The 68,896-nt window shown below is 33.3% G+C and overlaps 12 protein-coding genes across 15 annotated transcripts in view; 8 read left to right on the top strand and 4 right to left on the bottom strand.

Moving 5' to 3' along the window:
* The window catches only part of LOC105644429 (alcohol dehydrogenase), a 2,658-nt gene extending 1,790 nt beyond the window's left edge, over window positions 1-868 (top strand). The window contains exons 7-9 of the mRNA XM_012229774.4: window positions 1-90; window positions 357-518; window positions 625-868. The exon at window positions 1-90 is cut by the window's left edge and continues 68 nt beyond it. Of these exons, the coding sequence (XP_012085164.1) occupies window positions 1-90; window positions 357-518; window positions 625-741 (369 nt within the window). The 3' untranslated portion in view covers window positions 742-868. The remainder of the gene's footprint in view (window positions 91-356; window positions 519-624) is intronic.
* Window positions 790-2,315, bottom strand: LOC105644428 (uncharacterized). Its single transcript, XM_012229773.4, has 4 exons — window positions 1,943-2,315; window positions 1,550-1,611; window positions 1,354-1,458; window positions 790-1,078 (listed from the first exon to the last, which is right to left on the bottom strand). The coding sequence occupies exons 1-4, from the start codon at window positions 2,169-2,171 to the stop codon at window positions 947-949; spliced, it is 528 nt and encodes a 175-aa protein (XP_012085163.1). The 5' UTR covers window positions 2,172-2,315; the 3' UTR covers window positions 790-946.
* Window positions 2,316-4,130: 1,815 nt separating this feature from the next.
* On the top strand, window positions 4,131-8,371 carry LOC105644430 (uncharacterized). The gene is made up of 2 exons (XM_012229776.4): window positions 4,131-7,588; window positions 7,718-8,371. Exons 1-2 carry the CDS (start codon window positions 4,675-4,677, stop codon window positions 8,224-8,226), a joined length of 3,423 nt encoding a protein of 1,140 aa, XP_012085166.1. The 5' UTR covers window positions 4,131-4,674; the 3' UTR covers window positions 8,227-8,371.
* A 1,616-nt stretch (window positions 8,372-9,987) lies between these two features.
* ABI3 (AP2/B3-like transcriptional factor family protein) lies at window positions 9,988-13,111 on the bottom strand. The gene is made up of 6 exons (XM_012230451.4): window positions 11,354-13,111; window positions 11,117-11,209; window positions 10,945-11,045; window positions 10,782-10,828; window positions 10,616-10,692; window positions 9,988-10,520 (listed from the first exon to the last, which is right to left on the bottom strand). Exons 1-6 carry the CDS (start codon window positions 13,055-13,057, stop codon window positions 10,374-10,376), a joined length of 2,169 nt encoding a protein of 722 aa, XP_012085841.1. The 5' UTR covers window positions 13,058-13,111; the 3' UTR covers window positions 9,988-10,373.
* A 1,947-nt stretch (window positions 13,112-15,058) lies between these two features.
* On the top strand, window positions 15,059-15,841 carry LOC149497352 (uncharacterized). Its single transcript, XM_089718854.1, has one exon. It carries the CDS (start codon window positions 15,059-15,061, stop codon window positions 15,839-15,841), a length of 783 nt encoding a protein of 260 aa, XP_089574980.1.
* Window positions 15,842-23,662: 7,821 nt separating this feature from the next.
* Window positions 23,663-24,290, top strand: LOC105644431 (uncharacterized). The gene has a single exon (XM_012229777.4). The coding sequence runs from the start codon at window positions 23,709-23,711 to the stop codon at window positions 24,081-24,083; it is 375 nt and encodes a 124-aa protein (XP_012085167.2). The 5' UTR covers window positions 23,663-23,708; the 3' UTR covers window positions 24,084-24,290.
* A 1,960-nt stretch (window positions 24,291-26,250) lies between these two features.
* LOC105644432 (Putative membrane lipoprotein) lies at window positions 26,251-26,989 on the top strand. The gene has a single exon (XM_012229778.4). The coding sequence runs from the start codon at window positions 26,306-26,308 to the stop codon at window positions 26,735-26,737; it is 432 nt and encodes a 143-aa protein (XP_012085168.3). The 5' UTR covers window positions 26,251-26,305; the 3' UTR covers window positions 26,738-26,989.
* A 9,919-nt stretch (window positions 26,990-36,908) lies between these two features.
* Window positions 36,909-37,446, top strand: LOC149497351 (S-protein homolog 2-like). Its single transcript, XM_089719729.1, has one exon. The coding sequence runs from the start codon at window positions 36,936-36,938 to the stop codon at window positions 37,374-37,376; it is 441 nt and encodes a 146-aa protein (XP_089575855.1). The 5' UTR covers window positions 36,909-36,935; the 3' UTR covers window positions 37,377-37,446.
* Window positions 37,447-37,505: 59 nt separating this feature from the next.
* On the top strand, window positions 37,506-41,908 carry RPT2B (AAA-type ATPase family protein). The gene is made up of 6 exons (XM_012229779.4): window positions 37,506-38,266; window positions 39,674-39,919; window positions 40,390-40,559; window positions 40,677-40,893; window positions 41,032-41,172; window positions 41,620-41,908. The coding sequence occupies exons 1-6, from the start codon at window positions 37,790-37,792 to the stop codon at window positions 41,701-41,703; spliced, it is 1,335 nt and encodes a 444-aa protein (XP_012085169.3). The 5' UTR covers window positions 37,506-37,789; the 3' UTR covers window positions 41,704-41,908.
* Window positions 41,909-42,696: 788 nt separating this feature from the next.
* LOC105644434 (HIT-type Zinc finger family protein) lies at window positions 42,697-47,216 on the top strand. Its single transcript, XM_012229780.4, has 7 exons — window positions 42,697-43,001; window positions 43,095-43,126; window positions 43,517-43,585; window positions 43,957-44,043; window positions 46,525-46,613; window positions 46,693-46,743; window positions 46,878-47,216. The coding sequence occupies exons 1-7, from the start codon at window positions 42,928-42,930 to the stop codon at window positions 46,905-46,907; spliced, it is 432 nt and encodes a 143-aa protein (XP_012085170.1). The 5' UTR covers window positions 42,697-42,927; the 3' UTR covers window positions 46,908-47,216.
* Window positions 47,217-47,482: 266 nt separating this feature from the next.
* On the bottom strand, window positions 47,483-54,152 carry LOC105644435 (transcription factor PIF1). Of its 4 annotated transcripts, none has more exons than XM_089719725.1 (9): window positions 53,794-54,150; window positions 53,577-53,684; window positions 52,630-53,470; window positions 51,403-51,501; window positions 51,216-51,314; window positions 51,057-51,122; window positions 49,444-49,836; window positions 48,894-48,972; window positions 47,483-47,973 (listed from the first exon to the last, which is right to left on the bottom strand). In XM_089719725.1, the coding sequence occupies exons 1-9, from the start codon at window positions 53,874-53,876 to the stop codon at window positions 47,966-47,968; spliced, it is 1,776 nt and encodes a 591-aa protein (XP_089575851.1). In that variant the 5' UTR covers window positions 53,877-54,150; the 3' UTR covers window positions 47,483-47,965. The 4 variants fall into 4 exon arrangements, with proteins under 4 accessions (XP_089575851.1, XP_089575852.1, XP_089575853.1 ...); XM_089719726.1 differs by having other exon boundaries at window positions 51,249-51,314; window positions 53,794-54,149; XM_089719727.1 differs by lacking the exons at window positions 47,483-47,973; window positions 48,894-48,972 and having other exon boundaries at window positions 49,450-49,816; window positions 53,794-54,152.
* A 7,775-nt stretch (window positions 54,153-61,927) lies between these two features.
* On the bottom strand, window positions 61,928-66,753 carry LOC105644437 (chaperonin CPN60-2, mitochondrial). Its single transcript, XM_012229783.4, has 18 exons — window positions 66,524-66,753; window positions 66,374-66,398; window positions 66,115-66,246; window positions 65,663-65,822; window positions 65,358-65,533; window positions 65,087-65,182; window positions 64,703-64,807; window positions 64,510-64,596; window positions 64,323-64,412; window positions 64,136-64,216; window positions 63,974-64,042; window positions 63,679-63,756; window positions 63,485-63,580; window positions 63,292-63,391; window positions 63,117-63,220; window positions 62,472-62,577; window positions 62,275-62,353; window positions 61,928-62,191 (listed from the first exon to the last, which is right to left on the bottom strand). Exons 1-18 carry the CDS (start codon window positions 66,559-66,561, stop codon window positions 62,089-62,091), a joined length of 1,725 nt encoding a protein of 574 aa, XP_012085173.1. The 5' UTR covers window positions 66,562-66,753; the 3' UTR covers window positions 61,928-62,088.
* Window positions 66,754-68,896: the final 2,143 nt, after the last annotated feature.

The following is a 68,896-nucleotide window of genomic DNA, read 5'->3' as shown; positions in this document are numbered from 1 at the left end:
GCAGAGATGACAAATGGTGGAGTAGACAGGAGTGTGGAGTGCACAGGGCACATTGACGCCATGGTTGCAGCTTTTGAATGTGTTCATGATGTAAGCTTTTCAATTTTTAAGCAATGACCTAAACTAAAAGTCTTCTTATTCATAGTTCTACTTGGCATTGTAGTTTGAGTTTAATTGATAAAAGTACCATGCCTAAAATGTTGTTAGAGGTAATTAAAGTTTACTTTTAAAGTGAAATTCACATATTGTAGTCATAAAAGCCTATTCACCGTTAGTAAGAATCAGCAGTCTTAATATTTTGTATGTCATTTAACAGATTTATAGCAGAATAATATGGAATTTGCATGACCATGTAGGGATGGGGGGTGGCTGTGCTCGTCGGGGTACCGAACAAAGAAGCAGTTTTTATGACCAAGCCAATCAATTTGCTTAATGAAAGAACTCTAAAAGGAACTTTCTTTGGGAACTATAAACCGCGAACCGATCTCCCATCTGTTGTTGACATGTATATGAACAAGGTGATCTTATATGTTATAGCTTCTTGTAATTGTAGGTTTTTTATATATGTTCTTATATTTCACTAACCATTAACCCATGAATTACACTGGATTAAATTTGCTGCAGAAACTGGAATTGGACAAGTTTATAACTCATAGGGTTCCTTTTTCTGACATCAATAAGGCTTTTGACTTGATGCTGAAAGGGGAAGGCTTGAGGTGCATTATTAACATGGAAGAGTAGTTTCTATTGTTGTGAACCTTATGATAAATAATAAAAAAAGTATGGCACTTGAGAAATAATTTGACATAAATATGAAACTATTGTATAATTTCTCCTTCTCTAATAAGAAATTTCCATCTACTGATTATATCTTCTATCCGATAATATTTTAAAAAATAACTATAAGGCATGCATAAAACATGGAAATTGATCATTCCTGCTGCTATTACTTGTATTTCTCCATTATTCTTCTTGCTTCTTCTAATGGGTCATCGGACGAATTTCCACCTCCACCATCTCTTGGCCCTTGATCTTTGTTCAAGGCGATGAAGATGAAATATACGAACCCCATTGTGGCCTGAGCATCAAACAGAAAGCAACTACTTACCATAAAATAAATAAATAAGATTCATTAATTAAAACTAACGTCTACTCTCAAGTTTAACAAGAATGCAGATCTATGTACAAAGTTCATTAAATCCTTCCTGAGCAGGTGCATGAAAGATGAAGATGCGCATTACATGGGCAGAGGAGGCAATTGATTTTCCATTCTTACATCCATGAATTATGGTTGATAATTTTTGAACTATTACAGATTGATTCTTGCAAATAGAATAAAACAGCAAAACATACCAGTGCAAATAAAGCTGTAGACAGAAATGACTTGAGCACAAAGAGTGAAATGGTCAGTGCAGCAATTGTCACAGAGATCCTTGCAATTGGTCTTGGTACAGAGTCCTAGCAACAAACGGTAAAAGAAATGCATATATATCGTTTAAATCATCCCAAGAAAGAAATCAATTAAAGAAAGGAGCCAAATTGAACTTACAGGCACCAGATTTGTTCCTGCCTCAATGCCATCTTTTCCAACCTTCAATACTGTTTGAACAACTATATTGCAGAATCCAAATACCCATTAGTAATGCAAAACACACCGCTCTTTTTTGTATGTTGCTTAACTTAGCAGCAATCCTAACCAGTAAACCATCAAAAACCACCAAAAATTAACAATTAAATCTGAAAATTACAAATTTTGAAACACCAATCAGCTGAAATTTTAAAGTAATAACAAATAAACATCTAAATACAATTATTAACCAAACCAATCATGGAATTTCGTAATGTCACAAACACTGGGAATCAAAAAACCAAAACAATTCAAGTAGACAAAAACGAGCTCAAAACCAAAAAGAAGTAAAATTAAAGCCCCAAAATGTCATACCTTTAACGAAATTAAACTGTGCGGCAAAGACAACCGGAAGAGACCTGGGATTGCGCGGTTTGGACCTCAGAATTTGCAATTTTGGAAGTAGAGGCTGATTCTTCAGTCGTAGAAAGGAATTAGAGAAAAGAAACTGTGAATTGAGAGTTAGGGTTTGGAATTTGCAACGTTTTGGAGAGTAGGAGAGTGGAATGGAGCATAAGCTATCAACAATGGCCGACGAAGCCATACACGCTTCCTGTTCTTTCAAATTATACGGTCGTTTATGATTATAGGATCGTCATCAATGAACAAAAACAGAGAAGAAATTAAGCAGGCCAGACAGCGATGGTGAGCGAAGAAGAGAGAGCAGTAGAGAACCAGCTGGATCTAAAACAAAGGGCCCATATAAGATCAGCTCAGCCCAACTTAACAATGTCCTGGACTCTTGTAATTTGTAAGTTTATATTCTAGTAGTTTGAAGTCATTGACTACTAATAAACAATGGCAATAAACATTAAAGGCAATGTTATATTAATTAATTTGAATCCAGAAGAAAGGAATCCCTCATGTTTTGTCCATAGAAAAAGCTAATATTGTTGGAAATTTTTATTTAGGCTTTGACAAAACAAAATGTGTAAAGATTCCAAAGTGGGGAATTCCCAAGGGTCATGTCCTAGAGCTCTGGGCCATTTCTAAAAATTGTTTGATTTTATATAAATAATCTTATATCCATGTTGGTTCAATTATATGCTATGAGGGCATACTCACATACTCACATTTAACAAATACTACAAGTTAATGTAAGTTTGAGTAAGAAGTTAGGTAGGGAATAGGTTCTTAGCTTCCACAATCACCATAGCTATACTTTACATTTCCAAAGATCCTTCAATGCTTTAAAATTAAAGTTTCATGCTTTATTTTAATCTTGTTAGTGGCAGAAGAATAATTATATATGAATACTTCTTTTTAATTTTGGTAATATATCAAAGATCGTGAAAATTCAATTTATTTTTTTAGAAGAAATCAAACTAGAAATTTTATTAAGGAAAAATTGTATATAAATATTGGATACAGATCAATATGTTTTTATATTTTTACATAGAAAGTCTAATAATAAACCACTTATACAACGAATAAAAAAAAAAAAACAATTTTGATTTGAAGTATACGATCAAATTGACAAAATATAATATTTATGTCATAGGCAATCGTTTGCTTCATCACTTGGTAACTATTTGTCGCTATGGTTTTTCTACAAGTTCGATTTGATTACCTTTAAATTTTTTCTTTCTATTGAGGACGAAATCTGTACTTCTTTCTGTATGACTATCCAAATAATAAAAGATACCGGACAAAATCACTAGATGGGTAAGAAAAAAAAAAAAAAAAAAGCTTGTATTACCATGTAAAACGTCTAATCTAAACCATGTCCAAAATTATTTATGCCTTGAAAAGATTAAAAAGTATTGATTTTAGAAGTATTTTTGTTATAATTTAAGTCATTTAATTATTTTTTTAATTACTACGATAAAAATTTTAAATGGACAAAAAGGGGTATTTTTTATGTTATATATGGTAGTAATATTATTACTAATCCGTCCATAAATATAAGTCATTTAAGGTTATTGCACGGTGATTAATGAAATAATTAACTCTCTTAAAATTATAACAAAATGTTTATTAATTTGATCAAAATTTGTAAAGATCATTATTGCAAATAAAATTGAAAAAACATCGTTAATTACTTTTTTATATTTGTGGACAAAAAATTTCCCTAAAATGACTTAAGTTTGTGGACAAATAGAGTATATAAGAACTAGTGTAACAACCCTTTAAAATTATATTAGTACAAGTCAAATATGTTACCAATAACTAGACTTATTCCAAATTTAATGGTCTATAAATTTCGATTAAAATTTAAATTCACAATCTTTTAATTTTATAAACTATTTTAATAATTAATTAATAACTAAGCAAAGCCCAAAAAAAAAAGATTACCCGGGAAAAAATGAATTTCCTCAAGGTAATAATAAATTTTTCATTTTTTATATATGTGTTAATGGGTATGGGTCTCATAATGTGATGAACAAGTACAATCTGCTTGGCAATCAGAGATGCAAAGTTCCCCCATAAGAGAATATGATAGCTTGTCTTGCTCACCTTGTTACTTGAAATATTGAATTGCTTTTAGACATATAACTATAATTCTTGCCATATCTACCTGTTTGGTACCTCAAAAAGAAAATGCAAAGGAAGTGAAGACCGCACAGATTTTCTTGAACATATATAAGCTATAGATAAAACATTTATAATGATTTAAACCAGAAGGAAGGAAAAATTTTCAAGATTCTTGAGAAATGTAACCGAAGGTAATGCCTTGTTGGTTTTTTTTTTTCTTTTTTCAAGGAAGAGTGGTGGCTCTGTTATCAAAGCTAAAACAATCAATAATACTGAAAACTTATTGAGGAAAACAATGCAAGAACACATGGAGTATCTATTCAAATAAAGAAAAAAGATCAAGAAACAGAACCCCGAGGTGAAATAGGTGGTGGAGTAGTTGAAAATCTTTAATCTTTTGTTTCTTTTCTTTATTGCTCTGTATGTATGTGTTTGTTGCTTGTCTTCAAAGACAATCTTATTAGTGAGTTTTGAGTTTAACATAAGAGAGAGAAGAAAGAGGATTTAGATTAGGTTAGACAAACCCAATGCAGAATCAAGAAGAGAGATTTGGGATTTGATGCAAATTGCCAATGCCGATGTCGAGGCAACCCTACAACCACCACCACCACCACCGCCACCACAACCACCTCGTCTTCTTTCTTTTTCTTGCACTTGGAGTATTTGCTGCTAGTTCTGCAGCAAATAATGAAGTCGATACTTTACTTTCTTGGCTTCACAGCTCCTCTTCTTTACTCTCTCCAGTTTTCTCTAATTGGAACCATTTGGATTCTAACCCTTGTAAGTGGTCTTATATCACTTGCTCTTCTAATAACTTTGTTATTGAAATCAACATTCAGTCTACTGATATTGCTCTTCCTTTCCCTTCCAATCTTTCCTCTCTTCTTTACCTTGAAAAGATCATTCTTTCTGCTGTTAATCTCACCGGTACTATCCCACCTGATGTTGGAGACTGTAAAAACCTGATAGTCCTTGATGTTAGTTCTAACAGTCTTGTGGGTAGTATTCCTAAAAGCATTGGCAAGCTCCAAAATCTTCAGGACTTGATTTTGAACTCCAATGAGTTTACTGGGGAAATCCCAGTTGAGCTTGGTAATTGCTCTAATCTCAAGAATCTTGACATATATGATAATTTCTTTAGCGGGAATATTCCAGTTGAACTAGGCAGACTAACAAATTTAGAGGTCATTCGCGCTGGAGGGAACAAGAACATTGCAGGAAAGATTCCAGAAGAGCTTGGAGATTGCGAGAATTTGCAAGTTCTTGGTTTAGCTGATACTAAAATTTCAGGTTCTATACCTGCTTCATTAGGCAAGCTAAGCAAGCTTCAAACACTATCAGTATACACTACAATGCTGTCTGGTGAGATTCCACCTGATTTAGGCAACTGCTCAGAGCTTGTCAACTTATTTTTATATGAGAATGATCTCTCAGGTTCATTGCCACCACAGTTGGGTAAACTACTGAAGCTGGAAAAGATGTTACTATGGCAAAACAATTTTGATGGGATTATTCCTAATGAGATTGGAAACTGTAAAAGCTTGAAGATTTTTGATCTTTCCTTAAATTTTTTCTCTGGAGACATACCTAAGTCTTTTGGCAACCTATCAAATCTCGAAGAGCTTATGCTTAGCAATAATAATATTTCTGGTTTGATCCCTCCAGTTCTTTCAAATGCTACAAATTTACTACAGTTGCAGCTTGATGCTAATCAGATATCAGGTTCAATTCCTAAAGAGCTTGGTATGCTGACACAGTTAACAGTCTTCTTTGCTTGGCAGAACAAACTTGAAGGAAGCATTCCTGTAGAGTTAGGTAGCTGCAGAAGCCTTGAAGCATTAGATTTATCGCATAATGCACTTACTGGTAGCTTACCTCCTGGCCTATTTCAGCTTCAGAACCTAACAAAGCTTCTTTTAATTGCTAATGACATTTCTGGTTCAATTCCTCAAGAGATTGGTAATTGCAGCGCTCTTATTCGTCTTCGCCTCGTAAATAACAAAATCAGTGGAAATATTCCAAAAGAAATTGGATTGCTCAATGACCTCAATTTTCTTGACTTGTCTGAAAACCATCTTGGTGGGACTTTACCAGACGAAATTGGAAATTGCTCTGATTTGCAGATGTTGAACTTAAGTAACAACACCCTTCAAGGTAATTTGCCTAATTCTTTATCTTCTCTTACTAGACTTCAAGTATTGGATGTTTCTATGAATCAATTTGTGGGTGAAATTCCAACTAGTTTTAATAAACTTATTTCACTTAATAGACTGATTCTAAGTAAGAACTTTTTCTCTGGGGGAATTCCTTCCTCACTTAGTCAATGTTCAAGTCTTCAGCTTCTTGATCTCAGTAGCAATGAACTATCTGGCAAGATCCCAGTTGAACTGTTTGATATTGATGGTCTTGATATTGCTTTGAATTTGAGTTGGAATGCGCTTACTGGGGTAATCCCACCACAGATTTCTGCTCTAAACAAATTATCTATTCTTGACCTATCACACAATAAGCTAGGAGGAGACTTGGTATCACTGGCTGGTCTTGAAAATCTTGTTTCTTTAAACATTTCCTACAACAATTTCTCTGGCTATCTTCCGGACAATAAGCTGTTTAGACAGTTATCTGCGACAGACTTGGCAGGAAATCAGGGATTGTGTTCTAAAGGCCGTGAGTCATGTTTCTTAAGCAATGCAACAATGATGAGCATGGCTAATAATGGTCACTTGAAAAGATCACAGAGACTTAAACTAGCCATTGCATTGCTCGTCGCCTTGACTATAGCATTGGCAATTTTTGGGGCGATTATTTTTTTTAGAGCTCGAAAATTGATAGGAGATGATTGTGAATCTGAGTTGGGAGGAGATTCATGGCCTTGGCATTTCAATCCATTTCAGAAGCTAAATTTTTCAGTAGAACAAGTCCTAAAATGCCTAGTGGAAGACAATGTAATAGGAAAAGGATGTTCAGGAATTGTGTATCGTGCAGAACTTGAAAATGGGGAAGTCATTGCTGTTAAAAAGCTTTGGCCAGCAACAATTGCTGCAGGACATGATTGTCAAAATGATAGGTTAGGAATTGGAGGAGTTCGCGATTCCTTTTCAGCTGAGGTAAAAACTCTTGGTTCCATTCGCCATAAGAACATTGTTAGATTCTTGGGATGCTGTTGGAATCGAAACACGAGATTGCTTATGTATGACTATATGCCTAATGGGAGCTTAGGCAGTCTTCTTCATGAAAGAAGTGGTGGTTGCTTGGAATGGGAAGTGAGGTACCGGATAGTCTTGGAAGCAGCACAAGGTCTTGCTTACTTGCATCATGACTGTGTTCCTCCAATTGTTCACAGAGACATTAAGGCTAACAACATTCTCATTGGCCCAGAATTTGAACCATATATTGCTGATTTCGGACTTGCCAAGCTTGTCGATGATGGTGATTTTGCTCGCTCTTCAGCTACTGTTGCTGGCTCCTATGGTTACATTGCTCCAGGTGAGTTCAAAATCCATACCAGCATTGTCCTGATGAGGCTAAAATTTTCAAATTGCATATTGATAGCATTGTCCTGATTTGACTTTAGAAAATTTTCACAATGATGAGACTCATTTATTTGGTTTGCAGAGTACGGATATATGATGAAGATAACCGAAAAAAGCGATGTGTATAGCTATGGTGTGGTGGTGCTAGAAGTACTAACTGGGAAGCAACCAATTGATCCAACAATACCAGAAGGGCTTCACATTGTAGATTGGGTGAGGCAGAAGAGAGGAGGGATTGCAGTGCTCGATCCTAGCTTACGAGCTCGGCCCGAATCAGAGATTGAAGAGATGTTGCAGACCATAGGAGTAGCTTTGCTATGTGTAAATCCAAGTCCTGATGATAGGCCTAACATGAAGGATGTATCAGCAATGCTCAAGGAAATAAGGCAGGAGATTAGAGATCACGAGTGCTTGAAAGTGGACATGCTTATAAATGGATCTTCAGGAAATACTCAACAGGAGAATAGCAATAACTCTCCATCATCAGCGCTGATGCAAGAACAATCATATCCTGAAAGCAACAGTACAAGCCTTTCTGCTTCTTCATTTTTACATTCTTCTTCATCCATGGCTAAAACTACATTCAAATAAATTTCTTAAATATTTTTTTATCCTTGCAGCATCATGTATCACTATTATTTTAGATAAACTGGATGTTAGCTAGTCCAGTGTCAGAACTTTCTTGTGTAAAATAGAAAAGCAGGCAATTAAAAATCTTTATATATAAAGATGGGCAAGTGCGGAGGTAGGACTTTCACCCAACGACAAAGCAAAACCATACAGATTGGCCTCAAAGCGGACACAGCTTCCCAAGGAATTGAAAAAAATTCTTATTAAAAATTACATTTTAATCCTTCAAAATATAAAGAAAATTATATTTGACTTCTTAAAGAAATAAAAAAAAAAAAAAAAAACGTAGAAAACTAGGATGATGATGATCCACTACAAAGTTCTGGGCAATTACAGACGGATTTCTGCGATGACGATGATGTATTGATGTATAGATATGAAACCAAAAACATTAAGTTTCTTAGCTGAAAAAAGAAAAGAAATGGAGTGGTAATCCTTAATACAAGGTTGTCTTCATTTCATACACAATGATGCTTTGTTTGCGTTAGAGGTTGTACTTTTCCTATGTCTAATATTTTGCAAGTTGTAACTGCACTTCACTAAACGACAACAAGTCTAAATTCGCATTATTTCAACGTCGTACGCAAGTGCAAATCAAATTAAATTCTAGCAATTCTTTCGTCATAATTTTTTTTGGCTGCTATTATTTTTTGTTCTTCATTGTTAACAACAAAATTAGAAGAAAATATCAAAACCAAAATTAATTAATTAATTAATTAATTATGGTGTCATACAATCAAGCAAAACACCCATAAGGGGACCATGATTAATCTAAAAATTTTCTAATTTCATGGAGTACTACTTGTTTTTTCTTTTTCTTTTTATTTTTTATAGTGTGGAAAATGATTTTAAAAGAGGGTTTTGCGTTTTTTTTTTTTTTTTTTTGGAAGGCAAAGAATTAATAGAAAGAATATTAGAAATAAAATTAAAAAGGATGAGACTCTACTTCTAGAAATTATACGTGGAATAAGCATACGTTACAAGCAGATGCACAACACTATTCGCTTACCTTTTAACCAAAAAAAAAAAAGACATTTAATACATAAGATTTTGATGTTTGGTTAATACATGAATGTTACATTCTTGAAATAGCTAGGTTCTTAAAACTACATTTTTCGGTCTAAAAAGATGGAAATTTACATTATATAAATAAAAAATTAAGAACACTATTATTTGTTAATTTTGAATAATATGTGCATCAAATTAATTTGTCAATAAAAAAAATTTAATTGAATCAATTTTACATCTGTAGATAATACTTCTAGAATATCAGTAAAAAAATATGTATAAATTAAAAATACTATTATAATTTACATTTTTTATAAATTCATCCATCTCTTAATTATCTTACACTTCAAAAAGAAAATATTTATAACTCAACATAATTTTTTTTTTTTTTTAAAAAAAAAACTTTCTCAAGACATCTCCCAGGAGAGGGAAAGTTAAATTTTTATTTATGGTTCTAACTTATAATTACAAAAAGAGAAAATATCATATATGTAAATTTGATTAAAACCCATTATCTAAATTGCTAAAACATTTAAACAATTCAATTTAAAATCATATTATACAGAAAACATTTCAAATATTCTTTCCAATCAACAAAATTCAAGATTTCAAAATAGTAATAACTATCAATAAGGGTTTTGTATCATAAAATTTATCCACATTACACATAAAATGAAATATATATATATATATATATATATATATAGAGTCATATACTCTTGCAAAGCAGTAACGTAGTATCAACAGTTAACTGGCACAAGTACAAAACATTGTATAGTAATACTAGTATAATGTAAGGGGCAACCCCAAAACTAAAACTCAAATTAATGATACAAACATCCATTTAATTATATATTTATTATTATTATTATTATTATTATTATTATTATTATTATTAACTAATTAACCGTCTCCTTAATACTCTCTCTTGGCTGTTGTCATGATTTTGACTCAGAAATCAGAGACTGTTGATTGGATTGTGCAGAGAATCTAGGGTTTTCCATACCAACTTACTCTTATCACAACATCTTGACCATCCACTTGTCCATCCATTTTCATGCATGAAGGAGAGAGAAAGTGTCTTCTTTTTCTACTACCATTCACTTTACCGTTTGGGTTTGATTTGTATTAGAAGAGGATCCATTAACAGTTGCAGGAGTGCTTGCATGTGAGTTTTTTGGTGATTTTCTTGCTTTCTTATTCTCTGGTTTCGCTCCCGGTTGTCTCACCTTCACTCCTCTTATCAACTGTTAATAATCATAATTAATTAATTAATTAACTATTAATCTATTTATATATTAAAATTATAAATAAAAAAATACATAAAAAAAAAAATATATACATATTTGCCACACTTGACATCCGAGTATATGACAATGAAATCTCCTTCTTGAAGTCCATTTGTTCTCACAAAATCTCCTGAAATTAATTAACAAAATCAAAAGAAGGTTATTACTATAGACTCAGAATTTAAAAGAAAATATCTAAAAATTAAATATCCACCGAACCTGTGTTTTCTAGGAGGTACATCCTGCTTTTGTTGTTGGGCCAGAATCTGAAACTCCATGTAGAAAAATAAAAATAAAAATAAGAAAGTGCAGAGAATTAATTTTGTAAGAATGGAAATGGAAAAATCAAGAAAATCAAGAATCATTTAGAATACAAAAATACCTATAACGCATGTTCCAAACCCTAGAAGTCCCTATGTCTTCCATTGCAATAGAAATCCCATCTCTTGCCTCCAATTCTGGTAAATGAGTTTCTGCTTCTTTCTACAATATTTTTTTAGAAAAATAAATAAAAATTCAAAGAAATAATCAGCACACACACAAAAAACAAGTACCTTCGGCAACACTATCCTCCCAAGATTACCCACATCACTCTGCTTCAGCACCTTTTGAAGGAGAAACCTCAGGTTCTTCTCTGGTTTCCAACCCTGAAGAAACCAAAATGAGCATACATATACAAAGACAAAATTATCTTTAATTGTAATTATTCACCATCTTAATCATAAATGCATAATTACTGAGATAATCTCAGCAATAAAGGCAATCTAACAAATCCAAAGTAGTGAACCCACCTGTCGCCTATCTGATGCCACTTGCCGTTGATGATTCTGATGTGATTGCATGGCCGGTCGATCCACTGTATGAACCGGCGGTGCATCCATAGGTAGAACAGGCGTGGTTGAAACAGCAACACCGCCGACAGCTGCAGGCCAGTAAACCCAATTACCGGGATTAGGCGGCTGAGCTGCTGGTGTTATATTATCACTTCCAAGCCTTCCATGGTGATCTATTACTGTATTCTGATTTTGATTCTGGTTTTGTTGGTTATTGTTTTGGTGATTGTGATTTCTATGATGTGACATAAACCTTCTTTGTCTAGCCATTCTCTTCTTTCTTGCTTCTTTGGTAGCTGAGGAACCCAATCTCACCAACGTATCACCGACTTGGGTAGGGAGATACTGACATGGGTATTGATTTCCATATCCGCTAAATACATTCGGGTGCGTTGGTACCGGCTGGAGATTATTATCTGGAAATGGTGAGTAATGAGAAGCTAAAGCAAATTGTGATGCGGACCAAGATTGAGCAGAATCAAGCATTTGATAATCTGAGGATGATGGCGGTTGCGGTGGTTGTGGTGGAGGATAAGATTGGCCAGCCATGTTAGAAGCTCCATTAACAAACGGGTCAGCCATGTACCCAACCATAGGTTGAAAACCCTGCATGCCTGTGGCTGCCGGGTCGGAAATATAAGGTGGAGGTGCAATCCAAGGTGATTGAGAGAAACAAGGATTTGATTGATCTGGCTGAATAGAATTACTACAATTCAGATTAGGGTTAGGGTTTTGCAGAGGGTCTTGAGATGATTCTTTCATCCTCCTTTTTTGAAGATGATTAGTTTGAACCCATTCAAGAATCAACTTCAACAATTGTTTCATAGCTGCTTTACCACCACCCAAACGCTTAGCAGCACACTCTATAGTAGCTTTCTTGATTTTGACTTTTCTTAAGTCTTCTGCAGAAACAGTCTCTTTATTGCTCTTTAACCACTCTAAAAACACCATTGCTAGATCATCTGAAGCTCCTTCCCCTGATTCTTGTTTTTGAGTCACTTCACTTTTTGTTTCCATTGCTAACTCTTCATTTCTCTGTTGCACCTGCAGTTCCTGTTGCAGATTCTGCTCTGTATTGAACTCTTCCAAGAAATTTTCATCAGCTTGAAATATCGAAGAAGGATCCAAAAAATCATTGTTTTCGATCAGATCCATGTAACCGAAATTATCCATCATGCTCATGCAACCAACACCAACATCTTGATCAGGTGGCTGTAAGATCTCCATTGAAGCAGTAGAAGATAAGGCAGCTGCGGTTGGTTCCAAGGGATCATATTGACCCTGATGATTATGATAATGATGATGCTGGTTATGATCATGAATTTTTTTCTCCACATCTTCTTCTGCGTCTGACTTCAAAACTGCCCAGGAAGCGGCGGATGACGAAGAAGAAGCTGAAGAAGAAGATGATGATGAAGCCATGGCCTTGACCGGTGCAGGAGTTGACGAAGATGAAGAAGATGATGACATGCAAGGGAAATCTGGTAAAGCAGGGTAATCATCATAAAAGATCGAAGAATTATTCACATCTAACAGATCTTCTTGTTCTCTTTCTAACCAGATTTCTCTTTCTTCCTCCATAGCATCAACAGTCGTACCAAAACCAGTTGTAGGGTTTGTTACATTTTCATGATCTTCAACATGCAAATGTAAACCCTTCATTTTTTTGCTTAATTTTTTTTTTTTTTTTAAGAAAAAGCCCAAAAATAGTAATAAATAAAAAAAAATTGCAACTTGGAGAAACCTTTTGAGTTCTGTTGTTCGCAGATAGTTTCAGAAAGAGAGAGAGAGAGAGAGAGAGAGAGAGAAGATAATAAAGAGAGAGAAGAAGGGAAGGATAGGGGATTCCTGTGTACGGATAAGTGCAAAGAGAAAGATTGTATCCGATTAAGGAAGCAGAAGAGAGAAAGGGCCCATTTGTAAATGTCAATTACTCAACAAAAACGCAACATAAACCATCTGGGCATCTTCCTTTCTATCTAAACTCACTTACTGTATCATCTATCAATATCACCGCCTCCACCAACAATGGATAACATAAACAAATACCCTCCTTATAATTATAATAATATAAATAACAATTAAGAAAGCGACGCCTCTACTCTTAATGCTGTTTTTAACAAACACAGACTACGCATAATATTAAAACCCTAAAATTGTACAGAAAACCATACTCAGCTAGCCAGCAACAATGGCGATCGAGTTCAACCAATCAAAGATAGATCAACTTAAAGAGTGAAAAGGGTAAGCAAGATGAGCAAATATGGAGAAGCCCACATGCTCAAATAAACCCCCCATGTGTGTTCTGGTTTGTTCCATGGATGTCTAATTGCCATTTTCTAACCTTCCTTTTAACTTTTCTTCAATAAAGTTCAAATCAGTATTTTGGGCGTTTATGCAGAATTCAATTAACTAAGAGAGATGGGTAGTTTTAGAGATAGAAAGAGAAGAAAAAACAACAAAAACAAAAGAAAAACTTCCCCGTGCCGCTGGTTTTTCAGTCCTATTCCGGATTTTGTGCCATCCGCCAAACGTTCTCTCCTTAATGGAGCAACCGAGCGGTGCCTCAGCCTTTTCTTTCTTTTAACTTTAATGTCTATGTCAATGTGAACTTAAAATACTGCAATGATATTTACAGTTACTTCCAATTTCAATTTTGTCCATTTGCTGCTATCTAAGCAAAGCATACATCCAACCAAAACTTGATTAATTAATTCAAGAAAATTGAGATATATATTAGAATTGAGTCAACTTTGTGGGGAATTCAGCAATTTCGCTTTTTTAAGCTATGGATATGTATCATCTATCTAAAGATTGTATTATTATTGAAACATTATCGATTCTCTGGATGTTTATGTTCTTCTGATATGTACTGAAACTTGTTAGAGTCACTTTATATCATCCATATCAAGTTGATGAAAATCTAAACTAAAGCATTATATTTCATAGTTTGTGAATCAATCAATCAAAAACATATATATATCTCGTGTTGTTTATCCGTTTATTACAAAAACAAACAATCTATTTACTGATAGTTTGAAATTGAAATCAAATTACATCCTTTAATTTATGATAAAGCGATTGAAGGAACTAGTTAAAAATTTGAAAGGTATTAACCTATGTCTTGTTATGATCAAATGATTAAAGGAATTGTCTAAAACATTAGATGAAAACTAATATTGTTTATGTATTTTATTTGCACTTGAGAATCAGAATAGATATAGAGATATACATGACATGCAAAAGCGATACTTGATTATCCTTTTCTTTATTGTTTTTTGTGATTCTTGAATGCAAAAATTTTAATTTTTATGTCAGGGTTAATTAAAGTTTTTATTTTTATTTTACAGCATAATGCTAATATTATTAATTTACTATGATAACAAGAACAATGTATACAAATAGTTAAAAGTTCAACTATCCTACAAACTTTTAACTATTTTTATAAATATGGCAAATTCTTTTAATCGAATTGATATCATAAAATTTTGATTTCTTAACAATTGAGGTTTGTTACTCTGCCGTTTAATTCAAATGACGTGATTATTAAATTCAGTATGTGGGCCTATTTCAGACACGTCAGTCAGAGAGAGTAGATGCTTATAGAGCATAGCTTTTCAATTCTCGAATATTGTGGCTGACTGTGGTCTAGTTGATCTAGGAATGTCTGGGTACCCTTTTACTTGGGCTCATGGTAGAGGTCAACACCGGGTAGAGAAAAGATTAGACAGAGCTTTGGGAAACATCACTTGGCAGAATCATTTTCCTAATTATCAAGTCCAGAACTTAGTCTCAAGTAAGTCTGATCACTCTCCTCTTTTTATTCTCACTTCTCCCAGAATTGAAAACCAGCGACATCAACGTTTTCAGTTTGAGAATATTTGGCTAGAGGAATCTGATGTAGACGCTGTGGTAAGAGAGAGTTGGACTAGTCATGAGGGTGTTGATGTAACGGGGAAGATAAAAGTTTGTGGAGAACGCTTACAGAGCTGTGGTAGGAGCTTAAAGCTTCGGTTTAGGCATAATGCAAAGAAGTTGACAGTGCAGCTTGAAAATCTTCGAATCAGGGGTAATATTGAACAGTTTGAAGATGTACAGCGTATGCTTGATGATGTTCTGCACCGTGAAGAGGTTTTCTGGTCTCAAAGAGCGAAATCTCATTGGTTAAAATCGGGGGATATGAACTCTAGGTATTTCCATGCAACTGCTAAGAAACGGAAAAAGTTGAAGCAGATTTTTCGGTTAAAGGATGCTAATGGCGAGTGGATCAGTGACAACAATTTGCTGAAAGGTATGGTGAGTGCTTATTTTGTTAATCTATTTGAGGCCGGGGATGTTGACTTAAGTCCTGTTGTGGGTTTATTCTCTCCTTTCGTTTCGGATAATGACAACTCTCGTTTACTTGGAGATATTTCGGTGGATGAGGTACAATTGGCTGCGAAATAAATGCATGCAGATAAAAAGCCCAGGGATGGATGGTCTAAATCCTAGATTCTACCACAGGTTTTGGGATGTTATGGGTCACGATGTTGTCAAAAGTTGCCGAGACTGGTTCAATATAGGCATTTTTCCTAATAATGTGAATGATACCTTAATTGTGTTGATTCCGAAAGTAGAGGACCCAGAGGCAGTGAAGGATTTTCGACCTATTTCACTTTGTAATGTAGTTTACAAAGTGTTTGCTAAGGTTCTGGCGAACAGACTGAAGACCATTCTGCCTAATCTTATTTCAATATCTCAGTCGGCTTTTGTCCCGGGTCGGTTGATCTCAGATAATGTGTTAGTTGCTTTTGAGTTAATCCACTCTATGCAAACAAGAATGAAAGGTCGACAAGGAGTCTCTGCATTGAAAGTTGATATCTCAAAAGCCTATGACAGAGTTAATTGGTGTTACCTACGGGCTGTTATGCAGGGGTTGGGTTTTAGCCAGCGTTGGGTTGACTTGATCATGCTGTGTGTTTCCTCTGTTAAATACTGGGTGGGAGTGAATGGGGATGAGGTTGGCCCAATTATTCCAGAACGGGGGTTGAGACAAGGTTGTCCATTATCACCCTATTTATTTATTCTCTGTGCTGAAGGACTGTCAAAGCTATTTAGTCAGTCTGAACGTGACGGTCGCCTCAAAGGCTGTAGAGTCTCGAGAGCTGCTCCTCAGTTATCTCACTTGCTATTTGCGGATGATAGTCTGTTCTTTTTTGAGGCATCATGGACTCAAGCTCTAGAGATTAAAAATATTCTAGTTACTTATGAAGCAGCTTCAGGTCAAACGGTTAATTGGCAAAAATCTGGTATTTTTTTCAGCTCTAACACTTCTAAGCTGGATAAGACTGCTGTTCAAGGGGTATTTGGTGTGATTGCTCCTTTAAACCACGGAAGGTATCTCGGTTTGCCATCATTAATTGGTAGGGAAAGGAGACGTATTTTTTCTTTCTTGAAGGATCGAGTGAGGAAGTTGGTCAGTGGTTGGAATCAGAAACTCCTCTCCAAAGGGGGTAAAGAGGTTCTATTAAAGGCTGTATCACAAGCTATTCCCTCATTCTGTATGAGTTCTTTTCTTATACCGGTATCTATTTTAACGGAGCTTCAGCGGCTCATGAATTCCTATTGGTGGGGAGGAAAGATGAGATGGTTGAGTTGGGAAAGGATGTGTGTAGCGAAGGAAGACGGAGGTTTGGGTTTTAGACATTTGCGAAGTTTCAATCTGGCCTTGTTAGGAAAGCATTGCTGGAGGCTTTTACATAATACAAACTCTCTCTTTTATAGCTCTTTCAAATCTAAATATTTCCCTAGTGGGAATTTTCTTGGTGCAGGCGTTGGACGTAATCCAAGCTTTGTATGGAGAGGGATTTGTGTAGCCAAGGATGCTATATGTTCAGGTTTTCGGTGGAGAATCGGAGATGGTCAGTCAGTAAATGTCTGGACCGAACCGTGGCTATTACAGGATAATCAGTTTCGGGTTCACTTGCCTATTATTTCTGGTTTTGAGCATATACGGGTTTCTGATCTTATTTTGGCACACGAGGCACGTGCTTGGAATTTGCCACTGATACATGGTCTTTTCGATCCTTCAATTGCTGAAATTATTACTTCTATTCCTTTAGTTACAAATGTTCATGACGACATCCTTATATGGCATTGGACAGACTCTGGGATATACTCTGTGAAATCTGGATACAGATTAGTAGCGTCACAATATGTGGATCCTGAAGATGTTTGGCGGTCGAGTTTTTGGAAAATTCTTTGGTCACTGAAAATTCCGCCAAAAGTGAGGCATTTTCTCTGGAGGTGTTGTCGAGACATTCTGCCAGTTAAAGCAAATTTGGCAAGAAGGGGACTGGAGCTTGATACAGGATGCGATTACTGTGGTAATACTGAAACGCTAGTTCATGCTCTTGTTGAATGTCCACGAGTGAGCTTTTGTTGGCAATTTTTTGTTATTCAGCTTACTACTTGGAATTTTCCAACTTTCTTACAACTGGTGGAACATTTACACAAGGTGTGGGAAAACAAATTTTTTGAAAGTTTTGTTATGGGACTTTGGAGTGTTTGGTCAAGCCGTAATGAGCTGAAATGGAATCAAGTGGAAGAAGGACCTTATCATGTGGTTACTCGAGCCAGAAGTATGCTCGCATCTTGGAAGAAAGCCCAGCTGAAGTCGTCAGGTTCAAGTACAGGTACAGATGCTCCTGTAGGTAGTCGATGGTTTCCACCACCTGTTGGTACTATTAAACTAAATTTCGATGCCACTCTTCTCCCTTCTATTGGCCATGGAGTCGTTGGTGCTGTAATTTCAAATTGCAACAGCGAGTTTGTATCAGCAGCAATGTCCTCACTGCAAGGTTGTTCTTCTCCAGCAGTAGCAGAAGCTCAGGCGCTAAGAACAGTGTTGTCTTGGTTGCTATCGAGCTACCCCAGCCTGAAGATTCAGATTGAGACCGATTGTCTGCAAGTTTACTGTGCTATGAGGAATTCTGTCCAAGATTGGACTGAGTTTGGAGTAATTATTTCTGAATGTAAGCTATTATTAGTCCAATTGTCAAATATCACATTGGCTTGGATTAGAAGACAAGCAAATGATATAGCTCATATATTGGCTAAATCAGTTCCTCATGGAGCTTGTTTTCGAACTTGGGATATTGTTCCCGCTTGTATTGCTCATTTTTTCTCTTAATAAATAAATGACCAATATTAAATGTCAAAAAAAAAAAAAAAAGCTTTTCCTTAATCATTTTAACAAGTATGGCTGTGTTTTTTATGCTGCTTTTATATGCTAATTGCTATTTTTTTACGGTGTCTTATAATATAATTTTGAATTAGTTTTAAAAGTTTTTACGGTGTCCCATAATATAACTTTTCAACTAGCTTTAGAGTTTAAGGTAGTCTTTTGTGAAAAGTTAATTCATATAATGTTTAGCTTGTAATATTTAATTAAAAGCTACTAAAATAGCTAACAGCTAAATGCTATTAAAACAGTTAACAACGCCCAAAATAATTAATTTTGCCAAACAAATCCAAGCACATTCATGAATTCTAGATAGTAGATGAATGGAGGCTACAATTGTTAATATATAAATATATATATGAGATAAAATTAAAAGAATTTATTAAAATTATAAAAATGGTCAAAATTGAGATTTTAACCCTTTATTATAAAAGTTTTAATCAATTTAATTATAATTAGTATCAACTGAAAAAATTATTTGGTTTATTAATTTCTATTATATATAAAATATAAAGCAAAGTATATATAAAAGAGAGGATTTGTATTCTAATTAATCTATAATTAGAAATTTCGTCTATCTCAATTCTTTTAATCTGATTGGAATCAATAAAAATTTGAGAAAATAAATAGTTATATGGCCTAATAATGCAATTTGTGACTTGTTACAATCATAATATATTTAATTTTTTGATAAACATATATTTTAAAATAAAACTTATACTATACGATTGAAATTAGGAAAAAAAAAATGAATTACAACATTCAAAATTCAAGGTATTTCACATCTCAAAGTATTAATTCCAACCTATATTTAAATAGGGTGTAATTATAATAATATTAAGAGCTTTGCTAAATGTCACAAGTTGTTAACACAATTATGCGCATTTACAAGTACATCTTTCGTGCAGCATCAACAATATCTAAACTGCTGCTAAAATATTTTTAAGGGTATTACAGTATTTTCATTTATGTTAGATATGTCACAAGTTGTGCTAAAAATACTTTCCGTAATATTAATAGGATGTAATTATAAAATTTAAATTTCAAAATACTTTTACACCTTAAAACAATTAACCAATTTTTGAATCTTTCTTCTAATTTATCCTAAAAAATTTTAACTACTACAATACTATAGTTATCAAAGAGAAACGACATATTGATTTCTATACACAATTACCAACATTACAAGTATTTTTCCATCTGTGTTGCTATAGCGACAAAGTACTAAACTTAGGTAAGTTAGAAATTTAGAATATGTAATTAAAAGAAACTATTTACCATTCAAAACAAAAGGCAACTATAAACTAAATAGGGTAATTCAGTGCCAAAGAGCATTAATAGGATTGATCATTATGGTTCAGGTCATGGATTTAATTCTCTATAATACAAACTCCTCCTTATAGTTTAGGTCATGGATTCAATTCTCCGTAACGCAAACTCTTCCGAATCAGCTATTTTGCCTCCAAAAACGAACAAACACAGTTCTAAATATCTTGTGCAAATATATATATATATATATATATATATATATATATATATATATATATAAAGGTACTATGAATTATTATTGCGGCAATTTTTCGCTTAATGAGGCTAGACTGATAAAGTTTAAATTCTTTTACAAATTTCAATAACTTTATAGTTGTCAAAAGGCGAAAAATATAAATTAATTAATTATTTTAGGGTGTCAACTGTCAAGTATTAATCAAATTTTTACATTTTATAGATGCAATCTATTTCAATTATATAGTGCAATTAGTCTAAAGTTATTATTTATTGAAAAAATTTTGTGATAAATTACAAATTTTAGGGTATTGTTATGTTCTTTTTAGTTATCCGATAAAGTGTAAAATGTAGTAAAAGATTAATTTGAATTGATATCAAGTAATAAGTCTATAACAAGAGGGAGGGATACATAAAATTTAAATTCAATAAATCTAGTTAGGTAAGAAAATATGTTAAATTAATATATTTGAATTTATCTATATTCATGATATATGAATTTACTTATATATTAAATTAATTAAAAATACAATTTTAATTGTAATTAGAATATTTCTGACTTTTATTGGGAGAAAAAGAATATAATAGAAACACTATTTTGGAAAATCCTTTATAAGGACCGACTCCATATAAGTGGAGCACAACGAGACGCGCATATAATTTAATTTTTAATTAAATAAAGCAAAATTGCGGAAGGGAAGGATCAGATACAGGCGGTAGTTCTCTACCACTAACCACATTCTCACTCTACATTTAGACAAAATTGTGGGACCCAAGAGACTGACAACGTTACAATTTAGGTTTCACAAATAAGCTTTGTCCGGATTCGTGGGTTAAGCGGCGGATGCTCCATTCTACTCTCTGACGTAACCCTTCTTAATCTGCCAATAACCGCGCTCTTCTATTTCAACTCCCGTCTTTATCCGCTGCCTTCTTTTAACATTCACACTGCTCAACAAGCAACGCATCTGACAGACTGCTTGTCTCCTCCCACGTGTACTCGTCCCTCATCCTGGCGAGATTCTATTGGTAGTTACGGTTTTCTGGATTCCGTACATTATACAACAGGTTTTTGTAGGATTTTCTTAGATAGTGCGTCTTCACATGGCTCTGGCCCTTCACTGACTTTTATCTGCAATCAGATTTTGCCACGTCTGCTATCCTTATCTCAATTCGCGTTCTGATCGTCATTAATTTTCTTTTAAAAGGAAAAAAACCATAATAATTCCTTTTCTATTTTCTTTTTTTTGACCGTTTGGTGAGGTCGTGGCCACACCAGGCTGGATACAGCCTATAGAAAATAAGCCTGCAAGATTAAATGGCATTTTATTTTCCTAAAGATAAGCAAAGAATTCGAAATTTTTAATTATGTAATTCATTTACGATTTTGAATTTTCTTTCTATTTGCACAATTTGGTGCATTATAGAAGGACGTGGCATTAATTCCACACACTTGTATAAAAAAAATATTTGAAAAGTAAATGATATATTATTAAAAAGTTGTAATAAATATATTTATATTTTTAGAGATTCATTGAGCAGAGAGTATGGCGGAATGGTTAAATAGTTGGTAGAATAGAAAGAGAGAGAGAGAGAGAGGTAATCGTCAGCTTTGCTGACTCGAAACTAAAGCCCACATGACGAGTGTGATTGTGTGCTTTCCTGATGTCAGGCTCAGTTCTCCACTCCGCCTTATTATTGGTCAAAAAGAAATACTCTCCTTCCACCATTTATTTTCATTTGATAACTTCAATACTTTAATTAATTAAATTTTAAAAAATTGTCCTGCCACCACCAATAATGGTGTCTTGACTTTGGACTGGTGACTAAACTAGGGAGGAGACCACACAATTCCATGTCTCCTATAATATTGGGCCTGAAATGGGACGGACCATACCATTTGGGCTTGACAGAATAGCCCAGCTTGATATATACAAATCTAGCAAGTACACTACTTTCCATAGCTTCTTTAAGCACATTTCCTTCTTCTGGAATCCCCAAAAAAACCACACCAAGCAACCATCGAAACAAATCGCAAGAGTATTTTAACAATGGATCAACTGATCTTCCTCGTTTATCTCTAACATCAACAGACCTTAATTACCGTGAAACTAGCTATTCACAACTACATTACTTTCTCCGAATTTCACGTTTAAATACGCTGCGTTTTGAGAGAAGAAAGAAGGAATTTGGATGGTTGATAACTTGACATGAAGAGGAGAGTAAAAAACGGGTGAGCAAACTCTCTGACAAAGCATTTAAACTCAGCTGCACACTACCCCTTAGACAGCCAATTGTACATACAGTACAGCAACCTCTCATGTGCCAGTAATAATATAAGTTAATAAGCAAGGAAGCAAGCTGTCATTCTTATGTAGCACATGCCAAACAGTCAAACATATTAAGTTGGTTGGACAGCTTAAGGTCGATGTGAGAGATCTACCATTTTTCTTTTTACCTTGCTTTAAATTATATACTACTATTATTCAATTAACATTGATTTTGATAATCACAAATTTATGCCAGTTGCCCTAATGTTTAGCGATCTCCCATTTTTCTAATTTTACCCTTTTAACATTTTCAACTTTTATTTTTGCAGATTAGACACTCAACTTGATTATATAATTACATCTATTAAATAATTTAATTAGTAAAATTAGACTAATTGAACACCTACTTGAGTAAAACAACTCGCTGAACTGAGTTGAAAACTGAACCAATATTGTTCAATTTATTAATTATTGGTCCCCTGCTCGTTAGACACTTGAAAATTTTAAATGATTATTTCGAAATTTATATTAATCATACATAAAATTAATATTTGCATGTCAAAACTTAAAACCCAAAAAAATTATTATTAGCGGTGCACAAAAGTGTACAATATTACCGAAATTCATAATTTAGAAACACAATATGCCTCTTAAAGTTGAAATTGATGCAAAGTTAAAATAATGAAGTTTAGAAGTAAATTATGTGTTATGCCACAAACTGACACATATGTTTATAAACTTACGGGTATTTTCAACTTTTTATATTAACCTATTTATATCCTTCAACTGAGAAAATTGCAGCTATTGATACCTCCATTTATAAAATTACATGCATTTTACATGTTTTTCAATTATCAAATATAAGTTCATAAGTGCAAAACTTCGTGCATTTTTTAACAGAAATTATTGAATAGTATTTTCTGCACTTTTTTAATCTCCAAGAAGTATAATTTGATAAGTGAAAATATTCTGTAAGTGTAATTTTAAAACTTAATTCATATAATTTTATAAGCTGATAGATTTGCAAGGTAACATATAAATTAGAGTCCACAGTAGAATTTTTTTTCCAAAGTTGACGTTTCGATTTAAGCATTTGGCCTTTTTATCTTGTTATAATTACTTTCGATAGAGGTCATGTGTTTATCATAAATTCTCGAGACAATATAGAGCTACCTCCATTCTTGCAGAAGCGAACTACCTTATGGTTTCATTCATTGCATTTAATACAAAAACTATTCCTGCATCTTTTATCATGCCTATAAAAGGACCCCCTGATCAAATTTTCAGACAACTACCACTGGTCTTGCAACAAACAGAGATGGCAGCAACGGCAAGGCAGTTTTCTTGCGTGCTTTTTCTTGTTCTTGCAATTGCTCATGCAAGTGCAAGAAATACGCCTAAAGAAACTGCAGGTCTCGATGATCAAAAGAATGTGGTTGTATTTGGCGGTTTAGGTGGCTTCGCTGGTGTTGGTGGTGGTATTGGAGGTGGTATTGGTGGTGGTCTCGGTGGTGGTATTGGAGGTGGGCTGCCTGATCTCGGTGGCACAGGCGGTGGGATTGGTGGATTAGGTGGTTTGGGAGGAGATACAGGGAGCGGTGGAGGTCTTGGTGGTGCTATTGGTGGTGGTGGGATTGGCGGTGGTCAAGGTGGTTGTGCTGATGGTGGTGCTGGCTCTATCCTTAACCCTTGATTCCATTTCATGGGATTTTTTATGTTTAGTGTTTCTGTTGCATGCAGATGCAGTTAGTACATGTGTTTAGTTACTTTTCTGTTTTATTCACTGTTGATTTTTTTTTCCCTTTTCCTTTTTTTAGTATTGTTCGCTGTTTTATTGTTTTGGAATTTTATTAGTAATATTTGCCATTTCTTTACTAAAATAATTATCAAATTACTTTCACAGTTTGTTCTTAATTAATTGTGGATCATAAATAATTTCAATTTTACAACAATGTCTTAACTAACATAATAAACAATCTTAATCTCGTAAGAGTGAAAATATAAATTTAATATAGAGCAGCAGAATTCTAATAAAGACAAAACTCTTATGCGCTATGCTCAAAAGAGAGTTTATTCACGCAAAAAATGGTGAAACAACGGCTCCTATATAGTTTTACAACTAAAATGATTTAATTTGATAGTCAATTCTGATTAAAGGATACGGGATCTTTGCCATTCCATATCACTCTTCAGAGGTAAATGATATGGTTCTTGAATTGTCTAATTTTAGCAAGTTCATTGGAACTACTAGTTAATTAACAGTCAATTCTGATTAGAGAATTTTAGAGACGTATTAATATTAAGATATGTTTTCAAACGGTTTAATTAATGGAAATATATTGTATATGTTTTCAAGTAATTTTTACTCCAAAGATTAAAGGATCCAAAATTTTAAAATCATAACTTTTAGAAATATTTATTTAAATATTACTCATAACCGGATGTGAATTGTTCTATATATATTATTAATTTGTTGTTGAGCTAAAATGCCCAATATTTTATTAGTTGCAAGAAGGACCGGCAACCCTCTAATACTTCAAGAATAAAAATTTCAAATACATCAAAAATGAAAATAGTGAAATAAAAAACATAATGATGTGATTTTAAAATAATATCTATTGATATAAAAATAATTGTTTTAACATTAGAATGCATATATTATTATTGATATATTTCTGATAAATGTAATTTGAATTTAATGGATGATACGATCATTTTTATATTATAGTAAACCGAGGAGAAGATCCATCTCCTACCTTTCCTTTCCTTCCAATAATATACATATCAGAAATGAATCAGATTCGTACATTAATTATTAATACATTGGCTTGGCTTCCAACTACTTGTCATTGTTCAATGCCTGTGAAATTTAAAACTTCTCTGCTGCTTTCAGACTTTCAGTTGGCATGTCTTCATCATTTTCTTTTTTTTTTTTTCAAAAAAAAAAATTTTATTATTAAATTTTTTTATATATTAATTAAAAGTTCTTTGAGCAAGAGCCTAAGATCGAGGTGTCTCTCAAAATTTGAAAATTTTCTAAAATATAGTACTAAAAATAACAAATAACAGGCTTAGCTTAATGAAATGTGATACCTATAATATATAAAATAAAAAAAAAACCAAATAACATTTTTTTGGGAAAAAAAAAAGGAAATTCGAAGGATACATATTAAGGGTTAAATAAAAAGATTGGTAATAATAAAGTAATTAGGTTAATAGACTTTCTTGCTGTAGCTTATTATGAAAAAAAATAATTGATATAATTGAATTTTTAATTTTTTTTTTAATTCATTGGAGGTTTTTATAGGCCGAAATAATATTGCAGGTTACAAAAAGGGGTAGCCCTTTCCTTGACTCACCAAATTGGTGAAAACAACTATAGTCGAGAGAATTCGAACTCGAAATCAATCAAATCACCACCTGATCGGCACAATTGAACTTTTAATTGAAATATATAATTAACTTGATTTGATATTATATGAAGTGTTATTGCATGATATTATTAATTTTTAGAATCTTAATTATTGAATATTTAAATTTGTAGTATGAGAAATTATCATATTCACATATATATTTTATCTTCCATTTCTTTGTCTGTGTTACTTGTCGCAGCAGGAAGCACCAATGCATGGCTCACAATCTGCCACTAATTTTCCCTCTGCTAAATTATAAATGCCATTAATTCTGGCTGTTGATCTCCCCGTAACATGTACTAAAGAAAAAAAAAAAAAAAAAACTCACTTTACAAGAAAAAAAGGATTAATCATGGATATACCATTTACTTGTATTTAACTCCATTTACTGCTTTCAACCATTCCATACTGCTTCATTTGCCGCTCCTTTTGCCTTTAAAAAGGGCTTCACAAAAACACTTTGAGATATCCCTAGAGAAACAGAGGAGAGAGACAGAGAAAGATGGCTAGGTGGTGTCTTAGTGTTATGGTTGTGCTTGCTTTAGTAGCTGTGCAAACTAGTGCTAGAAACGTTCCTAAAGTTGAAAATATGGCTACTACCAAAACTAATGTGCCTAGTAATAATGCTGGTCTAAATGACCAAAAGAACTTCCTCACCTACGGTGGTGTTGGTGGCTACAGTGGTCTTGGTGGTAATGGTCTTCCATTCGGCGGGGTTGGAGGACTTGGTGGAGTCACTGGCCTAGGTGGCACTGCCGGCATTGGTGGGTTTGGTGGAGTTGGTGGTGGAAGTGGTCTTGGTGGCCTTGGTGGCTTGGGTGGTGGTGTTGGTGGTTTGGGTGGCGTTGGCGGTGGCGGTGGCGTTGGCGGCGGTGTTGGCGGTGGCGTTGGCGGAGGCGTTGGCAGTGGAACTGGCGTTCTTCCTTATCCATGAAAATATTGATCTCATTTCTGGTTTATAGCCAGGGTTTATGAAGAACTCTATTTTTATGCATGGTTATTAAGTTGGTTGTGTTTGAGGGTTTATGTAATGGTTTAATTTTAATTACTTTATGTTTTGCTTGTTTATTAGGGTTAGTTGGGTGTGTCTCTTTACTTTGAGTTCGAGATTTTCATTGTCATGTTTATGTTTGAGTGGATCATAGTTACAGAAACTTGAGTTTAATTAATGAGTTCATGTTTATTATATTGTGTTCGTGTTTAATTTTTTTTGGTTCAGCTAATTTTCATTTTAAGATACATTTTGATATGATTAAAAACAACTTACGAAACCAAATAAAGATTTATAGACGAAATAAATATATGTTAAAATTGCTTTATCTTTTAACGGACAGATGCGTGATATAAATAAATTTAAAATTACATATTCATTATCTGATTAATAAAAAAGAAAAATAAATTGTATATACACTATGTTAATTATTTCTTGCCGGATTTAGAATTTTGGGTTAGGTTACTAGTTTGGTTAATAAAGAAAAGAAAAAGTAAATTGCACACATGTTATATTAATTACTTGCCCTACTAGATGTTTGGGTTTAGGTTCTCCATCACCCTACATGCATGGTTCACTTCACTGAATATGGAAAATGTATTTAATTATTAAAGTTGGTAGGTGTATCAAATCTTGCATGGAGTAACTACATCTAGTTTGAATTGTCAACTCAAACTATTAATACATGGGTCTTGTTTGGTTTAAATTAACTTACTTCTAGGAAAGTTTACTTATCTAAAAGTACAATTTTAGGAAAATAACTTCCAAAAAAAAATAATAATATAATTGTGTTTAGTTAATATTTTGAATTTCTGAAAAGTAAAAATGTGTTAATAATATTTGATATTAAAAATTATATAAATATCCCTACTAAAAAAGTCCTCTGGAAGCTATTGGCAAACCAAAAAAAAAAATGAAAAAACGGACATCAGTTTTCTTAATTTAAAAGAATTAATTATTTTTTTAATTATTATAAAACAATTTTAAACTGACTTCTATATATTTTTGTAAATGGAGGGAGCACGGCTTAAGAGTTTAGTTAATTAATTCTCTACCAGAGGTAGCTGGTCCTCCACAGCCACAGGTCAAGAATTAATATACAAATATATAAATGCAAATGTGATTTCTTTGTCACTTGTCCAAAATATGTGAAGGCAGAAAGCAAGAAGTCACAAGTTATCGATGACAGGGTTTATATTAGGTTTGGTAAGAGAAATTGCATTAATGAGGTGAGCCCTTGGTTAGATTGATCCACCATTGTGCAATTTACTATAGGCAGGACTGAAGTTTTCAGGATCATTGAATATGAGTTGAATAGTTTCTTGCTCTTAAAGACCCATCACCTACCCGTTACCCACTGCTTTTAGTTTCTCATTTAAAGTTGTTTCCTTCAATATGTTCTGGGAAACGTTGCGTTTTGGATTGCCAAAAGATTATTTTTAGTAATAAAAATAAGACAAGCCAAAGAAATGAGGTCTGTCAATATGAACAAGAAACGATTGTTCATTTCAGGATTAGCCATAGGTTTGTGTTGATTGGTTGCACCCAATGACAGTTCATGGTTCGATTATTATCATGTTCATGTCGTAAGTCGATTGAGCTATAATAGGATATTGCTTCTGCACTGTAAATCTAAAGATGGCGATCTTGGCATCCATTATCTTAGAAATGGGAAAGACTTTAATTGGAGATTCAGGATGAATTTTTTCTCAACGACACTTTCTTTGGTGCTACATGGCACAAGACGACAAGTCGCATGCTGCTTTCCAAGTGTTTTAGGCTGATACTAATTTTCTTGGCATGTGCGGTTATGATCAGATTTGCATTTGGATTGCTAAAGATGAAGGAATTTATTTGAGAAATAGAACAAATAACAGTTCACTACAAAAAAAACGCAAAATTGCGACCGATTTTTGCGACCGACTTAATTCGGTCGCAATTTTGAGACCGATTAGCGACTTATAAGCCACCGGTCGCAAAATTTGGCGCTGAAAGTTCCCGCGAGAATGGTTAATGATTTGCGACCGATTTGCGACTAAATGTTCTTCTGTCGCAAAACTTCGCGCGTAAAAAATAGGCCAAAGTTCTGAGACTGATTGGAGACTACATTACGACCGATTTTTTGCGACCGATATAGTTAGTCGCAAATCGGTCGCAAATTTTGAGCCTAGTCAAACGACGTCGGCTCATTAAAAATTGCGACCGATAGTTATAACATTTGCGACCGATATGTCGGTCGCAAAATTTAGGACTTTAAGCGTCGGGCCCTCTCTTTTTTCTTTCTTCTTCTTTCTCTCTTCTCCTTTCTCCTCTCCTCTCCTCCGTCCGCAGCGCCACTCCGGCCCCTCCTGACACCGTTCCAACCCGCCTGACGCCGGCAGCCCCGCTCGCTTTGCACTCCGGTCAGCCTGTTGCGAAAATCTGAGGTTAGTTTTATTTTGCGATTAATTTTTCCATTTTTTTTTTTCGATTTTATTTGTTTTTATTGTATTTATTTATGGTTGATTTTGTATATAGAGTTGCGATTAGAATTTTTTTATGGTATTATTATTATTATTATTATTATTATTATTATTATTATTATTATTATTACTATTATTACTGTTCTTATTATTATTATAATTATTTGTATTATTGTTGTTGTTATTATTACTAATATTATTAATATTATTATTATTATTATTATTGTGATTGTTATTATTATTATTATTATTGTTATTATTATTATTATTACTACTGTTCTTATTATTATTATTATTAGTATTATTATTATTATTATTATTGTTGTTGTTGTTATTAATATTATTATTAATGTTATTATTATTATTATTGTGATTGTTATTATTATTATTATTAGTAGTATTATTGTTATTGTTATTGTTGTTGTTATTATTATGATTAGTATTATTATTATTAGTATTATTGTTGTTGTTATTAATATTATTATTCTTAATGTTATTATTATTATTATTGTGATTGTTATTATTATTATTATTAGTATTATTGTTATTGTTATTGTTGTTGTTATTATTATTATTGGTATTATTGTTACTGTTGTTGTTGTTATTATTATTATTATTGTGAATGTACTTGTTATTATTATTATTAGTATTATTGTTAATGTTGTTGTTGTTATTTTTTTATTTTAATTTAACATATATATATGCAACTTAAATAAATTAAAAATTGAGAGTTTCAGTCAACAAAAAGCCGTAATTATATATTGTTACATATTTTATTTAAAAAACGAAAAAAAATTTAAAAATTGTTGCTATATATAAAATTAATAACCCTTAATATCCAAGCAAATAGATAAATATCATTTTATCATACAAATTTGACTAAATTGAATTGAATAAAATAGAACGCGCCATTAATATTTAGGAAGAACGACATTTGGAGATACATTCGAGTGATATCGAGCGATAAAAATTTTAATTTTCAAATTACATTAATTTCTGCAATTTTACCGATGGGTGATAATGAAATTTAGCAACAAAATTGAATGTGATTAGTGAGAACGCCAAATTTTTTTCCTTATTCAATCTCTATTTTTATTTATCTTTTCTAAAAAAACATTTTATTCATTAAAAATTGCATTTTCTTTTTGCTTTAAAGTTCTATTTTATTAATATAAAATCTAGTAATCAATACATATAAAACTATTGTAAATATATAGTAGAATGATTTTTACAGTTGTTATTAGGAGAGAAAAATAATATTTTAAAGGTTCTAAATATATTGTGGTCGATTTATTATATATATTTTTTGTTAGGACTTTTAATGAAAAATGTGAAATTAACATTTAGTAGTTTTTCTTATTTCAACATTTATTTACTAAAAAAAATTGTTGAATGTATAAAAAAATAAATTCATTTTATCCATCAAAATTTCTCAAATCTAATAAGTGATCTAATTTTTAATAACTTATAAAATACCTTTCACAAATTCATCAAAGTTTAAAATTGAACCGAAATAATTAAATTATTAAAAAAATTTAATCAAACTTTGATAGATACTTTAGTAGACCATTTCAAAGTCTGCAACCAGTTCGGAAAAGTTTCAAAGTTTCAAAGCAAGTGTCATTTCAAATATACAGAATATAAATATTATGGGATTGAAAATGAAAGCAATTTTCTTTTTATTATATAATATTTTACATTTTATTCAAGTTAATCGAAAAAGAAATATAAAAGAAATATGCAAATGCGATGTGTACTTAAGAGTTTTCAGTTTTCAATATATGCTCCAAACTACAAAAACTAATTGTAAATATCTTAAAATTAGTGTATACGTAGTTGATGCATAAAAACTAACTCTGTGAAAGTACTGAACAAAAATAATAACAAGTACAAAAACTAATTGCTCCAATTTTTTTTTTTTTTTGAAGAATAATTGGAATGTATATAAATAATTTTTTGTGTGTTTAGGTTATTACATGTTCTTAATTATTGGCAACTCTTTCTTGAGAAGTTTTGGCTGTGTTTTTCTTTATTTTATATTATTGTCGTTATTTTTCTTAAATATGTTTTTGACTTAAATGAATGATGAGTTTGGATTGGAGGCCTAGTAGTGGCCATTTTGCCTTTGGAGAATGTTGGTATGATATAGAAGTGTTTATTGATTTGTTTTTGTATTTGAGATTTAATTGTGTTGTGCCGAAATGCTGCCGAATTTTTTTCCCAAAAATTCAATATGTAGAATAGTACACTTACCTTTATTACAGTAGTCTTTGTATTCAATAAATGAACTTAGTGATTTTACATTTATATATAGTTACCCTTATTATAGAAATAACCTTAGTTACTTATAAGTATTGTAAATTGAACATTACATTAGGTGCATGTTTTAAGGATGATTTAGACTAATGCAATTACATGACACGACCCTTTATAAACACATTGTTAATTAGGTAAAAAAAAATGCAAAATAATCGAGATTGGATGTACTGGAGGTTCGAGGTCAATGGGATATTAAGACAAGAGTTTCTGCAAGGATTGGAGGCGTTTATACAGTTTGCAGTTGGTAATCCCAGTTTTATGGATGGTAATAAGTTGAGGTGTCCATGTAATCACAAGAAGTGTCGAAATCGAGCCTTCTTAGACATCGATACAGTGAAACTTCATTTGTGCAAACATGGGTTCGTGGAAAATTATTACGAATGGATACATCATGGTGAAGCTCGAGTTGCCAGTGGATCAAGCCACTCCATTCCGGTAAGTTTAGAAGTTCAGCCTTATCAATTTCTGTATGGTAATCAATGCAATGATATGGTAATCGATGCGAGTAGAGTACAATGTGAATGGGATAATATGGAGGAATCGCCAAACGTAGCAGCACAACAATTGTTTGACATGCTAAGTGCAGCTAATAGTGAACTGTGGCCTGGATGCAAGAATCATTCAGTTCTGTCTGTTGTTGCACGATTACTACACATGAAAGCGGAGCACCATTTTTCAGAAAGGTGTTACGATGATTTTGTGCAGTTAGCAAAAGAAATGTTGCCTGAAGGCCATTCAATGGTTGATAATTTTTATCGGACAAAAAAATTAGTTTGGGGGTTGGGACTACCGGTAGAAAAGATTGATTGTTGTCGTAATAATTGTATGATATTCTGGGGTGTTGACTCGGAATTCAGAGAATGCAAGTTTTGTAATCTTCCAAGATATCAACGGCGAGGTCAAGGGACTGGTAGAGAACAAAAAGAGAAGGCTTTCAAGAAGATGTATTATTTCCCTCTTATTCCTCGCCTTCAAAGATTATATGCATCTAAGGCGACAGCTGAACACATGACATGGCATGCTTTGCATGAATATGAGGATGGTATAATGACTCATCCGTCAGACTCTGAAGCGTGGAAACATTTTGATAACATTCATCCTGTGTTTGCTGCTGATATGAGAAACGTGAGATTGGGGCTTTGTACTGATGGGTTTCAGCCGTTTGGCCAATCAGGACAGCAATATTCATCATGGCCTGTCATTGTGACACCGTATAATCTACCACCGTCAATGTGTATGAAAGATGAATATATGTTTTTGTGTGTTATTGTTCCTGGGCCTACTAATCCAAAACAGAAAATTGATGTGTTTCTGCAGCCTTTGATTGCTGAACTTAATTATTTATGGGAATATGGGGTTGAAACATTCGATGTTTCGACCAATCAGAATTTCATAATGCGAGCTGCTTTGCTTTGGACCATCAGTGATTTTCCAGCTTTTGGAATGTTATCTGGGTGGAGTACGGCTGGCAAATTGGCTTGTCCTCACTGCATGGAAAACACTAATGCATTTACACTAAAGAATGGAGGTAAACAATGTTGGTTTGATTGTCATCGCAAATTCTTACCAGAATCTCACCCTTGGAGGAGAAATCGACAATGCTTTAAAAAGAACACGACTATTGTTGAACCCCCTCCACTTGTGAAGTCTGGAGCACAAATATTACAAGAATTGAAGATCTGGGGCTTATGAAAGTTACAGCGTTAGGTGCAGATGAGGTAAATACAAGAATGGCAGGAATAGCGGGTGGAAAAAGCGAAGCATCTTCTGGGATTTGCCATACTGGAGTTCACTTCTTATTCGTCATAACCTTGATGTCATGCACATAGAAAAAAATGTGTTTGAAAATATGTTCAACACTGTCATGAACATTGAAGGGAAAACCAAGGATAATGCAAAAGCGAGAGCAGACATGAAGGAAATTTGTCGTCGACCGGAACTCGAGCAATCTGTACTTACTGGTAAGTTTCCGAAGGCATGTTATTGTTTAGATAAACCCCAAAGGCAATTATTGTGCGAATGGTTACGATCATTAAGGTTTCCAGATGGCTACTGTTCAAATATGGGTAGATGTGTGGACATGAGGAAGTACAGATTGTTTGGCATGAAAAGCCATGACTGCCATATTTTCATGCAAAGATTGATCCCTGTGGCATTCCGGGAATTATTACCAGGAAAAATTTGGGAAGCAATGACAGAATTGAGTCTCTTTTTCAAGGAATTGACGATGACTGTTATCCGATGCGATGATATGGACCAATTAGCGCGAGAAATCCCAGTAGTGATGTGCAAGTTGGAGCGAATTTTTCCACCCGGCTTCTTTGATTCTATGGAACATCTGCCGGTTCATTTGCCCTATGAATGTCGTTTAGCAGGACCGGTACAATATCGATTGATGTATCCATTTGAGAGGTGATTCACTAACATTTCATTCTAATGATTACATCATTTTTTTGAACTTATACTTACATATTGGCATTGTACAATCACAGACACCTACAGAAAATATTTACATGAGCGTCAATGTAAGTAACAATGAATAATATTTACATTTACCCTCTAATCATTGCAAAGATGTACAAAGTTGAATATAATAAAGCTTGCAATTGCATTGATTAATTAATTTTTTGTTTTCAGGAGAACTATACTACAGCTCGGGAGCGTATTGTTACTTCTCAGACCGATGAATCCGAAGCTGAGTCAAGAATTGACGAGGTAGCGCTTTATCTCGAGGCTGTAGGGGGCGAGAAGAAGAGGAAGGTATACGGCATCGGGTCTCAGGCATCACAGTTTTACACTGGCTCAGCAGCTCATGCTTCTACAGCCAGCGTAGCACGACAGCCGGAGCACAGTGACTCGCACTGTGATGATGATATACGGGCTCAGCCTGCTGATCAGCAGAGACAGATTGCAGAGCTTAGAGCGCATGTGATGCGGCTGTCCGGTGAGCACCGTGCTGGTACTTCTCCCTCTGATCCTGCGCCTGCTACAGACCGACATGTTTCGACGTCTCAGCAGCAGCCACTATCGGCTCCTGATCCCGATGCTGCAGACGATACCTTGGTCACCCCTCCTGGCGCTACATCACATCCAGCAGGTACTCCTCCCGGCGATCCGACATCGGGAGATCCGACATCGGATCCTGCAGATGAGCAGCAGCATATATAGATTTGATTTTGGACTTTTATTTTTTCATTTGTATTTTCATATTTTAATTTGTTCAGAACAATAAAAGTTACATTTTTATACTGTTCTTGAATAGGTTGTGTGATATATATGCATTTATGTCAACTTTCACAAGTGCAGAAATATTTTGGTTTCAAAATAATATTTAATTTTTTTATTTTTTTTTCATTTTTGCGACCGATTTGCGACCGATTTGATACCAAAAGTAAAAATTATGAATTTATTATTTGCGACCGATTTAAAACAATTGCGACCGATATTCTGCGACCAAATTTGCGACTGAATTTCCAATTAAACCACGACCATAAATTGCGACCGATTATTCAATTTTGCGACCGATTTTATCGGTATCTAATTTGCGACCGATTGTCTCATCGGTCGCAAAATTATTTTGCGACCAGCATTTTTGCGACCGACAATTGTCGGTCGCAAATCGGTCGCTACATGAAATTAGCGACCGATATTGGCCATTTTGCGACCGATTTGTCGGTCGCAAAATGACATTTTTTTTGTAGTGGTTGTTGTAAGGATTTTAAACACAGGTGGGAAAAAGAGGAATGGATTAGATCGAAAACCAATCGGATTTTTCTCTCATATTTTTTATTAACTAAAAAAGGACAAATTGCTATAGTTATTAATATAATTGCAATCAAGCTCAATAGAAGGATACGAGATACAATTTCAAGTTGATACAAACTTATTTTTATCAAATGGTAACTTTCTATTTCAAAATCACTTTTCAGATTGAGGTCCCAAATGAATTTATTAAATTTAAATCGAAAATATAAAATTTAGAACGATGTTCAATTTAAAATAAGTCGAAATTTCCACGGTCTCTACTTCTTAGCCATGCCCACAAGTTGTCTCTTGTTGCTTTCAACGTGTTTTAGGCAATGTTGTTTGGATTACTAATGTTTATGTCGTTTAGTACAACATAAATATAATCATTCACAAAGCATGAATAATAATTAATAAAAAAAATTTTCTACCTTAATTTTACGTTAGTGATTTCAGTTTTTCATGATAATCCCATATATCTATATATACACTAATTGAAATTAAGAAACTGAAACCTGAAACAAAGCAAGCTAATTAATTAATTAGGGGAATGAGCTCTTTCAATAACAACATTATGAAATTCTTGTTCATTTTGTCGTTAATATTGAGTTCGTTCGTTTTACCAAACGACGGACGGTTGAAGAGATATCGTGTATTTATCATCAACGGACTAAGCCCGGGTAAGATACTGTTTGTGCACGTCAAGTCCAAAGATGATGATCTTGGAGTCCATTATCTTGCGAATGGAGAACAATTTACTTGGAAATTCAAGATGAATTACTTTGGGACGACACTTTTCTGGTGCTACATGGCACCAGACGACAAATCGCATGCTAATTTGAAAGTGTTTTGGCCTAGTGATGAGTTATTTTACATGTGTGGTCATGATAGGAATTGCATTTGGACTGCTAAAGACGATGCCGTTTACTTGAAAAATAGGCAAAACAATACTGATTTGCGTGTTATGGACTGGCAAGCAGGAAGGTTGGACACATTATTTTAATTAAAATACCGTTTATCTGTCTATTTATATGTGTATTTGCACACGTGAGAGTACGTGCATGAATAAATAGTAATTAGGTTTATCTTGCATATATATAAGGTTATATACAAGAAGTTAGAGCTATCATATATACATATTCTATGTAATAGTCAAGGAGTTATTATTACAAAATAATCTATTTTAAGCATGTATGCTTTGAATAAATTGTAATAAAATCTGTTTTATTATTAATTTTATGATAATTTAATTTCATTGTCTTTTTTATAATTCTTAAATTGTAATTATATGTCTCCGACCCTCTTAGATGATGAATCTGAATCAAATTAAGTACATAAAAAATAGTTGTTGTTTTGTATTTTCATTTAAAAATCTCTAATTAAATTTTGAAATTTAGCAGTGAATATTTAGATAAGAACTCATTAATAATATATCAAAAAATACTTTTCTAATGAGATAGTATCAGATATCATTTTTGACAAATGTACACTACTCAAAAATGACTTTATTTCTCCACCAAAAATATAATTTTTTTTTTTTTTTTTTACATGCAGATCATCTAATATAAATAAGGTCCAACCACCAAAACATATCAAATCAAACTAAAGAAAAAAAAATGAAGAAAAACAAAATCTACCATTTTCAATTATTTACTGTCTTGCTTGCCTTGTCCTCTTCCATGGGTAACTCAGATGTTCCAATAGTATTTAGAAGGTTCCATGTTCAAATCAAAAACAATCTTCAGGCCAAAACCCTTTATGTCCATTGTAAATCTGGAGATGATGATTTAAAGCTCCAAAAACTTCAACCCAATCAAACATATGAATTTAACTTCAAAGTCAATTTTATTGGCTCTACACTTTTCTTCTGTAAGCTCTTTTATTGGGATTTTCAGGTAGTTTTTGATGCTTTCACTACTCAACCACCTTCTTTTTCTTATAAATGTGGCGGAAAGATCTGCACTTGGAAAGCCCAAGAAGATGGTGTATACTTGTTTAATGGTGAAAAGAAAAGATGGGATTTCATGAAGAAATGGGAGAAGAAGCATATATTTTGATGAACTATGTATTCATGTCAGTCTCTTAAAGATGAATATATAATCTAAATAAAAGAATCCTGAGTTTGTATGTCTGCTGTTTCTCTTTATATCAATATATAATCTAAATAAGAAAGTGTCATTGGAAGAATCCACCTTATCGTTTTTGTTTCTCAAACATAAAAGTTTTTCCATTTCTTCTCAAGTTTATAGTATAAGAAAACAAAATTAAAAGGGCCTGCAGCCCATGTTTAATATCAATTAAAATCAAGCCCAAGTTTAGCCCAAAATTTTTACCCGAGTCGGTCTCAGCCCAATAGCCCATCAGACGGTATAATATCAGCTACGCTCATCGGCCACAACAAAAACTTCAGTGCTCAGCTAACTTGTTCTCAAAGCCAAACTCAAATCTCTGTTTCGCACAAAATCAAGCCATGGGTCAAGGACCATCTGGCAATCGGCAAGGCCTTCCCGGAGACCGAAAATCCGATGGAGGCGACAAGAAAGATAAGAAATTCGAGCCAGCAGCACCACCGGCTCGCGTTGGTCGCAAACAGCGCAAGCAAAAAGGACCAGAGGCTGCTGCTCGGTTGCCGACGGTGACGCCATTGTCAAAGTGCAAATTGAGACTCTTGAAGTTAGAGCGAATTAAGGATTATCTACTGATGGAGGAGGAGTTTGTAGCCAATCAGGAGAGATTGAAGCCTCAGGAGGAGAAAGCTGAGGAGGACCGATCTAAGGTTGATGATTTGAGAGGATCGCCGATGAGTGTGGGGAACTTGGAGGAGTTGATTGATGAGAATCACGCCATTGTTTCGTCTTCTGTTGGGCCTGAATATTATGTTGGGATTTTGTCTTTTGTTGATAAGGACCAGCTGGAGCCTGGGTGTGCTATCTTGATGCATAATAAGGTAATGGGTTTTGGGGTTTCTTGGTTGTTTATTGCATAATTTATTAGTTTAGATACCTTGATATCGGGTTATTTGAAGTTATCCATTACTTGGGGATGATTTTGAGTAATTTATTAGTTTGAAGGTTGATTTGTTGGATATCATGAGTTTAGGGTTTTGACACTGTGGCTTTGTTGTCTGGAAGTGAGATATGCTCGTAGTGATTGGAAAATTAAGTGCTGGTTGATCAATTGTTTTAGTAGGGAAAGAATTAGGACTTTTAACATTAAGTTTTACTCAATCGGTGAAGTTCTGTCATGTGAAACTTAAATTGTAGACAGTTGCGACTAGTGACTTTAGATAGCCAGTGTTTCTTAGTATGTAGGTTGAAGCGAAGGGCTCGAGTTCTGTTTGCTGCAGCTCTTGTATGGTGTATGTATTTTTTGTGCTCATATTGGATAAAAAGTTACCAGAATGTGTTGTCATTTGTGCATTGTATTCTTGAATGATGTGATGGTGAGTGAGTAAATTTTTTCTATGTGCTATGCTGAGATTTTTGTTCTTATGGCGTTTTTATCTTTGTCCAAGGCTGTAGGAGTTTTAGCAAGGTGTATGGGGAAAGCATTAATGTACTTATGGAGTATGGTATTACTTGCTAGGTGCAACCTAGGTACTTGTATCATATTTTCTCATATTCTCTTTGGCAATATTGTTTTGCTCTGGCATAGGAACAGAATGAAATTTCTGAAATAGGAATCCAGTTAGTTTGTTTGTTTGTTTTGCAAGGCTTCTGAAATTTTTATGATACTTTTATATTTGAATAGCTTCAATTTTTATCCAATGGAATCTACTATTAGGTGTAAATTTTAAGATTACCATTAAATTATTTTTAGTTATCTTCAAATAAAATTTATTTTTCAGATACAGACTTTTCTGATCTAGACATCCATTTTTATTCCGATTAAATTTCCAATCTGAACCAAACATTTTGCTTGCATTCCGTTTGGATGGAGGACTTTGAAATGTGATATTTAAAGTGATAATGCATTGGTTTTCTTTAGTTGATTACAATCATGAATTTGGTTAGCTTCATGAATGTGGAAAACCCTTATTTGGTTGTAGATTTCAAACATCTTATGAAAGATGTGTCATTTGAAATCCACCTCAAAAGAGTTTTTTATCATATTCATGAAATTGGTAACTATAATCTTACTAAGTGAATAAGGAGTCAAGTTTGTTTGAATACTCTCTTGTTTCAAATCATTGCATCCTAGAATGAGTTTTTATGCAATTTGTTGGCTTTCTGTAATCTTGATGTGAATTAATTTTCTTTTGTTGTCTTATTGAATGCAAAGAAGAGAAAAAAAAAAAAAAAAAAAAAAGCTAAAAATGAAGTTCATTGATAATTTATTTGTGGCTCCTTGTCAGGTTCTATCTGTTGTTGGGCTTCTTCAAGATGAAGTTGATCCTATGGTGTCTGTGATGAAGGTTGAGAAGGCTCCGTTGGAATCTTATGCTGATATCGGTGGTTTAGATGCCCAAATACAGGAAATTAAAGAAGCAGTTGAGCTTCCTCTGACTCATCCTGAGCTGTATGAAGATATTGGTATTAAACCTCCTAAGGGAGTCATATTATATGGGGAGCCTGGGACTGGCAAAACCTTGCTTGCAAAGGTTTATACTTAAAGTCTTTATTTCCTGTTATATTATTGCACTTAAATGAGTCATGTCTTATAATTGATTACAGTAGCATTATTATTTAAATCTCTCTCTTCTCTTAACTTTGAATAAACTCTGATAGAGGGAATTCTACTTATAAATAATGGAGTAGTCAAACTTAGTTGTTTTCTCTCTCTTTGCATTAGGGATGCTAATGACTCCTTTGAAAGCAATAAGCTTGTTAGTGTATTATTAACTTGGTTTGAATTATTTTTGCCTTGGTAAGCTTGCTTTGTTCTGATGACGGCAGTTATATGATATCATTTCACACATCCTTACTTCCTATTTCCTAATTAATAAACCAAATACGTTCTCCTGTATATGGATTTTCATTTGCTTTCGAGTGGCATGAAATTATCCTCAGTTGAATTGGAGTTGTTAACAAATTAGTACCGACTTTTTAAGCCTCATATTTGTTTTGTCAGGCTGTGGCAAACTCAACATCAGCAACTTTCTTACGTGTTGTTGGTAGTGAATTAATTCAAAAGTACTTGGGAGATGGCCCAAAATTAGTGAGGGAGCTTTTCAGAGTTGCTGATGATCTCTCACCATCAATTGTCTTTATTGATGAAATTGATGCAGTTGGTACAAAGAGGTAAGCCCCTGACTGGTTATGGTTCACTCGTAAATAGAACTAAAATAAAGGGGAAGAAAGAATTTATGGCTGAATAGATTTTATCTTAGGGCAGTCACGATGCAATAATTTTTGTAGGTATGACGCTCACTCAGGTGGTGAACGCGAAATCCAGAGAACCATGTTAGAATTGCTGAACCAGTTAGATGGTTTTGATTCAAGAGGAGATGTGAAAGTGATTCTTGCAACCAACCGAATTGAAAGTCTTGATCCTGCTTTGCTTCGGCCTGGTCGAATAGACAGGAAGATTGAATTTCCACTTCCTGATATCAAAACAAGGCGACGCATTTTCCAGGTATTTGTGACTGATGCCATAAAAGTACATGGAAGATCTTTCCCTCTATCATCTTAAATATCATATCCTGTCCCCATCTTTATTGAATCTTTTAAGCTTGTCCCTTTGTGTAACTGGTAATTTCTTATCTGAGTGTAGATACACACATCAAGGATGACATTGGCTGATGATGTCAACTTAGAAGAATTTGTTATGACTAAAGATGAATTCTCTGGAGCTGATATAAAGGCTATATGTACTGAAGCGGGTTTGCTTGCTTTGAGGGAGAGGCGCATGAAGGTGAGCATTTTACTGATAAAACTCTGATATTCAAATTTTACCATTTTAAGCTCATACTAGATTGTTCTTCTTCACATGGAAGTTTAGTTAGATTCAAGTCCATGCCACTTTTGAGAAGCCATGATTTAAATTGTTTTTTTAAAAAAATTGCCCATGCCTGTCATGTCCCTATGTTGGGAAAAGAGTTTGTATCTCATCCCTTAGGCCATTTTGTGTTGGTCTGTCACCTCCAATTTTTGGTACAGCCAGTGCACTAGTTAGTTAAGAGTGCTAAATGTCGGTGGCTGGTCCTTCAAATTCCTAATCTGGCCTTCACTTAGGGGAACATGAATTGTAGAATTGAACTCCTTCCGAGGCCTTCCTGAATTTCAAACCTACACGGCTGTCCTGGTCCTTACTTTTTCTTTTCTTTTTTTTTTTTTTTCTGTTTATTTAAATTATGTTCAGGTGACTCATGCCGACTTCAAGAAGGCAAAAGAAAAGGTCATGTTCAAGAAGAAGGAAGGGGTACCAGAAGGACTTTATATGTGAAAGGACTGATCTTGTATTACGTATACAATAGAAATCTTTCTGCTTTTCACTCTTCTGTCTCTGTATCAAGTCCTTGCATCCTAAATTTGGTTTTTCCCTTTTTTTTTTTTGGACTTAAAGATATGGAGATGCTGGTTGTCAACTAATCAAAATTCTGCTCGTTGGATTTAGATGCGAAAATGAAAATGTTTATGTATTTATTTCACATCAGGTTGACCGATGTGCCCTTCCAGGCATAACGTCAAAAAACCACTTGCATCTTTGGAGGTGCCTCTTAACTCCAACCTTGATTTTATTACAAATGAGAAAGCTGCTAAAGCTTTGCTTACCATATGGTTGGTTCTGTTGGTCTGTGATCTAATTTTTAACAAATCGCCGTGGATGAGATTTTTTTTTTACCTCTGTTCTTTTTTATTAGGGTTAATCAAGAATTTGGTTTTAGACAACTGAAGAAATGTCGATTGAAATCTACTGAAAAGAATGACTTGAACATTACAAATTGAAAATTGTCCAATAAGAGATGGAAGAAGAAAGAAAACGTGAAGTTAGATTCTATGTTAATGACTTCGCTGCATCATAACATTTAATTTTTTTTGTATTTAAAAAAATATAAAAATCTTGGTATTATTTAAATACTCTTAGCACTTATTTCCCTAACTAAACAATATTTGAATAATGTGAAATCTCAATAAAAAAAATTTTCCAAGTCAAGTTTAAGTATTGGTACTAGAGTGGCACTTATAGTGATAATTGGTAAGTGCATAATTTTATTTTTTTATTTTATTTTTTGAGATTCATAATTTGATATTTAACGGGTAATTTTGTTCCGTCCTCCTATGTCAATATTCAAAATCTAAAAAGAATTAACTGAATTTTTAAACCATCAGATTATTTTTGGACCAAAATTTTTGAAATACAATTTAGATGTAAAAAATTTAAAATAGTAATATTAGTTGAGTTTTACAAGATTTTAATTGCCGATTACTTATATTTTGCTCCGCCCTAAAAAAAAAAAAAAAAACAAAACCCAACTGTCTACCGTTGTTGCCGTTCCAAGCAACGATCAAAAATTAAAATTCCAGAAAGAAAAGAAGAGCAAAATCGCTAGGACGGTCTAATAGTACTCGACGTTGTATACAAATTCGACGTATCATCTAACTTCCGCCATTGCTATCTCCTTCTTTTAGCAGTGGGATTTAGGGTTTTACAGCCGAAACAGGTTAAATGGGTGCTAGAAAATGTCAAGTCTGCAATGAAGCTCAATCTAAGTACAAGTGCCCCTCATGTTTGGCTCCATAGTAACCACACCTCAAACTTTCACAAATTCATCTTTAGTTGCTTCTATTTCTTCTCTCTGTTTAGTTTATTTGCCTTTGTCTCCTTCCTTGCAGTTGCTCTCTGGGCTGCTTCAAGAAACACAAAGGTATTTTCTTTTCGATTACTAATCAGAATGTTTGCCCATTTTATATTTTACAATTATTACAATAAGTTAATATATGAATTATTTGGTTTTTATTGATTATTGTTATTGAGAGAGATGAAAGCAATAAGTTAAGCTTTCTAAATGGCAGTGATTGTTTAGTATTAAGTTTTGAGATGATAATCTACATATAAAGAATGGCTAATGAGATTGATAAAGGGGAAGAAATCATAGATGGTTTGTGTGTGTACTTTCAGACCATTTACAATCTGGTTTCTAGGTAAAGTTCACTAATGGTATATCCTGTAATATGCATTGTACTTGCGATGTTAGCAACTTGCTATCTGGAATATAAACTGATTAAGGTGTAAATGGCGTAAATGAATTATGCAGAAATCCCTTGTGCTAAGCCGGAACCTAAGGAGGAAAAGTCAAGCACTGTCTCTGCAGAGGAAAAATCAAGTAAGAATTTTATTACTCAGTAAAATGTTAATCAATAATTTAATACGCTTTGTTTGATATATATTGTAATTATTAGATGTTTTAATTTGTCATTATCCTATCTTTATTTGTGTAATTAAGTGAATATCTTCTTTCTCCTTACTTTCTCCTCACATGCTGTTACATGGGTGCACAAAGCCACAAATATTCACTGCTTTGCTTGTGTGATAATTTTAAGGGAATTGAATGACTATCAGTTTGCTTTTAGTCAAAGAAAGAGATTGCATTGACTTGCACTTGTTCATGCTCGGTATTCTAATTGCATTGGATTTAATTCAATAATATTTTTCTTGAACTTTAGTAATTGCATGCATTTGTTTCATATTTGTCAGCTGCTGATCCTAAGCTGCCTATACGAAGGCCATTAATTGTTGATGATGCAAGTGAGGTGCTGCTAAAACCACAACTAGAATCTATAGGTGAGGTCTTGCGACAAGCTTGAAGGTAGTACCTGAAATGGTTCTTTTTTTTATGTTTTTTTTTTTCAAAAATTCCTTTATTCTGTTTTCTGCAATAGAACAGAAATGCACTTACTTCCACACCCATTTTAAAGAAGATTTTTTATTGCACGATGACCTTCCTTTTTCCCTCTTCTGGATTGTGTTGTGTTATGAGCAATATGAAGAGACTACAGAGTAAATATTGCAAGTATTTATATTGATGCCTAGATTCAGGGGCGCAGTTCCCTTGGGGCCTGAGGGGCCCTGGCGCCCCCACCCCCTCCCCCCACCCCCACCCCCCCCACCCCCCAAAAAAAAATTAAAAACAAAAAAAGTTTTCTTCTGAAGATAATGTTTTAATCCCTCAAAATATAGAAAAATTATATTTGGCCCTGTAAAAGTTAAAAAAAATTCATTTGGCTCATCGAATATAATTGTCTTAGCTCCACCCCTGCCTAGATTAGTAAAACAAATGAAAAGGTCGAACTTTTTGATTGTCGAGCATGATTTTGTAGATAAAAGCAGAAAGCTTGTAGAACTGGTCTGCAAGGATTTATGCTTCTTGAAGAGCATGTATTAGTCTCAGCATAAGAATATGCTTAATGGAAGAACGCTCCAGAAAGATATAGGAACCACTTCCCTACGGAGTAAAAGAGAATCAAGCTGTTAGTCATGATCCATGTTAGAGAGAGAGAGAGAGAGAGAGAGAGAGAGAGAGAGGGTGTTCAAACTAAGCTCTCTTATCTTACTAGGTGTTCAACCCGAATACTGTGCAACTTAACTACCAACATTGTTTCAAATAGAATAATAGTATATGCAGTGAAGTACATATGATTTTGGTAGTTTATTAATGAATAAGAATGAGTGCGAGTAATAGGCTATTTTGGGAATCACACTGCACACTTGAGAGGGATTGCAATAATTTATAATAACAAGAGGTGCTTAACATATTGGTATGTATGATGGCCCATCTTTTTTCATGGAGCCTTTTCTTAACCTCAATATCCTTAAGGGGACTCTCCTCAGGGCAAGCCTTAGCATGATGGTGATGTTGCTTCTTGTTAAGCGTAAGGTCCTCTCTTAGGAAAAAGAGGTTGGGGTGATGAGTGGGTGAAGCTATATAAAATAGACACCTCCCCCAACCCTATCAACGTGGGAATGTTTGCTCTAGGAATGCCCTTAAATACACAATGGTCTCTCTTATTGGTCTTGGTCTCCTACTATTGTTGTGGAAGTGTAATTGCTTAATAGCTTTCAGCTTTGTTGAATTATTCATTCTTGTTGGTCTATCTATTCATTAGATTGTTGGTAGTAAAAATGTTGTGTTCAACACAATTGACCATTGCCCATTGGCATCTACTTTAATTCTTCTTATTCAGTCTTCTTTAGAGTTTTTTGATCTATAACAATTATTTGGATTATTAGAAGTGCGAGTTGGCTTCACACGTATTGCAGATTAATCTTCTTTCAGTTAGCATGCCTTTTTTAGCTTACAGTCTTCTGGTTAGATGAATAGAGAATAGGTTTATGTTAAGATGGTGCGGTATACAAGGTGGTATTGTATAGTATTCTACTGTTCTGTTTTTATTATGTGTTGCTAAGAAGGTGCGAATCAGTTTCTTTATGAGTGGGTGGTGGTTAAGCAATTTCTTTATTATAGTAGGCAGTTACTAGTATTAGCATTGATTTCAGTTGCTGAAGCAGCATATAAACAAAGGTTTGAGTTCCTAAAACTCAATAGATAAGAGTTCTCTCAAACGAGCTTTAAGAGATTGTAGGATTGTCTCTTAAGAAGTCCTAATTCTATCTTTAAATTCAATGGAATAGATCCATGTCTACATCAAAACTTGGGACCATAACACTTTAACTGTGGAGCATATGTCCAGAAGCAGTGGATTTATTGTCCAATCTCTATATATCCATATCTAGATCCAAACTCAGGACCATAGCCCTTTAACTGTGGAACATATGTCTAGAAGCAGTGGATCTATTGTCCAATCTCTGTTAGTAGTGGTTGATCTGTGTTGAGGGCTGCGAGTCTAATGTGGTCCTCAACAAAAAAGTTGCTATGTATCCAATATGAGCTGTCGCGCTTATTTTGCTTTTTCTCAAGTTTCATAAGATAAAGCAACTAGCATCTGAGAGGACAAGAACAAGTTCTAAAAAACTAAAAAGGATAGCTGCTTATGAAACTTTGAATTCTTTGTTGTGGTAGCTTTTCTTTTTTTCTAAATCTGATGTGAAGTTAGATTTACATGTTCTTTAGTACACATCCTTACTGTTAAATTTCATTTGTAGAGAAATAGAAATTAGGAAGGACTTCCTCAGAAATCAAAAATAAAAAAAGCTAACTAACTGAAAAAAAGCCTTAATTGGTCCTGTTATTTTAACATCTAGAAGCAATTAATGCCCATATCTACTTTCAGAAGAAATAAATGTAAATGTTCCTTTGATGCACAGCTTCTTCCAGTGAAATTCAAAGCGCTTTGAGGGATGAAAGTCTCAGGAAACTTATACGTAGCATTGATTCTGCTGCAGATCCAGAAAGTGTATGTATTCTAATAATCTTACTTATAACTTAAACAAGAGGAAGAAACCCTTCTAAAATCTGTAGTTTTCTCGGGCTAGGAACTTGAAAAAGCTATGGGGGTCGAGGCATTCCGCATCTTCACTGACAAGGTACTTTAGTGTTGTATTATTCCCGAGCTGCCATCATAATTGTAAATGCTTATGATAAATAAATTTGTTACTGAGAAAAGATTTTTCTGTGTTCAATATTTGTAATCAATTTCTCACACTTCCTTTGCTGTCAGATGTTATCTACTATTAACTGCAATCAGTAATAGACACAGGAAAGAGTTGGCGGTTGCATTTAATATTGCAGAACAGGTTTAGGCAGGGACTTTGTGCCGTCTACTTCAGTCTAGCTGTCATTCTTCTGGAGTCGTTGCTGCCAGTCAACAGTCTACAGTCTTAAAACTGTCTCATAGCAAGTTGAATCATTGTGAGATAGAAAAGAAAATATTACGGAATCAGTATTTCTTGTTCTTTTTGTCGATAATCGCACTAAATCTATTCTGGATGATCGCATTGTTCATACAAACCATGATGTTTTAAAGTTGTAGGAAATATTCTAATATTGACCCGCATAACATTTCCTTTTTTTTTTTTTTTTTTTTTTTTTTTTAATTTCTGTATGGCTCAAGTTGATAATTCATTTTTTGACTTGGAAAAGAATAATATAACCAAAGTGCTCTTCTAATTACTCCAACGAGTGCACTGAAAGTGAAAGGTTAGGGACGACTATAGCAAGAATCTGAAAGGACAAAATATTGTCTCTTTCAACTTGACAACAAAACATTGGCAAAAACACGTAATAATTGATTAGCCAATTAGCATCAATCAATATTCTCCGGCCTGAACTCAAGAAAGGTTAATGTTCACATTTTTATATTCATCAAGTTCTATCGTTTAACCACTTTCACTTGTTTGAATAAAAAATAATTTTAATAAAAAAAATAAAACGAAACAGATGACTAGAACCAGAATACACAGAAAAAAAAAAAAAAAAAAAAAGGAGGTATAAATAATTACATGTTAGCTGTGTTATTGTTGTATTTTAGACAGTTGCAAAAGCTGCTTTGGGATGTTGCTTCTCTTACACTACAAAACTTAGTAGGCAGAGCTTTTCACAAGAGAGATGCCAAAAACTCTCAGCATGAAAGCAAAGCTGAGGCTCCATCATCGACATAAATATTTTTCAGCACGGGCAGTATACGAGCAATCTTTGGATGAAACTGCGATACAACAATGTGCCACTGTTCTAAGAGGCCAGCACAACTATACCACTAAGTGCTGCAGTTGTAAATCTCTGCTAACTATATATTCTAATATTGGCATATTATGTCCCTGTAGAATACCATCCAGAAAAAATAAGAGTGAGCTATTCCATTGGAGAACATTTAGAAAATCACTAAGAGTTGGATTGTGTAGATTATATTATTTTTTCAGAATGCAATTTTTATAGTCAATCAACTTGGAAGTGGACAAAGGTTCTGAAGAACTTTATGTTACAACTATTGTTAGAAAATCTGAAATTTGTGCATGTGACTATCAAGTCTTTTGCAATGAAGCTTTGAATGGTATGACGAAATAATACAATAAAACAAACTTAAATGGATTAAGAAGTTTCCTCAAAAAAAAAAAAAAAAAGAAAAAGAAAAAAAAAAAAGAAAGATTAAGAAGTAGAACAAATGAAAAATATGGTTTTCAATAGCTAAAACTAGAAGGGATGAAATGAAAAGCAGGAAAATGTTGAAAAACCATCATTGAGATGAATGGATGTTCACTTGTAAAATACATCAATGCCCATTTAAACTATTTCTTCCACTTTCTTCAGTCCAGTTTGGGGTAAAAAGATAACAGCCAGGTGAAGAACTTGACTTTAGTTTTTCCTTTCGTCATATTTCCACTACATAAAAAAGAGAACCACAGAACACTCTTCTAACTGTTCCTACCAATGTTCTTTTGACTCGGTCATGGCGACGAACAACTACTAATTAGTCAGAATCAACATACATATGTCCAAATTTTCATATGTTGCATGTATCCACCAACTACAGTATAGAGTTGGACTAGTAAAGCTTTTTATCAATGGTCACAGTTCATAACATTAGGTCAAAAGCAAAGAGCAGTATCCTGTGCGTCACTAATTGACATATTTCTAGACTCTGTTCATCTTTTTAAACCAAACCACCGCATTTTTGTGAGTTGTGACCAACAAAAGCTCTACAAAATTGAGTGTGAGGATATGAGACAAAGCAGTCTACCTGACTGGTGATTATCAACATTCTCAGGTCCTTGATTGGTACCTGGCTTGCTTGTACTTGGCCGGGTCATTACTTGGTTCTGTGGATATGAGCAAGTTTAACCAATATTAATTAACTTCAAAAAAGACAGATGATTTGGAGGATCGAACTAAATTGAGCAGGCGTGTGTAACAATCCTAAACAGGCTATACATATAACAAATCAAGATATATGGAAAAACCTTTGAAAGTTTTAAAAAATCAGCGCAAGTATAGCAAGCCCTTCTAAGTTTTAAGTAAACAAGCTAAGCCCTGAAAAAATTAACAACTCTAAAATATTTGCTAGCAGGAAATTTAATACATCAAAGATGACAGACAAAATGGGAAATATACTTGTTCTCTGAATGTATGTGCACACATGAGAAAATTTATTTGTGTACACTTGCACGCACAAGTGTGGATTCCCCACCAAATAGCAACAGGATGCACTACAAGGGTGTCTGAGTTTCATAAAGACAACACATTAAAGCTTTTGTTTGGATGTAAAATGAGGAGATTAAAAATGTAAAAACCTGTGAAACTGGCATTTGCATCTGCTGGAGACCAAGGTATTGCTGATAAGGATCAGCAAAACTTGGGACTCCTGGTTGGTGCGAAGTCTGTGCGCTTATAGCACTTAGCATGGGATCTGACTGGTTGGCTGCTTGAATTCTGGATGGATCAGGGCCTGGGGTAGGGACAGGAGGCATATGAAAAGCTGGCATAGGGAACCTTGGACCCAAATGAGCAGCTGCAGTTGGTGTTGGCAAGGGTGCACCGGCTAGCACATTGGGGAATGGCATCATAGGCCGATTCATGCCCAAGTCCATGCCCATGCCCATTCCCATTCCCATCCCCAATGGTGGCATATACTGCTGGATGCCTGAGAACATCATCGGGACCATGCTGCATCCCATGGACATCATCTGTAAAAATTAATTACAATCTAATTTTGTCATAGATAATGATGCATAAAATGAAAATTTCATTTCTCAAACGTACATGAGCATAGCATGCACAGATTTACATATAAAAAACTCAAGAGTCTGAGAGATTAAAAGGTACTTCAAACCAAGGAAAAGGAAAGTGCTATGGTTAGAGTGGGCTAGGTAAAAAACTAGAACATCATACTTTTACATAATGTATATTAATAATTCATAATTGATGGAAGGAAGCATCTTAATTATGGGAAGTAATTATGTGAAGACACCAATCCATTCTCCAGATTAGAACTTGATGTTGCCCAGACAGTGGGTTAGTGTCATATACACTGAAGTTGCTTCTCAAACACAAATGGACAGTTCTAAAGGCAAAATCAATTACCCGAATAGCATGGACCCAAAAAGGAACAATTTGGAGGCGGCTCTACACCATCACCAATTGTGTGTTAAGATTTACATGGCTACTCTCAAAACTTAAACCTGCATTCTTGTGGCTTTGAACTCAAGTTTTTTACTATTGCACGACTCCTTGTAAAATTTAATCAATCAAATTTTTCATCGAACTGTGACATCATGCATAATAGAAGCCCTGGGATCGGCTGATCGTTAGGCAGTCTTCAGTGAATAGTAGAGGACTTGCTAACTGGAAAAATATCCAACTAAGACATTCGATTCCCGATTTGTAAAATTATCCTCCCATTGTGGGCCCTTTCTCCCCAATCCCTCCATTAAAAAAAAATTCCACAGCCACAATCATAGATGCTGAATTGAACATTCCTCTAGATCATCACCCATTAAAAGAAACTCAAATTACAAAGCCAGTCATTTTCCATAGAGCAAGTGAACATCAAAAAATTATAAAACAGAACAATATTGAGATCAAAAGTAGTTGAGGTTTAGCAAAAACGTATAACTTTCACTAGTTTAATTGCTAGGAATCACATCATAGTGACACCTTAAATTCTCATTATGCATTCGGTGGATAGAGGAGAAATAAACATTCTTAATGTAAAAAGCTAAATTCATCATTGTATATAGCATTCAAGACTGTCAAGGCATGTAAAATAAACTAACAGTGAGGAATTAGGATAAACTCCGGAGTTCAGTATGAACAATTAATTCAGATTCCATTAGTTTTATCAGAGACGAAGTTATATCAAACTGCACTCGAGAAAACCACAGAACATAAAACAGGAAATATTTACCTGTACTTGCAACTGAAGTGATTTCAAGTATTCAATTGCCTCATCCAACATAGAAGCTTTGTCTGACTGCGAACAGAAAATAAGCAATTCAAGGGCAAGGAAAAAAATAAGAAGAAAAAGAAAAAAAAATAAAAAATAAATAAAAAAGCTGAATAGAACCTTATGCCTACTAAAAACAGAAATATAAAGGACCTTGTTGCATCGAGGTATAAGCTCTTGTAAAGCCCTCATCTTTTCATTTATCCTGTCTCTCCGCCTCTATTAGAATGTAATATTATTAGGGGTGCTTACCACTCGAAAATACACTAGTTTATCAACTGTTTTGCAACATACTATAAGTACAAACCCTTTCCGACAAGTTGTGAACTTCTGCAGCTCGAGATCTCTTGGTAGATGTTGATCCACGAACTTGTTTCTTTGCATCAGCAGATTCAAACTCAACATCCTGTGACAATAGGAAGAAACAGGAAATTATACAGATATAACTAGAATTGTTTATGTAGGAATTATTACAATGTACACTGGTACATGATTTTTGCACCTCAATTAACAGCATAATGTAATATCTCTCTGAATGCAAGCTGTCTTTTGCCTAACATAATTTATTGGCCTTGTCGCCTCTTCTAGTGTTGCTGAAGCACAAACAAAATTAATAATTCTGCAGCTAGGATGACCATATAAATCATCTACCTACACATATTTTAAAACTCAAATCCTATTGCATATCACCTGCAACATGAGGTAATTTTGCCCGATTGAGGTCTAACCTTCTTGACTAGCTAGAGTTCAAAGTTGGAAGGTCAAACGTAAATCCCATAATACTTGCATAAATAACATCTATGATTACTCCAACCTCCATAGAATCAGTATGTAAAAAAAAAAATAACAAAGCCTGATTTTATTATTAGTTAATAATAATATACCATAAATCATAAATGAAGTGATGAAGGACAGAAATTCTTACAAACAAAATCTCTGCAAAAATCTTCCATTGATAAAAATTTTTTTAGACATAGCATATTTAAGAATTTATAGTGACCATAAAAATAATAGTCGTAGATAAGAGGATTTCTAATTCTAGCAATAATGGTTACCCCCATGTAACGGGACAAGAAAATCATCAGTCTCCGTGACACGCGCCGTCAATCGGATTTCCCAAAAAACATGTGTGGATTCTTTGTGCAGCAGTACACACTGCAATCCTCCATCATTTTCTATCAAATCCATCGGATAAAAAATGCGTTTTGCTACTCTCACCTCACCACCACAAACATTTTAACCACATGTGCGGACACAATAGTGAAAGCCACAACACTTCCCAACATTATTCATACACCACCAAAATTCTATTAGCAAGCACCGAAAGCTTTTCTTTTTTTTTTTTTTCCTTTTCCTTCCAATTATTTAAAAATTACTAAAGATTTAAAATATCATAAATAAAAATACCACACGAGGATGGTGCTCACGTTTACCAACGTCACTCTTGCTGCGCACGATAGCCAAGAACAACAAAAACACAAACACGCCAAAATGGGTTGTTACTTTCAACTCAGTAAAATTAACCTGGACTCACCTCGCTGTGATACTCCGTTTCCTCCTCCCTTCCCTTCCGCTTCCGGTCCTCCGTCGCCGGCTTTTGTGATGGTGGTTCGGCACTCGCACTGGAGCCGCCGGGAGATGAAGTCACAGTAATTTCACACGTCATCATCTCCCTATTGTTACCTCCACCTGCACGTGATGATGTACCCGCTGCTGCAGCGCCACTCATGGTCCCGCAACCATTATCACCACTTGATACACCGGCAGTATTTCTAGCTACCGCCGCCTCTGAAACCCTAGACTCAGACGGCATCGCTGGTGTATCACTGGAGTCCACAACAGTCGATTCCCTTACAGCATGTCGTAAATTGGACGGTCCTGGTTCTAACACGCCGCCTCTCGCTCTATGCTTGGAGAAGTAAGCAAAGTTATGCACCGCCTCCGTCCTCCTAGTAGGCGGTATCGGAGGTCTCGGCGCCGTAGCAGTAGCTGTCGCAGCAGATATCGGCGGCGGCGGCGGTCTAGACTCTGGATTTTGAATTGAACGGGCGGGAGCAGCGCTAGTATTGGTAGTAGTGGAAGTGACACATGCGGCGGAAGGATAAAGGAGATCAGCACAGAAATCTTGATCAAAATTTGTATCATTAAGTGGATAATGAAGCCAAGAGGCCATCTCGTCTTCTTGCATAAAAAGATGCTGTTGCTGTTGGTGGTGTTCCTGCGTCGATCGGATCTCTCGCGTATTTGATGCTTCAACAGGAAGTACTGCGTCGTCGTATTTAGAGTGCGGCAATTTCTTCAGAGACATTTGTGTTTGGCTCTGAACAACAACTTGCCCGTTCTGCCATAGCAGTTCCATGATCTCATCCTCCGACCTATCATTTTTTTTTTTTTTTGAAAAAAAAAACTCAATTAATTAAATTAAAAAAAAATTAATTATTTCCATAAATGAAATAAAGATATAGAGATGGAGATGGTTACGTGATTGACTTTTTAGGGCGTGTGAAGGTTGAAGACGTAGGGATAGCGCAGTCTTCATCCATTTCGAAATCGGGAACATAGTGATTCATTTTAGAGAGAGAAATTAAGCTAAAAGGTGAAAGAAAAGCAAAGAGATAAACATGTTAGCTGAGAAAAATAAAGGTATATTCAAAAAAAGCTAGCAGAGAAGTTGAATATACATGCATAACTTAATTACCTGTAAAAATCTGAACCGACTAAACTCAGAGAGAAAAGATTGGTGGTGCCATGACAGGTGAAAAACCGTATTTTAGCGCGCATATAAGAAAAAGGAGACAATTGTCACAGTTTTTCACATACCAAAGCAACACCTGTAGCTCGAACACCGCAACCGATTTAGCTATTGCTTTCTCTTAACTCAAGAAAACTCCGCTTGTGTGGTGGAAATCAGAGTGATTGGAAATGGAGAAAAAGATGGGCAAATTTTTGGTTTTAAAATTTTTAGGTTTCAGAAGATTTTCTGTTGTTGGCTGTTTGTTTGCGTTTTGTGTTAATGTCAACTTGCAGGCAGCCCCAAAGATAAGGTCCCTCCCTCCCTCCCTCCCTCCGAATAATGTGAAGGAAAAGGACGAAGTGGATTTTTGACAGTATGTACTCAACTCAAATGCAATGCATCCTCTTTTTTTGTTATTTTTTGTTTATTGGTTTATATTTATGTATGTCGCCATAACTTGGAAAGATATATATATATATATATTATATGCAATAAATGTGAGAACATGTTTCATTTTGGTGGAAAATTGCAGTGCAGAGAATAATTTATCTAAATTTGATTTATAAAATTAATAAAAATTTAAAATAAAAATATTTTTAACTACTTATTAAAAAAAATATAAATAATTATTATAAAATCTCTATATTCATCTATTTTATTTATAGAGTGAGCTCATAATTAGGTCTGGATAAATTTTAATCACGATATTTATATATTATACTAATTATCGAAGACAATTATTTTTTAAATAGTTTTTTAAATTAATAAAATTACATTTATTTTAAATTAAAATTTTTAATCCATTTATATTTATTTTCATCTTGCAGTACTAATCTATTTATATAGGAGAATAATTCGAATTTAAATCCAGGATGGCATTCAATTAACAGTGGTTTTAAATTTTAAATTCTAAAGTTGGAGGTAAAGTTTATTTGGGAATAGAGTGAGCTTGCAATATGGTCTAATTAGAAATACATTTAATTTTTTAATTTTTTAATGGCTGCTGTTAAGGTTATGATTTATTGAATAAAACATATAGTATTTATATAGAAGCCAAATTTGCTGTTAAGATCAGTGTTTGTTTGCAGACAAATTGCAGTTGTGTGGGGCCCAAAACTTGCAAGTACCAATATATATACGTGACATAAAAATCAGTATTCAGAAAATTCAGTAGTAGCTTCTGATAAAGTCCTAGGAATACAAAACTTCAGATGATCCTCTCTTTTGTTATACGGAAAATATACATCTGACGTACTATACGTGGTCTATACTCTCTACCCTTGCTGTACTATGCTATGTTAGGCTTCATTTGATTCCGTAAAATAATTTGTAAGAAAATATTTTTCACAATTGTTCATTGTTTGGGGTGTTTAAAAAAATAAGTCAATGGAAAATATTTTTCTGATTAAAAGAAAATTAAATCATTTTTTAGAGAATAAAATATTTTTCGAATATTGGTAAATTTTATAAATCCATATTTTTTAATTTATTAATTATCATAATCACTAAAAAATAATTATAATTTAAACTATCATATAACCAATTATCTGATAAAAGCTAACGGCTAATATCGACAAACATACTCATACCCAGTCCGGTTATCTTTCGTTGATTGAACTCCAAATGAATAAAAAGAACACTATTACTTCCACTCTTATGGGTAATAAGAGCCATTAAGGTATAAGACAATAATAATAATATGATTTGCATGGGATGTTTGGTGTGTGGTATTATTATTAGAGAATTTAGTTAATTAATTTATAATTAGTTGCTTATAATTTAATTTATTATGCTCAGGTTAGTCTGATGTTGCAAAATCTTGATAAAAAAGTGGAATCTTTGACGAATCTTTAAACAAAATTGTGGATAATGATAGCTGTTTAACTTTAATATTGTTTAATACTGATAAATGATTGCAACTCACCCCTACTTGTATTATTATTTTTTTCAAAAGCACTACACTTTCCCTATTTTGAGCGACTGGTCATTAATTAATTGATTGATTGATTGTATGCATGTGAGATTTGGTATTAAGTAGATAATGACAATTAACGGTAAACGGCCTCTTGATTAGTTTAATTTTTGGCTAATTCGCGCTTTAGATATGATATTATCAATAACCTATCCATACTCTCGTTTCGAGGCATTGGAAAGCACGCGCCATATCTCTATTTCTTTTTCTTTTTTGGTCCTCAAACTTACTAAATTAATTAGAATTTTTATGGTATAGATGATTTAAATTCGAGTCCGCTCACTTCTTAATTCTTTGAAAAAATGAGATCATCTTCTATTTTTTTTAATGGATAATTTTTTTTTTTTTTAACATGAAAATTTGTATATGATTTTGTTTTTACTAAGCAAAAACATCTTTTTAAATGAAAGAAACATAAAATGTCGTAACACGTTAACTACAGTAATAGCTCATTCGCTTAATTCAAATGAATAATGTTGAGGTTTGGAAATTCAATGATTTTTTTAGTTAAGTTTAATTTTTATTCATGTTAGATTTAGGATTTCCTTAAATTCAAATTTTAAAGTTTAATTATTATCGGTGTTGCATTAATGTTATGTTTAGTGAGTCATATACGTAAGATAATGTAATAAAAATTAAAATGCATAAATATATTTTGATTATATTATATTGCATTTCACAACGAGTCACGTTATATGGATAGCTTAAGAGATAATTTGTTTGTAAAATTTTATACCGGTATTAGGGATTTTGTATGCTTTTATCACAATATTATATGAAGATAGCTTGTGTGTGTTTTAATTTAATAATCTCTAAACTCTACTTTCATTTTGAATAATTAACAAAAAGCATAAAGATAAAAGAGAACCATTTATCACATATAAATACATTAATTGCAAAATCAAAAGGGCAAATTGCCTAATATTTGTTGAAATGAATCCATTGAAGGTGGGTCGAGGCAGTTGGATGGTGTAGAGAAGAAACATTATTCCCTTATCCAACATATGCATTGTCCCTCAACATTGGAGCATCAAATATTTGCCATTGATTTTGAGGAGATATTATTCTCCTGTGCTCACTCTTTTACATGTTTTAGCAAAGTTATTTTTAGTGCATTTTTTTTTTAAATAAATAAATAAATATATATATATATATATATATATAGTGCATATATATGTATGTATGTATCTTAAGAATTTTTAATTGCCAACTCATTAACTTTTTTTTATAAAGTTGATGATTTTGGGGTCAACATTTTGTAGTTCACATATTGGTGAACATTCAGTCAATCTGGTTCTACTTTTAGGAACCTTCTTTTGTTCATTCTTCGTCACAAAATAATAATAATAATAATTGGAAAAATATGTTTAGTGATTAACTATAATTACAACTAAATTTTATTGATTAAATCCTTAACAAGTTATTGAAAAATATAATTACTCAAAATTCATTGAAGTCACTAAACTCATACTCCTTCTTTTTCAAAATATAAGTCTTTTTTTCAGTTTTTGTCCTTAAAATATAAGTCGTTTTGAGTATTTTAAAGAAATAATAAATGATATTTTTTTAATATTACCCTTATTTACATTGGATATAATAAATATTTTCACAACTATTGATTTTGATATAAAGAATCGTTTGGTCAAATTATCCTTGATTTTATCATAATATAAGAGAATTAATTATTTTATTAATTTTTATATAAAAATTTTAAATGACTTTTAAAAGAGAGAGAAAACATTATTAAGAAATATTGAGTAATCGCTTTCTGAGTACAGGTTGACAACAACACTGCATCTAATTTTGGTAACTCTTTGGCTACGACGTCAGGCTCCTAGTTTAACTTGTCTGAAACAGTCAATCGCGTCTTTTTGTAAGAATGTGAAGTGATAGGATGACGTGTTTTTTTTGCAGAGCGCAGAAATTTAAATTTAAATTTATTGTTAAATTATATTTTAATGTGTAAACAATAACTGTCTTTAAAATAATTATCAACTAATGAATGAAAAAATATCAGCAAATTTACGCACTCAGTCTAAACAATTATTTTTATATATCATATATTATACGCGTATATATGTACTGTACATTGTACATAGGTCTTTGACGGTTGGGATCAGCTAAAGACAAGTACGATGAAACCTGAAGCAGAATATTATTTGTGCTGCCCAATAGAAAATTAAAAAAAAAAAAAAGAAACCAATCAAGAGAGCACGCGTCATTAAGTTTTGCTTCGGAAGGCGTGCAGACGTGGCAAGGGCATAGCGTGCCATGTTGGCCGGTGAACCGACATTTGAGGCTCCCCTTCAAAGCGAGACTGAGTCCCACTTATCTTTCCTTCCTTCCTCATGAAATTTTATTATTATTATAAGTTTGAACTAAATAATTAATAGTTATTATTTTATAAATCACCCACCATAGAGACCGGTTTGCCTTTTCATTAGTGAAATGATGGCCAGGTGGGGCCAACTCCACATGAGCTCACTTCAGCTCAACTGCTGCCTTCAATCGGTATTTAAGAGCCCACCAATGTCTTCAACGATCAACGTTTACTCGCTCTATTTCCAAATAGTCGTCGCATCTGAAAAAAATATTAATGTTATATTTCTAAATACTTATTATATTTATAGATTTCAATAATTATTATTATTTTTTTTCTTTTTTCACCCTTTGCATATAATTAATTATTTAATAATTTATTATAAATTAGACAAATTAAAAATAGTATAGTCAATCAATACTCAACCTCCTACTTAAATGACTTAAGACTTTTTTACTCAAACCAATTTCTATTTATATATTTAAATACTACTTTCTTTGTCCCCAAAATATAAATCGTTTAAGATTTTTGCATAAAGATCGAGAAAGTAATTAATTTTCTTAGATTATAATAAAACAAAGAGTAAATTGACTAAATTATATTTTATCTCAAAATCAATAATTACTTATAAAAATATTTATTATATCCAATATAAATAATAGTAATATTTATAAAACATCATTTATTACTTTTTAAAATACTCAAAACGACTTATATTTTGAGACTGAGAAAATATTTCTTATATTGGGATTGTAACATTTATCTTTCACAATTTAATAACATATCATCTTGATAAATGTTTTTGAAACAACACCATTAGGGACATTACTTTTTTTTTACTCCATTTGAGAAAATGACCCTACTATTTACTTATTTTATTTCTTTTAGGTATGAAATTCAATATGAATGAGAATAAATAATTGTGGAAAATATTTTATAGTTTTCAATTCAATGCATTACTTGATGAAGAATATTCTATAATTGGAATAGTTGGACCACTCTCAATTGTGAAAACATATCTTATCTATAATGATAGTTAATTATATAAATTTCAAGGTTATATATATTATTTTTAAAATTCTTATCCTTTAGATTGTCCCTTTTGAAACAAGAACTGTGTTTTGTTGAAAAGGAGCAAAGAAATGAAGTATTGTCATAAGAAAGCAATCATCAATCAATAATTAGTTGAGTGTATTGTAATTCCAAACAACTTACCTTATGCAAGTTATCTTCAATTAGTTGTATGCTAAATGAGATTATTAAGATAAAAAAAAATTAATATTTATGTAGTTTTTGACCGTAGCTTATGTTTGATTGCCAATTTCTTTCCATGCACCAACTAAATCTTGACCAGACCACCACATCTATATATATGTTGCTTATCATAGGATTAACAATCATTAACAAGCACTCAAATAAATTTTATATTGAGTTTTCATATATGTTTAAAATATAGGTAATGAGTGATTGATGAGTAAACTATGGTTGTCTAACAATTTTTTTAGGTAGTTGGTAAAAATGCGTAACGCTATAAAAAATTAAAGTAGCGTTTTATAAAAAGTTAAGGTTGTGTTCGACACTAACTTTTTAAATAGCTTTTAAATATTAAATGCTATTTTTTTTATATTGTTCGATAACATAGTGTTTGAATTAGATTTTAGAGATTAAGGTAGCATTTTGTGAAAAGTTAACTCATGTAATGTTTAATTTTTAGCGTTTTATAAAAAGTTACTCAAAGAGCTAACAACTAATTAAATACTACTAAAACAACTAACAACAACTAAAACATTTAATTTTGTCGAACAAACCCTAACTTTTTTGTAACTTTAATTTTTAGCGTTTGATGAAAAGTTACTCAAACAGTTACAACTAATCAAACAGATATATGCTATTAAAATAACTAACAATTACCAGAATAACGAATTTTGCCAAATAGATCTAACTAATTAATAGTGTACTATAACAAACTAGTGTGAAAATATGGGGAAAAAAAAATATTAACCGAAAGAAAAAAAGGCAATATAGGAAGAGGATGAAGGCAAGAAATTAAACTTTGATCTTGTCTAACTATTTGGTCATCAAAGAGAACAAAAGAGAAAAACATCTCATTATCTTTATTTTTGCAAAAAATGATATCACAAATTGATTTTTGTTTACCGCATTGAAAAGATAAAAAGTACACAATATAGTAAAAATGCATTTGATCACGTTCCATTTTATTTTTTTACGCGTTACCAAAAGTAATTTTCTTTGATTTTGTTTTCCTCTTACAATTCCTTCCAACTGAAAAAGAAATGATTGGATCAATGTACAAAAAAGGGAAGATGTCAAAAAGTTTTTTCAGGTCTGGCATTTAGGTTTAAGGAAGAAGAATATATCAGGAGGAGGAGTGGGTTCTCACCTGTTATTTGGACCATTGAACCATACCTGGTATCTAACAATAAAAGTGTGGGGGCAGGTTTTGTCAGCATTGATGGGGAAAATAAGGAAAGGAAAGGAGAAGAAAGAAGGAAAGTGTGTCAATAAATCACCATCTTACCATTTCAAGCTTCAAGCAGTAGCTTATTGTTTTGTATTCGAAAAGAGGAAGAGGTTAAGAAGATGTGCAAATGATATGATAAAATGTTGCAACTTGCAAATTTGGATACCTTATTTTTGTTTTTTTTAATACCAAACTGTCAGTGAATGGTTACTCAATCATTGGATAGACACCTCACCAAAATAGAAGCTCAATGTCTTGTCTCCCTCCTCAGTTGTCTCTTCCCATATTATATATATAAATATTTATATATAGCTATCCTTTCAAACCCTCTCTCAAATAAAATGCTGATTTCTCAGTTCTGCATGAATGTTTCAAATCCAACAATCAATTGTTGAATATGAAAGTTGACAAATTAAAATTATACCCAATATTATGATCCCATAGTTGATAATTTAAAATAATAACTATGTTAAAAGCTGCAAATTTTTATTTTTTATGTTACATTCAATTCTATACAGCAGATCTTTTGAGATCCCTCATTGTTTTTGAAGTACAATCTATATAGATTATTAAGCTTTTACAAAATTATCATGATTTTATATAAAAAAAATGTGTTATGCTTGTAATTTGCATGCTATGGATGCTGATATTTCAAAATCCCACATCACTTTTGCAAGACTTGAATGAGAGTTAAGCTGTGTTCTGCGACAACTTTCTACACACTATTTGTTTAAGTAAAAAGTTTAACTCATAATGTTTAGCTTTTAACATGAAAAGATACTCAAACAGCTCTAAATCAGCTAACAACTAATTTTACCAAACATTACAACAATTACATTTCTTCTTGATATATTGTCTTTCCATTTAATTTCAATTTCTCCATTGAGTTCTGAAAAATATGTTTCCTTAAACAGTGTGTTAAGAATTGGAAAAAAAAAAAAAAAAAAACTACTAAGTGACAGACATGGAAATCTAACCGTACTACAACAATGAGATACAGTTACAGTGAAACAAGTTTCAGGAATGGCTTCTGAGCGTAGTGTCATGCTTCCTATGAAAATTATTATCAACAGCATACAGTACAATATTACGTGCAACATGTCATTCATTATCAGATCAAATCAATCTAAGGATTTTGGATTATGTTGTGGGCCTTTTATTTATAACTATTTTATAATTCTCCAATCTGTATTCCATTCTAGGCAATTTGCAAACAAAAATTTTTGTTTTCTTGTCAACTAAAGCTGTTAACTTTGCAGGTAGATCCACAGCTGGACAAGTACACATGGTTGGATTATCAAAATTTAATTGTACAGCACTGGTATTAGGATTTAAAAATAGCAAGAACTAGATTATAAGAATAGATGTTATGTTACTTCTTTCTGACTCCACTTTGTGGTTCACAAAAAAAAATAATAAAAATAAAAATAAAAAATTGGTATTTGTATCAAAAGTTCAAAATCATAGCATGGTCTAAAGCTTTTCTCAATAACCCATGCCCGCCATGGGATTGCTGGCCGGAGCTTCACTCTCATCCTTAGGAAGTTCAGAAACAACTGCCTCTGTTGTAGTCATCAATGAAGAGACACTGCATCACCAGCCATAGTTATAGTGCTTGTTTTAAAGATTAAAATTGAACTTCTTGATATTATAAGTATGAATTATATTTACCTCGCAGCATCCATCAAGGCTGTTTTAATGACTTTCAATGGATCAATAATACCTGCCTTCACCATATCAACATACTCACCTGATGCAAAAAGGGGGGAAAAAAGTTCATAAAACAAATGTACCATTATTGAAAAAAGAAATATGAAATCATGCTATTTCTCGCCATTGGCTATAGAACAACATATGAAATGGCAAACCTTTGGCTGCATCATATCCAAGGTCAGGATTATCCTGCTCCAATAGCTTGCCAACAACAACTGCCCCCTCCACTCCTGCATTGGCAGCAATGGTGTGCACAGGCATCTGCATACAAATATAGGCTAACATACTTAGAACACAGAAACAAAGAAACACGGAAAATGACACTTAAAATATAATTTTACACAGAAAAGCAATATTTTATATGGGGAAACAGGCACGTGGAAACTTTTCTGAAACGCCGAAACGCCTGTGGTTAGAAGTTTCCATGCAACATAATATTTTGTAAAGGAGTAAACTGAAACAGTCTTGTCCCAAGTCTATATATGTATTGCCTCCTGTAAGAGAGAACTAAAGTGGTTGGTGGGGAAGAAAATAAATAGGAAAAAAACAGGGCAAGTATCACATTCCTTGATCAAAAGTAAAATGAAGCAAACTCAAGGTATGTCAACCATATGATCGAATGAAAACGACAAAGTAATCGCTTCCAAACATTAAGAATTCTCTAACTTCTCCATCTAAGTAAGTTATTTTGCACCCCAAGAAAACTTTAGATGAATTTTAATTATAGGAATTTCAAAGGGTAAAAGATCCATAAAATTAGCAATAATGTACAGTGATTGGAGGAAAAACAGGGCGGAAACCTTAAGAGCATTCTGAATGATCTGGACGCCAATCTTCTGATCAAAGTTTGCAGTCTGCAACTTGTCCAGCTCCTTAGAAGCATAAAGAAGTGCAACGCCACCACCTAGACATATGATCCTGATTAAAATCTTGTGCTTAGAAAGAGACAGATGAAGTGCCTGAAGTTAGGCTTACCAGGTACAATGCCTTCCTCCACAGCAGCTTTGGTGGCATTCAGAGCATCAGTAACTCTATCTTTCTTTTCGCCAACTTCAGCTTCACTAGCTCCACCAATCTACATCAAAACAAATGTACAATTAAGCACAACAGAACAAATAAAAAATAAAGCTTGTGAATGTGGTAGATATTTTGTCAAAATAAAACCAACCTTCAATACTGCAACACCGCCAGAAAGCTTAGCAAGCCGTTCTTGCAACTTTTCCTTATCATAATCAGAAGTGCTCGCTTCAATTGCAGATCTCAACTGTTACATTGATCAATAGTCAAAAAAGGGATTTATCAGCAGACAAAGTTGGGACCTGATAAACTATCTACATCCTGCACTCAAGGGGCAATGCAAACCTGTTCACATCTTTCTTCAATTGCCTTTTTGTCACCAAATCCATCAAGAATAATTGTGTCATCCTTTGATACTGTAACCTACAATTTGGATCCCCGACAAATCAGTCATAAAGTAAACACCCCACAAGAAAGGAGATTTAATCCTGACCACTTTCCTGTGCTCATTGATGGCCTCCCCCTCCTCAGTACAGGTGTAGCTACCAACTAGGCTAAAATTAAATTTTCAACTTCAAAGCTTCCCCCTGATACATTTTAGGCCGAGTACCATCATCTTATAAAGACAACTAAAACTTACCTTTTTACATGAGCCAAGCACTTCTACTCCTGCTTTTTCAAGGTCCATACCAAGCTCTTCACTTATAACCTACAAGACGAGAAAAAAAATGAAAACAGTGTGGATCATTTTATCATATAAAGATTCTGTCTATTGGAAACCATATTAACTAAGACAACCTACCTCACCACCTGTGAGAATTGCAAGATCTTGCAGACTGGCCTTCCTATTTTCTCCAAACCCAGGTGCTTTGATGGCACAGACCTTCAACATATTCAAAACATAATATCATTAGAAAAGCACATATTTTCGACCAAGAGTTACCTTCTCTTAAACACAACTGCTTTATAGGGTATAAATGAAATGATACCTTTATTCCAGCACGAAGCTTGTTTAGAATGAGAGTTGCTAGTGCTTCACTTTCTACATCTTCAGCAACAATCAACAAAGGTCTTTGCTTCTGAGAAGCATTATCAAATTATTTAAAATCAATAAAATGGAAAAATAATTGAATAAAAATTAAACAAACTTTCATTATCCACAAAGAATCAACTAACCTTCAGCGCCAATTCCAAAACTTTGATTACAGCATGTAAATTCGAGACCTTCTTCTCATGAATCAAAATGAGGGGATCTTCTAGTTCCTGACAACAACCATAGAGATAATGTGTGATGTGAAACAACAATCACAAGTTAACCATATGAATATCATAAAAAGGCATCATTCTTTGTAAATTATGTAGCGCTTACACATTTTTGGTTTTTTGTGTTAGTGATAAAATAAGGAGATATGTAGCCTCTGTCAAGCTTCATTCCCTCAACGACCTCTAACTCATTGTACAATGTTTTCCCATCCTGAAATGGTTTTGAGAGGACTATAAGTTAAGATGTTGCTAGAAATCTGAATGGAACATAAAACTTGCTTCAGTCAAAAAAAAGGAGTGCCAAGCAACATCCAGCGAGAAGAAAGAACATGCAGAAGTCAAACAACATAAACTCAGGTTTCAGCTTAAATTCCAAAAAGTAAGAAACAGAGGTTGCCAGGTAATTTCCCAGAGCAACTAAATGCTCCTAATAATATAAGCATTGACAAAAATAAAAATTAGGGAAAAATTGAAGTCAAAAGCATCTTACAGAGATGGTGATCACACCCTCTTTGCCAACTTTCTCCATTGCCTTGGCTATCAGCTCGCCGATCTCTCTTTCTCCATTTGCTGATATAGTTCCAACCTTTTTCACAAATGCCATATAATAGAATGATTAATTAACTTGAAAATAACTACATGCTATTCCTTCATATTTTCAGATTACTTGAAAATTATCCATCTATCTATTGCATTTTGTTCTCAACAAGTTCATCTCTCACATTGCTAAACCAAAAACAATATTTGAGAATAACGCCAACCTGTGCTATTTCTTCAGATGTGCTGATCATCCTGGCTCTGCTCTTCAAGTTTGTAATAACAGCATCAACTGCCATTGAAATTCCACGTCTTAGGTCCATGGCATTCATTCCAGCTGCCACAGACTTGCACCCTTCAGCAAATATTGCACGTGTGAGGATTGTTGCACATGTGGTACCTGCAAACACGTATAAAATATTTCATATCAGTAACTACCCATCATTAAATAGTTCAACCATTATCCCCAACTATGTAAAGGAATTAAGTTATTCTTACAAAGCTACAATTTAATATATGAAACCCTCACCATCGCCTGCCACATCATTTGTAGCATTTGCAACCTGCTTGACAAGGCTAGCACCAATATTCTTCACCTTGTCATGGAATTCAATGCTCTTTGCAACAGTAACACCATCTTTTGTCACTTTGGGGTCTCCCCAACTTTGCTCCAAAACTACATTGCGCCCCTGTAGAAGTTAAACATGCAAGAACGTATATAAACATAAGGAGAATAAGTCAACCAGCTCACTCCTCTTTCTTCCTCAAAAAAAAAAAAGAAAAAAAAAAGTAAAAGGTATATATAAATTTGTGAACTTTTCCAATAAAAATGACAGAATAAACATTTAACACAACAATATCTCAATCAGAAAAACTCAATGTCAAATAATTGCTAGTAATACTTCTTAAAAACTGCTGTTACCCTTGAATAAATACAAGCAAAACAAAAATTCTCAGTCAATGAGCGATAAAGTTACTTACTTTAGGCCCCATAGTCACTTTAACAGCATCAGCAAGATCCTCAACACCTTTAAGCATCAAAGCACGAGCTTCAACGCCAAATTTGATGTCTTTAGCTGCATAATTTCTGCTCCAAGCCAATCTACTACCAATCTAACCATCCACCCAAAATATATAAGGAAAAGAAAATATTACATTCAATTTACAAAACAGCAATTACATTAAGATTAACACAATTAGATCAGGGAAAAAAGACTGAATAAAACGATATAAAAATCACCTGCTGAGTACTGTTCTTAGCCAACCTAGTAAAATAGAGGGACAAATAATTAGAAAAAAGAATTGATAAAAGACCCCGTTTTGGAAACAATCAAAGCTTGCTGTTTTGCCAAACCCAGAAATTGTATGTGTGAGAGAAAGAGAGAGCTACCTGGCTTTGGAGGCGAGGCCAGAGGCAAACCGATGCATGGTTGTAATCTAGTAGAGTTACAGTTTAATGAGACACAAGGAGAGACGAAGAAAGTATAACAATGAGGGAGCAGAAAAGGTTCTGAAAGGATGAGTTTGGAGGAGGAGGAGTTTAGTCAGGGTTTAGGGTTTTGTATGGGCGTTAAGGCAGGAAAACAGGGCTACTAAAGCATGAGTTTTATGTGGGCGATGAGAGTGTAAAACCCGAGGACGACATGAATCTGTGTTTGGGACGGTGCTGGGCTTTATGGGCCCAATACGGCACCGTTTCACTGCATTCTCAGCAACGGCCCTTGTATTTATCTTTTTAGCGATGGATTGGCCTTTGCCGTTATATGCTCATTTTTCATACTTATTTGATTTTTTATTTATATAATATTAAAATATAAATTCTTATTTAGATTAAGTGGTTAAAATACATTATACTTTATAGATACAATAAATATTTTTTTGGTTATATGTTAACGTATTGATTCATATAGTTTTTATTATACATTGGTTGTTTTTAATTCTTTTTTAAATAAAAACCAAACTTATATTATAAGTTTTATAATTAATTTACATGTTTTGTTAATAAACAATAACTTTCACTGTAATCTTCTCGTAGCAAATAAATATATTTTAACAAAAGAATAGAAACCAATCAAATTAAAAATTAATAAATAATAAAAATTTTTCATTTTTATTTTTATTTAGAGCCTATTAAATCATGAAAGTATTTAAAAATTATTAATAAAATTATATTTTTTAATAGAAATTGAATTTGAATTATATACAACATCAATATAACTAATAAAATTCGAAATATTTAAAAATAATAATTTTTTTTATTATTTTCGGCCAACCAAATGAGAGCGCAATTTGTAATTAAAAAAGTTTAATCATAAACTTTTTAAATCAAAATTTGCATCATCTAGATATATTCATTTAAAATAAATTTAAAAAACATGTAAAGAGTTTCAAAACGCTTCATATTTACATATATTATTTAAAATAATAATTTTGAAACTAAATTATAAATTATAATAATAATAAATTATTAAAATTTATTAAATTAAAATTAATAATTTATATAATAATTTAATATAATAAAATATATTTAGACATAGTAAGACAATAATAGTAAAATTTAAAATTTTGAAATGCTTAATTATTTATATGTATTTATCTATTAAAAAGTTAAAAAAAAAAAAACATCTAATCAAATTATAGAAATATTATTATATTTTTAGGTTAAAATTTGTTAATTGGCTAAGACTAAAGTTATGTTAGAATATCTTAAATTTCGCAAGAAAAATATCAGCAATCTCATTATTCCCCTCTCATTCCCACTTTTATATATAGTATAGTATATATTAGGAAGGCCTTGTTTGGTTGGATATGGGAATATTTTTCAGAACTTATTTTGACGAAAGTTAGGGGGTGTAGTGCATTATGATTGTGTAAGATTTTAAAAGAATTATTGAGTTTGATGGAATTGAAGGATTTCCTAAGATTTCCACGGATTCCACTAAAATTCTACATAGAGTTTTATGAAATTGATGAGATTTTTTTTTTATAGATTTGATGGAATTACAGTGATTTTTATATATATAATCAAAATTAATTTCAGGACCTAATAAAATAAATTAAAAGATTTTGGAGTCTGATTGAAAAATTGAAAAACAATGAGGGACTAAAGCGTAAATACGTCATCTTTCCAAAATCATTTTTTTTCTTCATTAAAATCTTACCGCCACCAACAGTGAAAGGCCTACAATAGCCAGCGTCATCGACGGCCATCTTGTGCTCCTAGAACACTCACGATGTAGTCAGAAGACTACAGATTTCTTGTCCCTTAACTTAACGACGACCTCCTCGTCGAAAAATAGTAAGTTTAAAAAAAATACACACACACACATTTAAACCACTGCTAGCCAAAAACTAAACCAACTGTCAGAGTTCGGATAAGAAGGTGGTTTTATATTAATTTAAAACTGATGCACGGTCGTCACTTGAGGCTCATGGAGCCTAGTGGTCAGGCCACAACAATAGCAGATTGTATTCTTTAGTTCTTTGACTATTTCAAAACTCTTTCAAATTGTTTATTTAATTAAATCATTATTTAATTGAGATCAATGCATTTAAATTCCAAAAAAAAATAATCAAATTGATGCTGAAAATTTGTGGCACCATTAATATTAATTTTTGTTAAAATATCAAATTCTTAGCACATGAAAATTCGAAACTAATCTAATAATTAATACATTATTTTATATCTTAAGGGATAGGGATGAAAGTGCTACATGTATTTTAGGATACTTGCTCCGCTTCGATTCATTTAAAGAGAATATGA

Source organism: Jatropha curcas, chromosome 3 (assembly GCF_041381405.1).
Source record: "Jatropha curcas cultivar XTBG-Jc1 chromosome 3, XTBG_Jcur_1.0, whole genome shotgun sequence".
NCBI lineage: Eukaryota > Viridiplantae > Streptophyta > Magnoliopsida > Malpighiales > Euphorbiaceae > Jatropha > Jatropha curcas.
The sequence above is the reverse complement of the archived record's forward strand: the minus strand, read 5'-3'. Positions and strand labels throughout refer to the sequence as shown.

Coding starts and splice junctions, on each gene's coding strand:
- LOC105644430 (XM_012229776.4), top strand. CDS start 4,675: ATGCCGATGTCGAGGCAACCCTACAACCACCACCACCACCACCGCCAC. Junction 7,589..7,717: donor CTATGGTTACATTGCTCCAG/GTGAGTTCAAAA, acceptor TTTGGTTTGCAG/AGTACGGATATATGATGAAG.
- LOC105644428 (XM_012229773.4), bottom strand. CDS start 2,171: ATGGCTTCGTCGGCCATTGTTGATAGCTTATGCTCCATTCCACTCTCC. Junction 1,612..1,942: donor ACAGTTTAATTTCGTTAAAG/GTATGACATTTT, acceptor TCTGCAATATAG/TTGTTCAAACAGTATTGAAG. Junction 1,079..1,353: donor CTACAGCTTTATTTGCACTG/GTATGTTTTGCT, acceptor TTTGATGCTCAG/GCCACAATGGGGTTCGTATA.
- ABI3 (XM_012230451.4), bottom strand. CDS start 13,057: ATGAAGGGTTTACATTTGCATGTTGAAGATCATGAAAATGTAACAAAC. Junction 11,210..11,353: donor TGGCATCAGATAGGCGACAG/GTGGGTTCACTA, acceptor TGGTTTCTTCAG/GGTTGGAAACCAGAGAAGAA. Junction 10,829..10,944: donor GTTTGGAACATGCGTTATAG/GTATTTTTGTAT, acceptor ATGGAGTTTCAG/ATTCTGGCCCAACAACAAAA.
- LOC149497351 (XM_089719729.1), top strand. CDS start 36,936: ATGAAGAAAAACAAAATCTACCATTTTCAATTATTTACTGTCTTGCTT.
- LOC105644437 (XM_012229783.4), bottom strand. CDS start 66,561: ATGCATCGGTTTGCCTCTGGCCTCGCCTCCAAAGCCAG. Junction 64,597..64,702: donor ACACAAAAAACCAAAAATGT/GTAAGCGCTACA, acceptor GGTTGTTGTCAG/GAACTAGAAGATCCCCTCAT. Junction 63,757..63,973: donor TGCTTGGCTCATGTAAAAAG/GTAAGTTTTAGT, acceptor TCCAAATTGTAG/GTTACAGTATCAAAGGATGA.
- LOC105644431 (XM_012229777.4), top strand. CDS start 23,709: ATGGCAGCAACGGCAAGGCAGTTTTCTTGCGTGCTTTTTCTTGTTCTT.
- RPT2B (XM_012229779.4), top strand. CDS start 37,790: ATGGGTCAAGGACCATCTGGCAATCGGCAAGGCCTTCCCGGAGACCGA. Junction 40,560..40,676: donor GATGCAGTTGGTACAAAGAG/GTAAGCCCCTGA, acceptor TAATTTTTGTAG/GTATGACGCTCACTCAGGTG. Junction 40,894..41,031: donor CAAGGCGACGCATTTTCCAG/GTATTTGTGACT, acceptor ATCTGAGTGTAG/ATACACACATCAAGGATGAC.
- LOC149497352 (XM_089718854.1), top strand. CDS start 15,059: ATGTCTGGGTACCCTTTTACTTGGGCTCATGGTAGAGGTCAACACCGG.
- LOC105644435 (XM_089719725.1), bottom strand. CDS start 53,876: ATGCGCGCTAAAATACGGTTTTTCACCTGTCATGGCACCACCAATCTT. Junction 51,502..52,629: donor AAACGGAGTATCACAGCGAG/GTGAGTCCAGGT, acceptor CTATTGTCACAG/GATGTTGAGTTTGAATCTGC. Junction 51,123..51,215: donor CTGTTTTTAGTAGGCATAAG/GTTCTATTCAGC, acceptor TTCTGTTCGCAG/TCAGACAAAGCTTCTATGTT.
- LOC105644432 (XM_012229778.4), top strand. CDS start 26,306: ATGGCTAGGTGGTGTCTTAGTGTTATGGTTGTGCTTGCTTTAGTAGCT.
- LOC105644434 (XM_012229780.4), top strand. CDS start 42,928: ATGGGTGCTAGAAAATGTCAAGTCTGCAATGAAGCTCAATCTAAGTAC. Junction 43,586..43,956: donor CTCTGCAGAGGAAAAATCAA/GTAAGAATTTTA, acceptor CATATTTGTCAG/CTGCTGATCCTAAGCTGCCT. Junction 46,614..46,692: donor CTGCTGCAGATCCAGAAAGT/GTATGTATTCTA, acceptor TTCTCGGGCTAG/GAACTTGAAAAAGCTATGGG.